The 60,948-nt window shown below is 37.4% G+C and overlaps 1 protein-coding gene across 1 annotated transcript; it reads left to right on the top strand.

Annotated features, from left to right (window-relative positions):
- Positions 1-541: 541 nt before the first annotated feature.
- rab32.S (RAB32, member RAS oncogene family S homeolog) lies at positions 542-34,984 on the top strand. Its single transcript, NM_001096662.1, has 3 exons — positions 542-948; positions 32,435-32,715; positions 34,496-34,984. Exons 1-3 carry the CDS (start codon positions 711-713, stop codon positions 34,643-34,645), a joined length of 669 nt encoding a protein of 222 aa, NP_001090131.1. The 5' UTR covers positions 542-710; the 3' UTR covers positions 34,646-34,984.
- Positions 34,985-60,948: the final 25,964 nt, after the last annotated feature.

The following is a 60,948-nucleotide window of genomic DNA, read 5'->3' as shown; positions in this document are numbered from 1 at the left end:
CGTTAAGAGTGCAAATCAAAACTAACAACCATCTCCTTCGCTAGCGAAGTGACGCCTGTGCCTAGGGTTGCTACCTGGCTGGTAAAAATGATGGCTGATCCCAATGTTAATGTAATTTTCACTAGCGTTATTCACTTCTCCCTTTAGGGAATCTGCCCCTTAAAAGTTCATTCAAAGGTGAACTAACAACCCCTTTGACATGTCACTTCATTTAGCTTTTGCTCCTGCGCGTTAAATTCTATTTTGAAAAAATCTGTACAATGCCCAGCTGCAGTAAGCGTGAGCTTGAGAACAAAAGCGATTTGCTTCATTCTTCTGGCAAATGATACAACAGAAGAGAGATTTTCCGCCCGCCCTGTTTATAGTACACGAGTATCCCATGCCGCCCGCCCGTAGACAAACACATCACAAGTCCCTCCCCGTCTAAACTTACTTCCTGTCCTGTGACTCGCACTCTTATGATTGGTTGTCTCTGCGAGGGGAGGGGTCACTAACTTCAGATAGTTTGTCTGAAAGACAGTAGTAGTATAAGTCCTGCTCTTGTCACTGAAATTGTCCCCTGTCACGCACAGAGAAGTTATACAAACGGCGAAACACAGCTGCATTGTTGTTTGCTCGCTGCCACGCAGATTTAAGGAACTTGCCCCTCAGTTAAAGTTTCTGTGAGGTTACAGGTCTCACTTAACGCGCCGCGCTGACCAAGGGTGGCTATGGCCGGAGAAGGGGCGGGCGAAGAGCAAATCCCCCGAGCGCCTGAGCGCAAGGAATATCTGTTCAAGGTGCTTGTGATTGGGGAGCTGGGAGTGGGCAAAACCAGCGTCATCAAACGCTATGTCCATCAGCTTTTCTCACAGCACTACAGGGCCACCATAGGGGTGGATTTTGCTCTCAAAGTGATAAATTGGGACAACAACACGCTGGTTCGACTGCAGCTGTGGGACATTGCAGGTAAGCAATCATTCCCTGAGGAACAACGTTGTATAAAACCTGGGGCTTATTGGCTAATGCTGTCACATGTTATACACAAATAAGAGGGGCACAACTGAGTTGGGATGCTTCAAACTTTAACGTTAAGTAACTATAAATATCTTGTAGAATGGCCATTTCTAAGCAACTTTTTGAGTGGTCATTTTTTGAAATTATTTGCTGCCTTTTTCTGTCTCTTTCGAGTTTTCAGATGCTCTGTAAGGGTTAAGGGCACACTGGGCGATTCGGGAAGATTTAGTCGCCTGGCCTCAACTTTGCGGCGACCCATCTCCCCGAACACCTTCCCTCGCCGGCGCTAAGCACACGCAGCGATACGTTTTCCGAAGTCGCCCGAAATTTCCATTACCCTAAGGCTACAAATGTATTGTTATTGCTACTTTTTATTACTCCTCTTCCTATTCAGCCCCTCTCCTATTCACATTCCAGTCTATTTAAAGGGATACTGTCATGGGAAAAGACATTTTTTTCAAAAAGAATCAGTAAATAGTGCTGCTCCAGCAGAATTCTGAACTGAAATCCATTTCTCAAAAGAGCAAACTGATTTTTTTATATTCAATTTTGAAATCTGACATGGGGCTAGACACATTGTCAATTTCCCAGCTGCCCCAAGTCATGTGACTTGTGCTCTGATAAACTTCAATCACTCTTTACTGCTGTACTGCAAGTTGGAGTGATATCACCCCCCCTCCCTTTCCCTCCCAGCAGCCAAATAAAAGAACAATGGGAAGGTAACCAGATAACTGCTCCCTAACACAAGATAACAACTGCCTGGTAGATCTAACAACAGCACTCACTAGTAAAAACCCATGTCCCACTGAGACACATTCAGTTACATTGAAAAGGAAAAACAGCAGCCTGCCAGAAAGCATTTCTCTCCTAAAGTGCAGGCACAAGCTACATGACCAGAGGCAGCTGGGAAATTGACAAAATGTCTAGCCCCATGTCAGATTTCAAAATCGAATATAAAAAAATCTGTTTGCTCTTTTGAGAAATGGATTCCAGTGCAGAAGTCTGCTGGAATAGCACTATTAACTGATGCGTTTTGAAAAAAACATGTTTTCTGATGACAGGATCCCTTTAAATCAATGCATGGTTGGTAGGATAATTCGGACCCTGGCAACCAGATTGCTGAAATTGCAAACTGGAGAGCTGCTGAATAAAAAAGCTAAATTGTGCAAAAAACACAAATAATAAAAAATGAAAACCAGAATATCACTCTCTACATCATACTAAAAGTCAATTTAAAGGTGAACAACCCTTTTAATGGAAAATGCTGTGTCAGAAGAGCATACAGTGGTGACAGATGCTCGATCAATCATTTCCTTCAGGCACATTGATTTCTATAGATTCATATGGGAAGCAGTGACCAATAGAAAGGGGCATTAGGTAACTGATGTTTTCAGTTTGGGGACATAAGTGGTTAAAATGCCTGGTCTAACATTAGCCTTAACCAACATCCTAACATTTTATTTTTCTTGTTAATCTGGAATGCAACCCAAGCCGTTAAGCTTATTTTTTTTTTGCAATAATGACAAAAAGGGATAATATCTGCACTGTTATCCACCTCAAACACCTGGACATAGCAGGGAACAAATCCTGGGATACAAACAAAGATCTAATATTTGCTAAACATCCTGCCAGCTATACTTGTTTTTTTTTCCCAGCATCACTAAGTTGAATATTTAACACGAAAATCAGGCGTCAGCTGCATCAGCCAATTGCAGGTACTACTTTGCCAATTGGGTTTCATTTTTTTATTATTTGTGATTGCATAATTTAGCTTTTTATTCAACAGCTTAGCAGTTTGCAATTTCAGCAGTCTGGTTGCTAGGGTTCAAATTACACTAGCCACTATGCATTAATTTAAAGGGGTGGTTCACCTTCAAACAACTAGTTGGTTTCAGATAGATCACCAGAAATAACAACTTTTTCCAATGACTTTCTATTTTCTATGTGTCACGGTTTTTCTAATATTGAAGTGTAAAGTGTAATTTCTCTCCTTCTGGAGGGGGGGGTTGCCAATCCTGTAAACTGCTCTAAATTGATACATTTAGTTGATACATTTCTTATCTTTGTCCCTGCTGAGCAGAATCTCTGGGTTTTATTACAGGCAGCTGTTAGACTTGATACAATAGTTGCTAATAATCCAGAGATGCTGCTGAGAAATGTATCAACTAAATGTTGCAAAATTGTAACAGTTTAGACTCTGCACCTGAATTACTGAGCTGCCAGACTCAAACACCAGAGACACAAACATTTACCTTTAAACTTAGATTTTGGAAAAAATGTAAAAAATAAATAAAGGAAAGTAATTGAAAAAAGTCTTTATTTCTGGGGAACAATCTAAAAACAACTGAATTGAAAAAAGTGTTTGGAAGGTGAACAACCCCTTTAAGGGTAATATGTACCTTAGCAACCAGATTGCTGACATTGCAAACTGAAGAGAGCTTCTGAAAAAAACAAAACAAAATAACTCGAACAGAAAGGGAAAAGCAATTACATTGTCTCAGAATATCACTCTATCACTATACTAAGGGTTAGTTCACAAGAGGAGATTCGGGGAGATTTTGTCGCCTGGCAACTAATTGTCTCGTCTTCTGAGCGACAATCTCCCCGAACTGCCTCAGCGTGTTTTCCCATAGGCTATAATGAAAAGTCGCCTGCACTAATGCACACGCGGCGATGCGTTTTCCATAGTCGCCCGAAGTTGCCTCACACAGGCAACCTCGAGGGACTATGGAAAATGCATCGCTGCATATGCATTAGCACAGGTGACTTTTCATTATAGCCTGTGGGAAAACACGCTGAGGCAGTCGGGTAGATTGTCGCTCAGAAGACGAGACGATTAGTCGCCAGGCGACAAAATCTCCCCGAATCTCCTCGTGTGAACTGACCCTAAAAGTTCATGTAAAAGTGAACAACCGCTTTAAGTCTTTGGGCGCTGCAAATGCCAATTTGTATGGAGAATGTTGTATCTGTACTGTCTAATTACTGAAATGCTTATCGCTTACATACTCTTTTGGTACTTAACTGCAAATTGTCAACAGAAATATGCTGGTAATAGCTGTTGTATTCTGTTGTATTCATATTTTTTTTGTATTTCAATTTTTATTGAAGCATTAGTAATTAGTCACATATTAAACAGTAATTTTTTGACAATGTTGATCAGAACATTATAATAAAAGTCTAATCGCTGTTGTATTCTTTCATGTTGTTCATTCAGTCTGTTTATATCAGATTTGGGGGTGGGGGTATGAGTTACATGCAAGGAGCACCATGCTGCATCAAGCAGGTACAGGTGTGGGACCTGTTATCCAGAATGCTTAGTACCTCGGGTATTTTCATAACCAGTCTTCACATATTAAACAGACATTTTTTGACAATATTGATCAGACCATTATAATAAAAGTCTTACATCAGTACTTTTTATGTTCACAATTAAAACTTAGATCTACCATATGTAACAGCATTCACAACAAATTATTTGTTGTATTCATATTTTTATCTATTGACAAGTTATTGAGATGAAAGATACCATCAGAACACTTATATAATATGTGATTTATCTGATAATCACTGTTGTATTCTTTCATGTTGTTTATTCAGTCTGTTGATATCAAATTGGGAGGGGGGGTATGAGTTACATGCAAGGAGCACCATGCTGCATCAAGCAGTTACAGTTACAGACATGGGACTTGTTATCCAGAATGCTTAGTACATTGGATATTTCCATAACCAATCTTTCCATAATTTGGATCTTCATCGTCATTGCTTCATTGAAGCAAAACCCAATAGCTTGGTTTTGCTTCAAATAAGGATTATTTATATCTTAGTTCAGATCAAGTACAAGGTACTGTTTTATTGTTACAGAGAAAAAGGAAACCATTTTGAAAAAATTGTATTATTTGGATAAAATGCAGTCTATAGGAGACAGCCTTTCAGTAACTCAGGGCTTTCTGAATAACAGATTTCTGGATAACGGATCCCATACTTATACAAGTTTGGCAAGATTAAGAGATCCATTGACACAATGGGTGTATATTTATCAAAGAGTGAAGTAAGAGATCGCCACAGTCCTCTAGAGTGAAATTCCGCCACTCTCCATAAATTTTTATGGGATTTTTAAAAGAGTATTTATCAATGAGTGAAAGTTCATCCTTTTATAAATATGCCTTTTAAAATCCCCTAGAAATGAATGGAAAGTGGCGGAATTTCACTCTAGAGGACTGTGGCAATCTCTAACTTCATTTTTTGATAAATATACACCCATTGTGTCAATGGATCTCTTAATCTTGCCAAACTTGTATAAGTATGGGATCCGTTATCCAGAATTCTGTTATTCAGAAAGCCCTGAATTACTGAAAGGCTGTCTCCTATAGACTGCATTTTATCCAAATAATACAATTTTTTCAATGAGTATACCCCAATGAGTTCTACATACTTTGGCAGGGCCAGCCAGCACCCGTTCAAGTAAATGCAACTCCCTTCAGAAATGCTGCTACAAGTGCAAAGCCTGTTGTCATAAAAAAATTCCAACTCCATTGTATGATGTATCCTAACTAGTTATGGGGTGAAATTACCCGTTTCACTTTACCCAAAAGTTTTACTCATCACTAATCCTTTCCTAACCTACTTGAAATATCATCCCCTTTTCAATTTGGTTTCCAAAATTGGGGCCAAATCGGGTCAGATTCACCCATCACTACTAGCTGTTTATTTTTTCACTTTATATCAGGCCCAGTGACAAACTATTTTAACCATTTTATCTTACTGATAGTTGGCTTCCTAAGATTCTTTTGTCCAAATATCACTTGTTCAGAAAAATATTTATACAGGTATGGGACCTGTTATTCAGAATTCTTGGGACCTAGGGTTTTATGGGTAACCTTTCTGTAATTTGGATCTTCATATATTATCTCTACTAAAAAGCTTTTAAACATCAAATAAACACAATAACTGTTATGCCTCCAATAAGGATTAATTATATTTTAGTTTGGATACAAGTACAAGGTAATTACAGACAAAAAAATTTAAAAATGTTAATTATTTGTTTAATATGGGCTTTATGGGAGATAACCATCCCATAATTTGGAGCATTCTGGATAATGGATCTTATACCTTTATATCAAGAAAGCAAAATGCACAAATTTCTACATTAAAATTTACACTCACTGACTCCTTTTGAAGTCATATGGAGTATCTGGAGTGTTAACATGTACTTTACAAATTTAACTGACCCAATTGTGCGAGGCACAGTGATCTTTATTGAATGAATTAGTTAAAGGGTGTCACTGAATCGAGGATATTGGCCAGCAGGTGTTCAGCTGAACCAAATCTGAACCCTTAAAGTCATGTACCTCTAGACAACTAAATGAAACCATTTTATTCAAGTTTATTCAAATTGTGTGGAATTTTTCTGAAATTTGAATATGCAAATTAGGGTTTATGCTGCAGAATTTAAAAATAATAGGCTGCATTAATAATTCGCAGGCCTAAGTTATACAATTATAATAAAAAGAGGAAGACATAAAGTGTAAATATCACATCTGTAAACAGCTGTCTTGACGCATACCATGTGACATTCTCAGGGGAGGATAAACTGCTGAGATGGCTTTGTACACATGTGATGTTTTCATTTCATGCCTTCACTGTCAATTATGATTGTGTGTATAATGTATCTTTGTATACTGTATATCTCTGTCATGAGTTGGCAGCCAGTGACAGCTCCTGCCATGACTTGCTTAACTTCTTGGTAAGATACAATTATGTTAATATAGTCAAGCCAATTAGTCTTTGGAAAAAGTTGTTAATGCTGCACTAGGGAATATATTAAAGATATATATCTTGTTGACAGAGTATATACAGTGCCTCCTTTGTAATGGAAAACTCAATGGAGAGTTTTAATCCTTAGAATTAGTAATTCCATCAGGTTCTGTTTACAAATTAAATTAGGAATATATTAATGTTTTTAAAAATTAAAAAATGCAGGGTGGATTGTACCCTTACAGAACTGTGGCACAGCCTAGAAAATCTGAAATTCTACACCTATGGGGGTCGAAATCTTAAAAAAAAGGTTTGATAAACTTGTCAAATCTGAAAGGATGCCAACCACCCATTGGTATGTAGCTACATGATTCATTGCGTTTGTCCTTCATCTTCAGCTGCCTACAGTGATACTGGTTGTACAGGTATGGGACCTATTATCCAGAATGCTCGAGACTTGGGGTTTTCCGACTAAGGAATCTTTCTGTCATATGGATCTTCAAGAAAATCATATAAACATTACATAAACTTAATAGGCTGGTTTTGCTTCCAATAAGGATTAATTATATCTTAGTTGGGATCAAGTACAAGCTACTGTTTTATTTTTTATTACAGAGGAGAAGGAAATAATTTTTTAAACATTTGGTAAAATGGAGTCTATGGGAGATGGGCTTTCCTTAATTCAGATCTTTCCGGATAACTATTTTTCCGGATAACAGATCCCATACCTGTAGAAGCTATTTTTTTTTTTTTTTTTTTTACTGTATTGTACCTACAACATGATAGTATATTACCTATTCAATAAACAAGGGTATGGATGGAGCACATCAAACGCAGTCTCTGCCGCAAAACATTCTTTATTGCATCACAACATGTTTCGGACCCCAAGGAACCTTTATCACTTGGTTTATTGAATTTGCCTTTGGGCTTCCTGGTGTGGCCTGACTGGAGAGTGAGCACGACTGCACAGGGGAAGGTGTTTGAACAAACCCGCTGAAAGTTACAGTATATTACCTATGTGGTGTCACACAAATCTTGTTGATCCAAATTTTTTTCTTAAAGGGGATGTATGGGCAAAAATTATAATCCCCTTTGCCTTTGGGGAGTAAATATAAGCATTTTTCAAATTGCAAATAATAATTTTTTATGAGCCAGTTTTGACTTGCTCGCATGCAATCATATCTAAATCTACACGGCCCGTGGCTGTCTCTACTACTTGGCCCGTGAATAGAAGCATTTTTCAAAATATTTGCAATTTGAAAAATTCTTCTATTCACTCCCCAAAGGCAAAGGTGGATTATAATTTTTGACCATACATCCCCTTACTAACTATTCATAATATAGACTTGTTTTTGTGTGTTTGGGATTGCCGCATAACCCAATAACCTAAATAATCACTTATGTTATAATTATACTTCAGTTCAGAGACAACTGAGTAGACATTCTCCTTTAAGTAAACTTTTAGTAATAAAATAGAATGGCCGATACTAAGCAACTTTTCAGTTGGTTTTCATTATTTATTTTTTATAGTTTTATAATTATTTATTTGCCTTTTTCTTCTGACTCTTTCCAGCTTTCAGATGGGCTTTGCTGACCCCATCTAAAAGCAAATGCTCTGTAAGGCTACACACTTATTACTGTTACATTTTATTGCTCATCTTTCTAGTAAGGTCCTCTCCTATTCATATTTAGGATTGCCACCTGGCCAGTATTTTACCGGCCTAGCCGGTAAAACACCTGCCAGGGCCGGTATTACAAATTTACCAGCAGTGTAGCTGCCGGTAATTTGGAATACCCTTAACAAAACCCCTTGCCCTTCTGTGCAAACGTACATTTTCTTTGTCCTCGGACAACGTGGTCCCGCCCCTTTTGCGGCAGACCCCCATAGCTCCACCCCTTTTGGCATCACGAACCACCCCTTTAGTTCCCGCCCCCTCCACTGGCCGGTCATTTTTTTTTTTTTTAAAAGGTGGCAACCCTATTCATATTCCAGTATCTTATTCAAAGTAATTTGGACCCTAGCTACCAGCTCTATAATGGAAATTGAAGAGCTGCTGAATACAAAGTTAAATAACTCAAAATTCTTAAATAATAAAAAATGAAAACCAATTGCAAATTGTCTCAGAATATCACTCTATTTACATCATACTAAAAGTTAACTCAAAGGTGAACAACCCCTTTAAGAATTTTTGGGTACAAACCAGAATTTACGGTTCATATTTGTCCAGCTCCTGAGGCAACAGAATATCCCAACAACATTGCAATGCCGCTATTGATATGATGCTGTTATTGCAGTTTGCTGTGTTTGCTTTACCCTAAACATAATGGTATCTATGTTGTCTAAAGTCAACCAAGTTCCACATATGTCTATGGAATGGTATGCCCAAAGTCTTGGATATCAATCAGTTATTATGGGACCTGTTATCCAGAATGATCAGGACCTGAGGTTTTCGGGATAACGGATCTTTCTGTAATTTTGATCTTCATACCTTAAGTCTACTAGAAAATCATGTAAACATTAAATAAACCCAATAGGCTGGTTTTGCTTCCAATAAGGATTAATTATATCTTACTTGGGATCAAGTACAAGCTACTGGCCATTCCGTAATTCATAGCCTTCTGGATGAAGGGTCTCTGGATAATGGATCCCATACCTTTATGAGATGTGCATTGAGGTTTCTGTTGGTAAGCATTGGTTTCTACCCTGCTACTCACCCAAGAATGCTATATTTGTCTCTCTCTCTTTTTTTTATTTTTTTATATTGTAGCGTTAGTGACACTAACCTTATCTTAGGTTACAGAGCCCTGCAGTTTTTTCAAAATAATTTTGGTAGGCTGTCTGCTCCTGGGAAGACCCCCACTGCCTTTGGCAGCCTTGAAAAAAGCTTTTTATTAATTTTCTGATGTATTCATTATGCCACCTGTAATTATCTCAAAAGGGCAAAGTTGTGCATTGTGTTTGGTGGCTGACATGGCAGGCCATTTGTCTTCTGGTCCACTGTACTCAGTATTAGATATCATTGTCAAGCACCATGTAGGTTCATTTTCCCTGATTGCACTGTTTATCTCTAGAAATAACAACGATTGAGCAATTGGGAGTAAGAAGTGAGGTCTAATAGCTTCTTAATTGAGGAATTACATGCAGCCCTGAGTAATGCATTTGTAGGTGAGAGGCAGACTGAAAAAAAATTCAGCACGCTGCGATTTCATCCGACAGTCGGATCAATGTAGTTGTAACTTGCGATTTCTCCTTCACTTCCATTTTCAGTAAACCATCCGACACGTCGAATGCGTTTAGTCGCGTTGCGACGGGTCGGTCAAAACGCATCATCGAGTCCTGCCCTAAAACTGCACATTTTCTCAAATTTTGCAGGTCAGACATTATCTGACCCAGATGATCTTGTCATGCAACAGAATGAGTTTTGGATGCTGTTTCTTCAGCGTAAAATCATATCAGAGAATGGTTTCTTGTTTCCATGCACCTGCATCTAACAATCAATGTATTTCAGTGAGATCAAAAGTCTGTCAGACTTTATCTTGTTGGATGACAGCATGCAGCATTCCCTTACAACAGAATATAGATAATGTGAGTTTAAAACCTCTAGTTATGTAACTTGAATAGCACTTGTCTCTCTAAATGTCATGATTCTATTCTAATTAGATTATTGTGATGTTATTAATTTACACGTCAAGAATTCCTCCTGACACCTGCCTGAAAAGTTTAATGGAACCCTTGATATCTGTGTTGGTAAAATCAGCCCCAAAAAAATTGTTGCAGGTCTTGTCTACAAATGAAAGTGTTGATCCACAACTTCTATCCATTACTCTTTTTTTTCTGGAGAAATGGTGTTTTAAAGCCGTTTTCCATTAAATCTTTTAATAGTGTTTAATAGTTGTTAGAGCAAGAACCAACAGCTGACTGTGATAGTACACAATCATGTGAGTTTGACATTTGTGATGTCAAGAGTTACTTTAGTGTGCCGCTGTGCTACTTTGTTTAGTTTTATTAGAAGTGCTACCTTTCATGCCGCAAGAATTATTTCACCTTAAAGGGATTCTGTCACGATTTTTATGGTGTAGTTTTTATTTCTAAATTACACTGTTTGCACTGCAAATAATTGCTCTACAATATAAAATGTATTATATTATTATAAAAATAATATTGGTGTGTAGGCAGCCATCTTATGTAATTTTGCCTGGCCATGTGCTTTCAGAAAGAACCAGCACTTTAGGTTGGAACTGCTTTCTGGCAGGCTGTTGTTTCTCCTACTCAATGTAACTGAATGTGTTGCAGTGGGACCTGGATTTTACTATTGAGTGCTGTTCTTAGATCTACCAGAGAGCTGTTATCTTGTTACCTTCCCATTGTTCTGCTGCTGGTGATATCACTCCAACTTGCAGTACAGTAGTAAGTTTTCTGGAGTAGCACTATTAACTGATGCGTTTTGAAAAAAAATTGGTTTTCCCATGACCGTATCCCGTTAAATGGAAGTAATTTACAAAGTAGTGTTGTTGTAGTGCTCAAATGTGGTGTTTCTTCCATGCCCAATTCAATTTGTTGCTTGCGATATAAGGTGGATAAAACACAAAGTGAATCATACAAGTGAAATCCATTTACATTGAATGTCCAAATTCTGAGAACAGTGCTTGCGCTTTTCATGTCTGCACACTACTTTTCTAGTGTAGCTATGAAGTTTAATCAGTGATAGAAACTACCTAGCCAAGGGCAAGGTGCATTGTTTGCTATAGTTTTTATGGCCTATAAGTGCTCTGTGCTGCTGTCACTTACTGAACTTAGGGACCCACTCACAATATACAGGTAGCAATTCCTGGACACTTGTTTACATGCAGACAGCTTAAAGGAGAACTAAAGCTTAACTAAAGAAGTAGGTAGAAATGCTGTACATTATTTTTTTGGGCTTCTGAACCAGCCCAAGGCAACCACAGCCCTTTAGCAGTAAAGATCTGTGTCTCCAAAGATACCCCAATAGCTCCCCATCCTCTTTTCTGCTGATTCACTGCACATGCTCTGTGCTGCTGAGCTGAGGGACCCACTCACAATATAGTACACATAGAATATAAATGTCACAATATAAGGCTGATTAATAATTAATACAGATAATTACTACATGGCAGCACAGAAACCAGTGCAATTAGCATCAGAATTGAATAATCAGCCCTGTAGCATCAGTTTATATTACAGGCCAACCTAATTTTCTGCTTGATAATTTGGGACGACCCCTAAGCTTAACTTCTCAACAGCTGCTCAGAGCCCACTGAGCATGTGAGTGTCGCAAACAGTTTCCAAGATGGTGACCCCCTGTGACAAGTTTGAAGTCCTGGTTTATTGCTGCTATTTAGAAGCTGAAACTGTAGGCTGATGCAATCAGTTCAGTATATAAAATATGGCATTTTTAACCATATTCATTTTTAAGGTTTAGTTCTCCTTTAATGCTTTTATACCTGTGAGGCACATTCAAAGTAAAAATAAAAGTTGGGAAGCAGCAGCAAAAGCATGAAGAATGTCACTGGGGGTGCCAAATAAGGGATGTGATTGGCTAGTTGGTAGCCCCTATGTGGACTGGCAGACTTTACTGGACAGTACACCTGGTTATTATGCAACTAAACTTGCCTCCACGTCTGGAATTCAAAAATAAGCACCTGCTCTGAGGCCACTGGGAGCAACATCCAAGGGGTTAGCGGGCAACATGAGCAACCAATCAGCAGGTAGCATTTACTGGTCACCTGCTTGAAACATCTTATTAGTTGCTATAGGTTACTGCACCTTGGCAAACTTTTAACTCATATAAAGCCAACCTTAATTAGATAAGAAGTGCATCACCGTAGGGTGGATATTAGATTTTATTTTTTGTTCCTGGGCAAAATAAGGAATATATCAAGAATATCAACAGCTGAATCAGCAGCTAAATTTGCCATTCCTAAGAAAGAGGATATACTCTGCCAACAAGGTAATATTGTATATATACTCTAAAACCCATCTTGGATCAGCAATAACATTCAAATGCTCAGTTGCCATGGTGATATCAGTAGTGATTATCTGGAGAATTATTTTTTTTTTTTATTTTTTTTTCATTTACTCCAAAAGCTGGAGAATGAACAACAGCAGTAAAGGTTTGCCCTTTGCAGCATTTGCCTGTTTATTGTCTCTATAAATAATAGTGCGCTAAGGGATTTTTAAAATTATAGATGGCATTAGCAAACAAATTAATTTGGTAGAAGTCTGAAGGAGGACAGTGGGGAAAAAACTTCTGACAGTGGATGGGGACAGAGGTTAAGATATATGCAGTCAAAGTCAATGTGATTTTATAGCATCTCTTTGTATTTCAGCATACTGCATGATATACTATCTGCTAATTGCAGGTTTGTTTTTATGTGTCATGCAACAGGCAGACCTCAACTTTAATTACTCTATAAAGCACTACAATAAATCTATGTTTCCAAGAAATACATAGATCCTGCAGCTTTATGTAAATAGAAGCACGTCACCAAATATAAATATTTAATGTTTTTCCCACAGAACATATTAGTATCCAAATATTTATTAAGTAATCCGTTGCAGAGCTTCCTTTCTGTAACTGAATATAACTGGGATCACATGGCAAAGTTACAACATTCCTCGTTTTCTTTTTCTCGCTGAGACAGACACAGTGTGCCAATATGTCAACTCACATTTTCAGCTTTAATGGAGAAATAAAGCATGAGAAAGTATTTGTGTAGAAATTATGTATTTTAGGGCATGCTTAACTAGCTCAGAGCTATAGCAACAGCTTCATATTTATGGTTACTTTGTGGCTAAGTAGTATGGCAAACTCTATATTTGTTGAGTAACTCTGACTTAAAAGCTGGCCATAACATATAAAAAATTATTATTTTTTTGTATGTCTGCTGTTAACTCTATCATTTAAGCACTGTAACTGAGGGGCATGTTTACTAACATTGGAGATAAATATCTGGAGAGATTTCTGGAGATGTTGCCCATGGCAACCAATCAGCAATTAGATTTAAACAGCCACAGCCAAGTTAGAAAACAAAAGCAAAGATCTGATTGGTTGCTATGGGCAACATCTCCAGAAATCTCTCCAGATATTTATCTCCAATGAACATGCCCCTGAGTGTGTATACTTCAGACTAGATTAAAAAGTCTGAAGTGCTTTAGTTATGTTAGGTAAGGTTACTTATGGTGCTCACTGCATATTGCACTGGTATCTGCCAAGCGATACAGTGTAAATCTGAAAAATGCTAGCTATGCTTAAAGATCTGCTTGTTTGTACAGGTATGGGAACTGTTTTCCAGAATGCTAGGGACCTGGGGTTTTCCTGATAACATATCTTCATACCTAAATTCTACTAGGGAATCTTGTAAACTTAAATTAAACCCAATAAGCTGGTTTTGCTTTAAAGGAGAATTCAACCCATAATTAAAAAAAAAAAAACCCTTGCCCTACCCTGGGTAGACCCCCTACCCTGGGTAGACTCTTCTCCCTCCTCCCCCCAGCCTACCTGCCCCCCGGGCAAATGCCCGTAATTTTTGAGGGCCAGAATCTGCACGGAGGGTTGAGTAAAAAATTTGGGGCATTTTCCCGGGGAGGTAGGTAGGCTGGGGGGGAGGGGGGAGGGAGGGGTATCTACCCAGGGTAGGGGGAGGGGTTTTTTTTATTACAGGTTGAATTCTCCTTTAAAGTATACACCATAGCTGTCTGATTAATAACCCTTTAAGTGCTGGTCCATTTTTCCAGATGCATTTGTGTTCGTTTTCTAGGTAGTTTGCCAAATCACGCTTTCTAAATCTGCCTAAATTTTTGTGTAAACCCTGCAGCACAGAATTGAATTTAGAAAGCACTGCACTAGGGCCAAGCATAGTTTAAATTGCAAGGCCAAAAGGACCCAAACAGTAAGTACACCCCTTAAATCGGAATGTTTTTAGACATTACACATTTTGACAAACTCAAAATCAAGAAATGTAGTTTTAAACTCCATCTACCAAGTTTAAAATCTTTGCTAAAGTTTTTTCAAAAATGTCTGAAAAGCATCTCTAACTTTTACTTAAAGTGATACTGACACTAAAAAACTAATTTTTAAAATATGAATGTACATTAAAAGTTACCTATAGGTCATGCTGAGAGGTTTGTTTATGTAAGTAATTGTTAGTTGAAGTTCCTAAACCTGACTTTTGCCAACCTGACTGTCCCATCTCAGCCTGTCAGTTAAAGTTTCTAATGATAACAGACTCCTGCTGCACAAATATGGCATCCCCCTCATAGGCGATCACAGGGAGTCACATAGGTATTGTAAAAGCATTGGGCAAATACTTTATGGTAAAATTATAAGAAGCCTGCAAAGCCAATTTTATGGTAGATATAAAAAAGGTTCATTTTCTGTTGTCCTTATCTCTTTAAAGCACTTTTTCTCTCTGTTGTCCTTATCTCTTTAAAGCACTTTTTCTCTCTTAGATACAAAGGTAAAACATCATAATAATGAATGCCAGATTGAATGAACAGATACCCACATCTACATTGAATTACTTAAGTATATACGGATCCAAAAATGAAACCATTGCATACAAAATTTTAGGTTTGACACTAATGCAAATGCAAACACACAATGTTTTATCTTTATAAATAGCTTCTAACAGCGAGCTAACCCCAGAAAATTATAGATTGTGTAAATACTGCAAAAGTGATTTTTTTTTAAATTCTGAAAATAGATTTAAAACTTGCAGTTCACAATCTTATCTTACTATCATTTCCTAGAGGACAATAATTAAATACCATAAATATGATGTCATGAGTCTTCTAAATAGTTGGATACTCAATATGCATAGAAATGCAAAACTGTATGGCTTGTAGAGAACCCCGGAATTAAAATAGAGCACACAGAGCTATCTAAAAAAATGCAGTGTTCTCTAAAAAAGTGTAGTGTATCTCTAAAAAACAAAGCAGAATACAATAAAATTACTAAAAGGCAAAAAAACTAATCAAACCATAAAAAAGAGATTGGTGGTTAGAAACCAGTTCCATTAGTCTTGCTGTGCAATAGATAAATTAATGGCTAAAAGAAGCAATCAACACCAACAAAGAACTATAATTACACAAAAGTTCTGGTTTCAATTAAATAAATCAAATACACAGTATAATTGGCAGCTATATATGAACATATACTGCAGATTGAATCTTAAAGGGACCATAGCCCCACCTTATACACCATAGTCAAAAGTCATAAGAGATACAGAACCCAGTCTTTGTTAACTGGAGACTTATACTTAGGTGTAGATTCTTAATAAATAAAAGACTCAAAATTTTTTGTAAAAACTACATGTACTTTCTGCATCAAACCATAGCAATCCACTGCAGAAAACCCTAAGTAAGTAGGAACCCTAGCTGTAATATAATAATACTAAAATAAAGTTATCATTGATATATTTTCTGATATTCTTTTTGGATGTAAAAGCTGGAGAATGACGAACAGGAATGGTATCCATGTCTTGGAACTTTGGTGTTGGGGAAAACCTTTCAGATTTCCACGGACTGCAAGAAGCACAAAAAATGTATCCTTGACCAAATCAAACCTGTACTTTCACTTGAACCACAATTAGCCAGACTAAATCTGTCTTGTAGAAGTAATAATTTCTTTCATCTCAACTGAAGGAATATTTCTTGTAAATATTTATATATCTTGTTGATATTGATTGTGTAAGCAAGCTCTAAACTGAGACATAATACTGTGTTTTTATGATTGCGGTATACATAAAAGAGAGGAATTCCGGAAATTCATTTGAAGCATGACTTTTCAGCAATGTGATTTTAGTCATGTGAGTCAGAATAACTGAAAGGAACATAAATGTATGTGTGTCACATGTGGCTATGTGGGAAGTCTTACAACTGTTATCTGAAACAGCATCCAAAAAAGCGTGTTTCCAAATTAACATTTATATGATTGTTGTTTTTTGATACCAGAAAAGAAGGAAAACATGGGGAGGCCCATTTATCAAAGGTCGAAATTTGAATTCATGTGAATTTTTTTTTTTACTATAAATTCAAATATACTCGAAATTCGAATGGGAGGTTATTTAAGAAAAAATGTGAACATCTAAAACTCGAACAAACATTACCGACTTGAAAACTCTAATCGAATTTGACTACACTCGAATCAAGTTTTTTCTCCGAAAAAAAACCTTCAATGTCAGGAAGGCATTCTTCAAATGGGTCACTGGACCTCTGCCATTGATTTCTGAATAAACTCTGCAGTTTTTAGGTGGCGAATTGTCAAATTTGAATTGTTCCCAGGGTCAAGGTTTGATAAATCTCGATTTTCGAATTTGAATCGAGTTTGGATTATTCCCAATTCGAATTTGTGAGTTTTGAGCTAAAATAAATGAAAAATGTACCCATGGGGCATAGCCACCCTTTACATTTGGTTCAGGTTGTAAAAGAAAACAGGAAAGAGGTATCTCTAATCAAGGAAACAGAAAATATATTTTTGGGGCTTATGACAGTTCAGCTTTTTGATACATTGGGCTGAAATTGCATTCCTATTATTTCCCAAGCTGTTTGAATTTTATCGAATTTATTAACCTTTACCTGCCATTAGGTAAATAAAGATATGCTCCTTATTCAAAGCATTTCTACCTCTTCTCCACTGGTTCTTTTCTTTCTCTGATTGTTCTCTAAATGCCACACTTATTTTACACCAGTTTTTGGGGCTAAAAGATTTTACACAGCTTTAAAAATATTCCCAGTATTTCACGGTGCAGTGACTGTAAAAATAGTAATTGTAAAATGTATAAAATGTAATTTATACGCAAAACAAGTGAAGCTTTTATCTTTGTTTTTGTGGAGGCATATAATGTACATATACCTAAAACATCTTTAAAATTGCAGCTCCCGTCAGGTGATGCTTTAATACTATTGCCAATGACTTAAAAAGCCTTTTGAAATCCCTTAAAGACATTCCATACTTTTATACAAGATGGATCAAACATTTAAGATTTCAGCTTAGTGAGCAATTGTTATGTTATCGTTTTGCTTCCTAGCAACATTGAAGTAATATCTTAGATCTGGCAGACTAATATAAATCTGAATAAAATGAGACTTTGCTTTTTACAGCAACCTGAATGACTGTATGGCAGAGAGATGCTTACATTAATCTCTAAAAGCAAATATAAATAAAATATAAAATATATTTTTTATACTGTATTAACTACCACTGCAAAATAATCACTGCTTGAAATTTTAAAGTAATAAACCATTTAGGGAGATATAATTATATTAAAATTTGGCATGGGGTTCTTTTAACTTGTATTTTGGCATTAGCCCTAACACAATTCAGATGATGTATAAATGATCAGTCCACTGAGAAGCCCTTTGTATAAACCCTCTTTTCCCTTAGCTGGAGCCTTTGTAAGGCCTTGTGATCAAGAGCAGCTCATTTTACAAGGGGCTTCACAGTGGACAGTGATTATTTTGATTGTGCTCTTTAGGGCACTGGAACAGGGGGTGATTTTGTGCCTCCATTTAAATCTGTCCTACCATGAACATATGCTTTCCCATAGACGAGTTACTATATTGCTGGTGGAAAAGCATTTTAAGGAGATTAATCACCCATGGTAGCCAGACTGGAATATGCAGCCCAAAGTTACCACCATCCTGCCACTTTTGTAGCTGTTAAAATATACAGTTGCATTCAGGATAATAAAATGTGGACCTCACTGAAATGATCAAGGTTTTACTTCCTACCCAGAAATCCCTTGTATTGTATGAAGATAAAGTTGTTTACTTTGGAATGTAGAATATATATTACTTTTACTTTAAAATAAGTAAAATATGTGTGGAATATGTAAGCTATCTTGCTTTATATTTGTGTACTAAATTTCTGAATCCAGAAATATTTAATGTTTGGTAAAAAGGGGAAATAACTTTTTTGTCTTGTGAAAGGGTTCCTTAAATGTGTTTCCTGAGCTGATCTAATATGTCTGATATGTGCTCTCTGTAAACTGCCACATTAAAATAAACAAGCAATGCGACATCTAAACATGTGTTCAACAGAGTATGAATAAAACTGCACTTAAATACAAAGATAGGCCGCTTTATCAGCATTGCAGAAACTGTCATGATACTGTAAATAGAGCCAATTCAACCATAAACTTTCAAGATTGGCCCTAGATCAAAGCAGCCTGTGTTATTAACTGTATTTAGTGTGGGAGTGGAAAAGAAAAACACAGAAGTGCTTAGTCATTTTAACATAATAATTGAAGCAGCTAAATCAGTAATATAAATGCCCCTTATAATAACCGAGCAGCTAAAGAGTGAATAAGAACAAAACCTGTCTTCTGCAGGAATCTAGTCAGGTGTTTGAAGCGGTTGTCAACCTTCAAACACTTTTTTCAGTTCAGATAGTTCACCAGAAATAAAGACTTTTCCCAATTGGAAAAAACGTTTTTCTAATATTGAAGTGTAACGTTTAATTTTTCACCTTCTAAAGCAGCTCTGGGAGTGGGGGTAACTGACTCTTTAACTGTTCTAAATTGATACATTTAGTTATACATTTGTTGTCTTTAGCCCTGTTGAGCAGAATCCTGGAGTTTCATTAAAAGTAATTGTTGGAATTGATACAATAGTTGCTAATATTCCACAGATACTGTTGAGAAATGTAGCAATTGATTGTATCAACTAAATTTAGCAAATTGTAACAGTTAAGAATGCTCCTGGATCGCTGAGCTGCCAGACTGAAATACTAGACTAATAAGGGGTCCGTTTACTAAAGTGCGGTAAATCTGACTTTAAGTTTCCGCATGTTATCGCTGAGAATATTTTTACGCCAGAATATTCGCAGCGACTAAGTTTACTAAACAGCGATACGCTCAGAAGTCATTGCGATCACTTGCGGTAACTACGTTAAGGAACCAGCTTACGTTAGCGGTAATTTTAGCGAGTTGCGAATTTTCTGGCGAAAAATTACGTTTTTGCGAATATTTATGCTATAAAATAGTCTTGTTTTATGGCGGTTATTATGGCAATTTTTACTGTGACATTTATTGCAAGAAATGCATCTTCAAAACTGATAAACTTTATTGACTGATGATTATACCGTCCAACAACATCACCAGAGTAACACCAATCAAACATGTCTGCATCATATAAACCCTTCTGCCAATAGAATCATATGAACAAGAAATGATACCAGTCAATCTCTTTGCTTCATAGAAATGCACAGTTTAATGTAGCCAATCACAATGAAACCAAAAAAGTGTAGAGGCTGACGAATCCTTGGACTGTGATGGCCGCTGCCAATAATACGACTCTGAGCTGAAACTGCTGCTGTTGCAACGGATAGAAACAGAAGCCAAAACATCCTGTCAGCAATAGCTACAGATCTCTCTCCTGTCAGCAAAGAATGATGGGTAAAAAAAAACCAGTATTATGGGATATTTCCTGCCCCTTGAGAATTTTCTGGTGAAAAAAATACTTTTACGCCACTACATAGGTGGCGGTAAAAGTTTGCGAATATTCTGGCGTTAATTTTGTCTTTAGCACATTTCGCTGTTTAGTAAACCATGCGTTAATGTGTACGTAGTGTTATTTTCAGCGAATGCGATAACTGGCGAACAATTATTCTTGCGCAAGAAAATTCGCAAATTTATATTTACCGCAGGTTAGTAAACTGGCGATAACATATTTGCCGAAAATTCTGTCTATATATTGTGCGAATATTTTTAACGCACTTTAGTAAACGGACCCCTAAAAACTTAAATTTTGGGAGAACGGTAAAAAAAAAAAAAAAAAAAAAAAAAGATGGAAAGCAATTGAAAAAAGTCTTTGCTTATGGTGAACAAGAACTACCCCTTATGTTTGGAAGAACTACCCCTTTAAGTATACATGGTAGATTTGATTCCAAATATACACTATTTATAGATTTTTTGGGGATGTTTCTCATACAATGGTTTTGGGCCTATTGATTGCATACCAGGGATCATGGATCAGTTTCAATACATAGGTCATGTTGCCTTATGCCAAAGAGGAAATGCCCTTGAAATGTTTTTTTCAACAAGACAACGACCCCCAAACACACCAGTAAACCAGCAACATCTTGGTTCCAGGCAAACAAGATTTCCCCTTATGGAGTGGCCAGCCCAATCCCCGGACCTTAATCCAATAGAAAACTGCTATTTTTTTTTTAGAACAGCCTTATATTGCTGTTTCTTCACTTTTTGTAAAGAAATAACACAAATTTCATTAATTTTTCATGTTTTGGTTTTCAATATAATGTGCAGTGTTCCCAATGCATTTGTGTGTAAGGAATTATATTGTAAGGATTTTGAGCTTTTTTCACGTTTTAAAACACACTGCTATTATTCTGAGCACAACTGTATATAAAAACTCACTTGTATTACTGTACAGAAGAGAGAATTGCAGCTTAATCATGCACTACAGCTTCTTTCACTCATACAGTATATATAATGTATGTGCGCAAATCCTAAACTACAACAAACACAGATGGCTCATTTACCAACAGCATTGACCCATAGCAACCAGTCAGCAATTACCTTTGGTCTACTGCAGGTAAAATATTGAAGGCAAATTACTATTTGACCCCATTGTTAAAAACCAAATCCCACTGTGCTCACAATAAACTAAGCTATGCTTGTATGTTATCAATACATTATAAAGTATAAATTCCTACAAACCCTCTCCATTTTTAAAATATATTTACTTTCAGTGCAAGGTTGTAGGCAGCATTTCTTGAACAAGAGCATACAAGGGTATATTGAGTTGGCAAGACATAGGCAGTCCTGTAAAATTGGTTTGCCAGCCTATTGCAAAGTTCCTTCCAGCAGCATCATTGGTGATGCCATTGGGCTAACCAAATTCTTTGTAAAGAACATATAGCTTTTCCTAAGCATTTGGACAATTTAGCCACACGTGCTTCAAAATATAATTTTGTGCTAAAATAATCTTAGAACAATGTCTAGTGTGAAACACAGACTGATATGCATGTTTAATATACAGTATGTGTATACAATTATTGTATTCCCTTTGTGTAGTTCATTAGTAATTATTAGTTAATTGCATTCTGGAAGGAGATTTCAGTGCATCCCTCATCAATACATTTATATAAGCTATGCTTTTTAAAGGAGATGTTCACCAGTAAATTAACTTTTAGTATGACAGAGAGTGATTTTCTTAGACAATTTGCAGTTTTTGAAATATTTAGCTCTTTGTTCAGCTTGGAATGCAATCTCCAAATTACCCTAGCAACTAGGCAGTGTTTTAAATGTGAAAATAGAATATAAATCAGAGAGAACCTGAATACAAAGATAAGTTACCAAAAAAAAAAATAATACCAATAAAATTGTAGCCTCACAGAGCAACAGCTTATGGGCTACCAGGGTCAGTGACCCCTATTAAAGGAACATTTCAGTGCCACAACATGTAAGTCTTTTATGAAATGTCCTAATGTAAATATAAAGTGACCTAATAGCTTTAGCACTTGAGCCCATTGGTGCTTCTTAGCACCCTGTAGCCTTCAATATCCTATTATTTTCATTTTCTTCAGTAACTAATAAGGGGTGGTGAGATCTGGACATTATATGGTAGGTGTTAGGCTCATGCTCAAGCTCTTCCTTTTTATACTGTAGGTGGCATTATACCTTTGGGTATCTCACATTTGCCATTTTATTGGGCGATCAGTGGATTCATGAGCAGGGAACAACCTATTGGACACAAATGATCATAATGTGTGTAAATCACTGTTGTGAAGAAGAGGATCCCACTAAGTTAATGTTGGTTCTTCCCCAATATGTACTACAGTGATGGCATTATAGTGGTTCCCTTTATCTATGATTAGATGTGAGCCTCTTGGAGATATGTTTTATAACGAAGAATTCATCTGAATGTTTGTTGTATCAATAAAATAAGAATCATGATGAAAGCATGCTGTCTCGTACAATATTTACCTCTGTGGTACCAGGAGGTGTTGTTGATCGTCAGTAACTCTTTATACTGAAAGGAATGCAGGTAAAGTGATTAGACTATTTTCATCACCTTGGGCTTCTTTGCACAGAGGCAGCTCATTTATTTACAATCCAGAAGCTTTACCCCAAAATCTGCATTATCAGTTTCTCTTGAACTTCATAATAGACAAAAGCTATGTATAACAAGTACAATAAATACTGTGGTACTCATGGCTGTTATCTAAGTGATCGTCACTAAGTGACACTGTACACAACTGACTGAAACATTTGTGTAAATAAAAAGTAATGTAAGCCATACTTTCAACTATAAAGACACTAGACAACACCTTGGATTTCAATAACCTACGCTATATAAAAGCCTAGTTGATTGATATGCTGCTTCTCTGTAATGTAGTACTTTAGTACCTTTATAATCCTGCAAAGCCAAAAACGTTTGAAAAAGATACAGCTTAATTCCCATGCCAATTGTTGTTGATTTCATACAGATCATATTTTTTACAAATATTTTACTTTGTAACTTTTCAACTGTTTTTTTTCCATTTAACGATAGCAGGTTGCACTGTGCGAGACATAACATAAGGATTTGTTTTGTCATCAACATTATTCACACCTTCGTTACACAGAAATCCTTTAATTTGTTTACCTGTAAGTGGTTTCTCTGTCTGTCTGTTAATTTGCTCTTTCTAATTTTTTTCTATTTGCTTTTTTCATATTTAAAGGGGTTGTTCACCTTCCATACACTTTTTTTCAGTTCAGTTGTTTTCGGATAGTTCCCCAGAAATAAAGACTTCTTTCAATTACTTTGCATTATTTATTTTTTACTGTGTTTCCAAAATCTAAGTTTGAAGTTGTATGTACCTGTCTCTGGTGTTTGAGTCTGGCAGCTCAGTAATTCTGTTACCATTTTGCAACATTTAGTTGATACATTTCTCAGCAACATCTCTGGAGTATTATCATCATCATTTATTTATTTATATAGCGCTGTCAAGATACGCAGTGCTTTACTGCAGTTATAGCAAACAGGGAATAAATGGTGGATAACAGACAAGGATTACAGAGTACAATAGGGTTTACAAACTAAAAGTTTAGGGTACAATTGAGACATTAGGATTGTATAAACACTTTGTCATTTTTGATACAGCAATGATTAATTAAGGTACATTGAATAAGCCTCTTTAAACAGATGGGTCTATAAGGAGCGCTTGAAAGTTTGGAAGGAAGGAGAAAGTCTGACAGCTTGTGGCAGAGAGTTCCAGAGAAAAGCAGAAGCCCGAGAGAAGTCTTGTAGACGAGAATGGGCAGAAGTGACCAGAGGAGAAGTGAGGCGAAGATCAGAAGCGGAGCGTAGGTTTCGTGAAGGAGTGTATTTGGAGATTAGAGATGAAATATAGGGAGGGGTTTCATTATTAAGGGCCTTGAATGTGAGTGTAAGTAATTTGAATTTGATTCTAGAAGAGATTGGGAGCCAGTGAAGGGACATACATATGGGAGCAGCTGATGTTGAGCGGCGAGCTAGATGAATGAGTCTAGCGGCCGCGTTTAGAACAGATTGGAGTTGTGAAAGGTGACTTGTTAGAATACCTGCGAGGAGTAAGTTGCAGTAATCAAGGTGGGAGATGATGAGAGACTGAATCAGTGTTTTAGTTGATTCTGAACTGAGATAGGATCGTATTCAAGCAATGTTGCGCAGTTGAATACGGCAAGATTTTGCAAGTGTTTGAATGTGTGGTGAAAAAGACAGATGAGAGTCTAAGATGACTCCTAGGCAGCGTGCCTGTGTAGTGGAATGAAAGGTGGTGTTGTTTACGGTGAGTGATATCTGAGGGACAGGGGAAGATCTTGGAGGAAATATAATGTGTTCTGTTTTAGAAAGGTTCAGTTTCAGGTGGAGCTGTGACATCCAGGAGGAGACAGCAGAGAGACGGTCTGTGACTTGGGAAAGGACAGAATTAGAAAGATCAGGAGTAGACAAGTAGAGTTGGGTGTCATCAGCATAAAGGTGATACTGAAGTCCAAATGACTGAATGAGTTTTCCTAGTGAAGTTGTATAGAGCGAGAACAGCAGGGGGCCAAGAACAGAGCCTTGAGGAACTCCAACAGAGAGTGGGAAAGTAGTAGAAGTAGAGTTAGAGAAGGAAACTTTAAAGGAACGGTCAGACAGATAAGATGTAAACCATGAAAGAGCAGTGTCCCGAATGCCAGATGAGTGTAGAATGTCAAGGAGGAGTGTGTGGTCAACTGTGTCAAAGGCTGCAGAGAGATCTAGAAGGATTAGAATGGAATAATGACCTTTAGACTTTGCCAATAGAAGATCATTGGTTACTTTGGTGAGTGCAGTTTCAGTCGAGTGTGATGGGTGGAAGCCAGATTGCAAGGGGTCGAGGAGGGAGTTGTGAGTGAGATGCTGGATCAGGCATTTGTAAACAAGCCTTTCTAGTAATTTGGATGCGAATAGAAGAAGGGAGACCGGTCGATAGTGGGAGAGCTGGGATCAAGGGAAGGTTTTTTGAGGATAGGAGTGATTAGTGCTTGTTTGTATAATGATGGAAAGGTACCAGTAGAGAGTGAAAGATTGAATAGGTGGGTAAGTGCAGGGGAGAGTGTATCAGAGATTGGGTGGAGAAGGCAAGAGGGGATGGGGTCAAGGGAGCAGGTGGTGGGCTTTGAGCTGGCTAGAAGTTTGCTAACTTCATCTAGAGTTGCAGGGGTGAAGGAGTGCAAAGTAGATGTGAGTGGACTGCACGTTGGTCTGAGATTGTTGTCGGACGGTATGCTCAGCCTAATGAGATCTATTTTTCATTAAAGAAATGAGCAAGGTCTTGGGCGGTAACATTAATAGGTGGAGGAGGTGGAGGGGGGCATAGGAGTGAGTTAAATGTGGCAAACAGCTGCTGTGGTTTGGAGGACATAGTAGATATTAGATAAGAGAAGTATTGTTCTTTGGCTAATGATAGAGCTTGGTTATAGCAGGAGAGCATGAATTTGAAGTGGATGAAGGTCAGGATCAGTTCGTGACTTTCTCCACCGTCGCTCAGCTGATCTACTACATCTTCTGAGGTACCGTGTTACACTAGTGTGCCAGGGTTGGGGTTTAGCTGGCCGGCTGTGACGGGTGGTAGAAGGTGCAAGGGAGTCAAGCTCTGTTAAAAGGGCATCGTTGTAAAGAGAAGCTGCCATATTGGGACAGGAGAGAGTATTAATATGAGATATAGATTGTGCTGATACTGTTGATAATTGTTGTGGTTCAAAGGCATTAAGGTTTCTGTACGTGTGGGTAGAGAGAGATGATTGTGAAGGTGCAGGTGAAAGCAGTATCTGAAAGGAGAGTAGATGATGGTCAGACAGAGGGTAGGGAGAGTTAATTAAGTTGGATGGGCAGCATGAGTGGCAGAATATAAGGTCAAGAGCATGACCCTCGATGTGGGTAGGTGAGTCGGTCCACTGAGAGAGACCAAAAGAAGCTGTTAGAGAGAGAAGTTTAGAGGTGGCAGCAGAAGCAGAGTTGTCAATGGGGATGTTGAAGTCCCCTAAAATGAGAGCAGGTGTCTCACTGGAGAGAAAGTATGGAAGCCAGGCAACAAAGTGATCCAAGAAGGTGGAGTAGGGACCTGGGGGGCGATATATGACAGCAACACGCAGAGAGATTGGAGAAAACAAACGTATGCTGTGGACTTCAAAAGAAGCGAAGGAGAGAGAAGTCGGTGTAGTTAGATTTTGAAACCTACATTTGGGGGAGAGAAGAAATCCCACCCCACCGCCATGATGGCCATCCGGTCTAGGAGTGTGACTAAGTGAGAAGCCTCCATAGCAGAGGGCAGCAGGTGAAGCGGTGTCTGAGGGGGAAAGCCATGTTTCAGTGATTGCAAGAAGGTGAAGGGATTTAGCTATAAAGAGGTCATGGACTGCTGTTAGTTTATTGCAGATTGACCGTGCATTCCAGAGGGCACATGAGAAAGGCAGGGAGGGTGCTGGTTTTATGTGAATTAGGTTTGCAATATTAGAAGTGCGTAAAGTCTGAGAGACTGGAAAAGACCTTGTTGAATGCCTGAGAGTAGGAATAAGTGAGGGTACAAATGAGTGAGTTGGACCAGGGTTTGGGGAGATATCTCCAGCTGCAAGTAACAGTAATAATGAGAGTGAGACAAGGTGTGACCTAGATTTGACAGTGCGAGCAGTGTATTGTTTGATGGATGAGAGAGGATAATAGATTTAACAATACAAGATAGTGTGCTTAAATTGAGAGAGGGTGATGGGAGCAGTGAAGAGGAGATTTCAATTTCCGGATAGTTTGATGGATGTTGGAGTGCAGAGTATATATGCAGAAGTATAGAGGAGAGAGAGAAAAAGAAGGCAATCAAATTAAACATAGTTAGACAGTATAATCCGGCTTATCTTGATAGAAGAATTGTTGAGCAGTGATGTCCAGTGTTTGCTTGGAGATTCACAATTCAACTCTGATCCAACTGCTGTCCAACTCTGTCTAACTCTATATGTTGTACTTAAACTTTCTGTACTTTAATCTTGATGGATTTAAGTTGTTAAATCTGCCATGGCTCTCCTGCCATGCTCACCCCTGGTATTAGCAACTATTGTATCAATTCCAACAGCTGCCTGTAATGAAACCCAGAGATTCTGCTCAGCATGGACAAAGATAAGAAATGTATCAATTTAGAACAATTTACAGGGTCGGCGATCCCCCCTTAGTTATGCTTTAGAAGGTGAAAAAATACACTTTACACTCTAATATTAGAAAAACGATGACACATAGAAAATGAAGAGTAATTGGAAAAAAGTAATTATTTCTGGTGATCTATCGGAAAACATCTAGTTGTTTGAAGGTGAACAACCCCTTAAACTTGCTTGTCTTGCTACCCTTGCTAGTCTGGTTGGCACATTTGAATACTTCTTCTTATGTTTGGTATCTTTCAACAAAAATGGGATCACCTTATATATTTACTTATTGGGCCTGTAACAAACCAGCAAATTGACAACATAGCTCTTTACTTTCTTCAGTTGTTGAGAAGTATGCCTGCACTTGCCCACTTATAGTCATGGTCAAAAATTGAACATTGGCTGAACTTGTCTCCCAGTATAATTTTCAGGACATTTTTGTTTCCCTCTGTTTCACTCTTTACACAAATTAATCCTATTTAATTGAAATGATACTCTTGCTGTTACCCGTTCAGAAGATTGCAATCTGTTGAACATGAATGCCTGGCAGAAAAACCGGGTGTGGTATAAATTGAAATGGTCATTTACACCTGGAGCTCAGCGTATTAACCTGAATTTCATGTTTGATCAGTAATTACTGGAGAATCTTGTGCCCCACCTACTACATGTTAGTGCTCTCTTCAATCTGTCAAACCTCTTTATAAAGATCTGCTAATAAGTTTATCATAAATTGCTGAGCCTCCATGGATAGCATCCCCAGATCACATCCTAAATGCTACAACAAACATTTCACTTGAGTTTAAACTAGGAGAGTACCACCCACAGTGCCACACTGTTCATGCATGAAGGCCTATAGTTGGAAACATTGGACAAATCAACTTCCCTAGATCACACTGGGTATTGACACCACTATTTCCTCAGCAAAAATTCCTGATTCTACTTTGTTATATGTCTAACAAAACATGTACGTACGAACAACTGTCCACTAATGTTTGTCGCTCACCCCATATAGTTTGTTTTTCATTCAACTAAACACACAAACATATATACAGACTGAAGCTAAAATAATCCTGATATTTTCAGGATTTTTTTTTGTTGCAAAATTGAGATTATTAGATTTGTTGTATAATTTAGATTTTTTTTTTACATTTTGTCTTTGAATAAAGGCCGGAACACTGTGTGGAATGTCATTTACAGCATCATAACATGCCATTGGAGCCCAAGGTCAGGCCTTGATTTTGACTTTTAGTAATAGCTGGGACTGTTGGAGTAAGGATGCAACTGCAAGCTGATTTGTTAGGTAACATTGGTTTCTACACTAATTTGTAGCAGGTCCATTTCTAATGCTTCTTAATGATTCAGTCAGACTGGGTAACTCATAATAAATCAGTTATTTGTACCAATGTAAGGGATATCAGATATTGATTTAGCAAACTGGGAAGAGAGAATAGAAGTGCAGATTGTGAATGTTTTGCTCTAGGCCATCTTATTTATGCAAATCTCTCTGGCTTCCCAAATTGGAGGGGCAGGTAATGAAGTATTTTAATGCAATAAAGAATGAAAAAGGATTATCCTCTTCTGTGTTCTTCAGGAATGAGACCTTTCTCGAGTGACTTAAATCCTTACCCATGTGCTCACTGGATTAAGACACATTTTCTGACATTTAGAGGAATGCTGAAACATTTTTAAAATGCTTTCATAATGAATTTATAAGTAAATGGACAAGAAGACTTTGTCAAAGCTAATTTTCTTTCTTTTGTTAATGGACTTTTTTTCTGTGCTTATAAAGCAACTATAAAAGTATCTTTTACGACTGAAGAACAATGACAACTTTACTGTACTTTATACAGGCTATGTCTATACAGGTATGGGATCCATTATCCATTATACATTATCCAGAAACCCAAATAATGTGAAATGTATCTCCCATAGACTCCCATAGATTTAATCAGATAATTCACATTTCTAAAAAAATATTTCCTTTTTCTCTATAAAAGTAAAACAGTACCTTGAACTTTATTCGAACTGATATATACAGTGGTGTGAAAAACTATTTGACCCCTTCCTGATTTCTTATTCTTTTGCATGTTTGTCACACTTAAATGTTTGTGCTCATCAAAAACCGTTAACTATTAGTCAAAGATAACATAATTGAACACAAAATGCAGTTTTTAAATGAAGGTTTACGTTATTAAGGGAGAAAAAAAAACTCCAAATCTACATGGGCCCGTGTGAAAAAGTGATTGCCCCCCTTGTTAAAAAATAACTTAACTGTGGTTTATCACACCTGAGTTCAATTTCAAAGGTTATAAAGCCATTTCTAAAGCTTTGGGACTCCAGCAAACCACAGTGAGAGCCATTATCCACAAATGGCAAAAACATGGAACAGTGGTGAACCTTCCCAGGAGTGGCCGGCCGACCAAAATTACCCCAAGAGCGCAGAGACAACTCATCCGAGAGGCCACAAAAGACCCCAGGACAACATCTAAAGAACTGCAGGCCTCACTTGCCTCAATTAAGGTCAGTGTTCACGACTCCACCATAAGAAAGAGACTGGGCAAAAACGGCCTGCATGGCAGATTTCCAAGGCGCAAACCACTTTTAAGCAAAAAGAACATTAAGGCTCGTCTCAATTTTGCTAAAAAACATCTCGATGATTGCCAAGACTTTTGGGAAAATACCTTGTGGACTGACGAGACAAAAGTTGTACTTTTTGGAAGGTGCGCGTCCCGTTACATCTGGCGTAAAAGTAATACAGCATTTCAGGAAAAGAACATCATACCAACAGTAAAATATGGTGGTAGTGTGATGGTCTGGGGTTGTTTTGCTGCTTCAGGACCTGGAAGACTTGCTGTGATAGATGGAACCATGAATTCTACTGTCTACCAAAAAATCCTGAAGGAGAATGTCCGGCCATCTGTTCGTCAACTCAAGCTGAAGCGATCTTGGGTGCTGCAGCAGGACAATGACCCAAAACACACCAGCAAATCCACCTCTGAATGGCTGAAGAAAAACAAAATGAAGACTTTGGAGTGGCCTAGTCAAAGTCCTGACCTGAATCCTATTGAGATGTTGTGGCATGACCTTAAAAAGGCGGTTCATGCTAGAAAACCCTCAAATAAAGCTGAATTACAACAATTCTGCAAAGATGAGTGGGCCAAAATTCCTCCAGAGCGATGTAAAAGACTCGTTGCAAGTTATCGCAAACGCTTGATTGCAGTTATTGCTGCTAAGGGTGGCCCAACCAGTTATTAGGTTCAGGGGGCAATTACTTTTTTCACACAGGTTTGGATTTCTTTTCTCCCTAAATAATAAAAACCCATTTAAAACCCTCATTTAAAAACTGCATTTTGTGTATACTTGTGTTATCTTTGACTAATAGTTAAATGTGTTTGATGATCAGAAACATTTTGTGTGACAAACATGCAAAAGAATAAGAAATCAGGAAGGGGGCAAATAGTTTTTCACACCACTGTAATTCATCTTTATTGGAAGCAAAACAATCCTAATGGGTTTAATTATAGTTTAAATAATTTTTAAATAGACTTAGGGTAATGAGATCCAAATTACAGGAAGACCCCTTACTAAGAAAACCCCAGGTCATGAGCATTCTGGATAACATGTCCAAGTCTGGATAACAGGTCCAGCAGAATTCTGCACTGAAATCTGTTTTTCTAAAAGAGCAAATGAGATTTTAAAATCTGACATGGACTATACATGTCAGTTTCCCAGGTTCACTCAGTCATGCGACATGTGCTGTGATAAACTTCAGTCATCCTTTACTGCTACTCTGCAAGATGTAGTGATATCAGCCCCTCCTTTTCCCTCCAGCAGATTATCAACAGAACAATGGGAAGGTAACAAGATAACCACTCCCTGACACATGATAACCCCTGAGAACATCACTCAATAAAGTCCAACTGCGACTTCTCCTGTCACATTGAGTAAAAGAAACAATAGCTTATCTGAAAGCCATTCTATTGTGTAGCGCTGGCTCTTTCGGCCAGACTTTCGTCCAGATCTCGATCAAGGAAGCCCGACGGGGGGCCCCATACACGGGCCAATAAGCTGCCGACTTGGTCTGTCGGCAGCTTTTAACAGCCCGTGTATGGCCACATTTAGCCAGCTGTTTATATTTCAGCGAGAAAAACTTGTGCAAGCAGCTACTTGGGATGTGCCTGTCCTCATCTGTTTGAAACAGACCTCAATGAGGAAGAAGAGTTCTAGGAAGTTTATGAAGCCCATTATTCTCAGAAAATCTTACATGTCCAGAAAATAAGAACCCTTCTTTCTCTGAAGTGTATAATTTGTTATTGTGGAACAGGATTAATTATTATTGTCATTAAGGGGCAGATTAATCTTAGGTCGAATTTCAAATTTATGTGACATTTTTTTTTTACTCTAATAATGAATGTACTCAAAACTTAAATGTTATCTTATTTAAGAAAAAACTCGAACATCTAAAATTCAAACAAATGTTACTGACCTTTACCATTGACTTGTAAATTAATTCGGCAGGTTTTAGGTGGCAAATATTTGATATAGAACTATTTCCATGTCTGAGCTGTGATAAATCTCACATTCAAATTTATATTCGAGTTGATGCATTAAATTCGAGTTTATGAGTTTTGACACATTTCTTTGTTTAAAAAATCAAATTTACCATTCAAACCTTAATAAATCTGCCACTAATAGTTATATTGAACTATAAAGATGAGATTTTGCTTTATACTTGTTTTTATACCTATCTAGGTGATTTAGAATTTTAACACCTGATAGTCTGTCATGTTATATTAATCTGGAGCTTGCAAGGTGTTTTTATTTTCTACATATGTCTGTGCAGGTTTTCTATGGATATTCCAAAATTGTTTATTGTAATACCAAGGCCAGGTGCAATAATCCCTCTTTATTTATACACAGTAAGTGGTAGGGTTCCATACATGTGGCCACAGCTTAACATTAAACAAACTAGCAATGAAAGCTACATGATTTATCCTAAGATGTAAATAATGTTTCTCTTCTACAGGACAAGAGCGATTTGGAAACATGACACGCGTATACTACAAGGAGGCTGTTGGAGCTTTTGTGGTATTTGATGTAACAAGAGGGTCAACGTTTGAAGCCATCACAAAGTGGAAATCTGACTTGGACAGCAAAGTCTTCCTTCCAAGCGGCGGTCCTATACCTGCAGTTCTTCTGGCCAACAAGTGTGATCAAAAGAAGGAAAACAGCATACAGAGCCCTCACCAAATGGACCTCTTCTGTAAAGAAAATGGCTTTGCTGCATGGTTTGAAACTTCTGCAAAGGTAACAAAGATTAGCACTGCAAAATATGTTGGCGCTATATAAATACATGTTAATAATAATAAAATGAGTGCGCACTTGAAACTACAGTGTACTGACTGCTCTAACTTCCCATGGCCCTTTGCACCAGCGCTGAACTTAATTTATATAGTTATGAGTTTCAAGATAAGAGTAAGCAGTGGACATCTAGGAACATTTAGGTATAAAGATCAAATAATCATAATAAGTATAACTTGTGGCTGTGAAAGGATTACACAAGTTTAACTTTCATCTTAACGGCAAGCCTTTCTTGTTAAGTTCATTATATTTTAATTTTACTGCCGGCAAACAATAAGAGCAAACTTTTAGTATAGGTACATTTTGGGGCTCTGGTAATAAGTGTATTCATTGGTGGGTAATGAAACACTTACAATTGCTCCCCATTCATTTGATTTGCATTCCCAAGCTAACCCACCAAGTTGGAAAATGCTTAGGGGACAAAATGCTCTGAATCGCCTTGATTAACTTTGCCCCAGGCAGAAAGTTTTAAAATCTTTTGAAGCATACCTATTGTTTCTACAGTACTTTAGTATATAGCCATGAGTAATTGTATACCCCTGTGATCTGCTCATTCAGACTGAGGCAGAGAACAACTATCTGTTATATGCAGCCTATACAGGTACCTGCTGTGGCCAAACGAACAGATCACAAAACGTGCTGGTATTTACAAGGCAAAGTAGGTCTGAGGACCCATGCATGTGATGACCATGGTCCTCCGCAAACCATATGTTCATCTGGTTATGTATGATCTGGTTATGTATGATCTGGTCATGTATGATCTGGTCAGGTCAGATTTTAACCAATCCCCCTTACTAGAGAATGTGATGCTGCAGTCATTTAGTGTACATGCAATGTGGGTTATTTGTGAGGATTATTTTGTTACAAGTTGTTTTATGTAGTTGCTAAAATGTAATGGTCATAGATGCTATTCATAACACAGTGCTTCATGCACAATTGTTTCAGCAGTTCGTTTTATTTTGCCTTACCACACTATGTTTTGGGGACAACCAATTTTGTCAAAACGTATTGCAAGAAATTGATTTGTATTGTGATAACCTAGGGGTTTCACTACAGTGAGAGTTGTATATAACCCTGGAATACAAACTTAAAGGGGGCCTATCACCCAGACTTGAAAAGCTGTATAATAAAAGTAATTTTCAAATTAAACATGCAACCCAAATTATTTTCTCAAAGTTATACCTTTAATAAATTCATTTAAATGTCTCAGCTGTCAATCATATATTGCCTGCCCCTTCTCTATGCCTTAAGCATAAGACAGAATAGGAAGTTACTTTCACTTTCCATTCTGCACTACCTAAATATTACTGCACTCCTCACATTCCCCCTCCCTTTTCACCATGTATATGTGTAACCAGTGCATGGGCAGGTGCATCAGGTTCCCCATTATGGCACTTGAACAAGATTTTGACATGATGCAAACCTTGCCGTAATAATAAGAGTCCACAAAATATCACCTGCCTGCTTGATGTGTTTGTGGATTCCAAGACCAAAAAACTAACCCCATACAATAGGATTTGGAATTATTTCTCAAGGTAACCGGTCCTCTCTAATGTTTCTGACTTAACAGTTTTTGCAAGTACACTATTACAGAAAAGTTGCTCATAAAGGCCCTAACCACTTTGAATGTAATTTCCATTTGAGCTGAGGATGGTGTTTGTTTGCATGAATGTGCTGCACACATATTTACTTCCGCTCTCTGACCGACAAATTGTTTGTTTTTTAGGACAACATGAATATTGATGAAGCTGCTCGATGTTTGGTAGAAAACATACTCGCAAATGCCAAGAACTTTCCTGTAGAGGAAAATGATGATGGTAGCGTAAGAGTTGACCAGGAGACAATGCCAGCAGAAAGTAAATCTCAGTGCTGTTAATATTGGGCATTCTACAGTATGATAAATGGCACAGCATAGCATTCTGATGCTGCCATCGATATTCAGATTGCTGCTAAATGCTGCTTCACATCTAGCTTGAGAAGATCAATTCAGCATGGAGGAGATGTTTACAAGGATGTTCTTTTTGTGCAGCTCCATTTTATGTGCAGCAGATTAAGAACAAGAAGTACCAATATGTGTTTCTGGCCATGTATTATGTTCAGTAATTAAATATCCCTTTATAACCAGAGAAAACAAATCTTTCTCCACCACTCAGTCTCATGCATGCTATTTTTGACAGGTTCCTAGTATACATATTATTAAAAATATGTTATACAACTGGATGTTTCTTAGATGATTTAATCAAGCAGCACGTTAGACATTATATATATATAGATATAGATATAGATATAGATATAGATATAGATATATAGATATAGATATATATATATATATATATATATATATATATATATATATATATATATATATATATATATATATATAGATATATCTATATATCTATATATATATGTAGATATATCTATGTATATATATAGATATAGATAGATAGATATAGATATATATATATATACCAAGCAAGAGAAGGATCCGCACTCTCAGGTCTTAAATACTGTCAAAAAAGTTTTATTAAAACATGCGAGTCTGACGTTTCGGCCTCCTCCGAGGCCTTTCTCAAAGTATCAAATTGTTTATGAGAATGCCTTAAATACAAGAATTGGCGGGAATCTAGACAAATAGAAACAGACGTATTGATTACATCACCAGAACATCACTGCCAATTTAAATATCACTACTAACATCTCAATAAATATATTAAAAAGTGCATAGCACAAATATAAATAGCATTATTGTTAATAATCTCTATATAAGAAAATATTACTTACTAACTGTTAAAATCATCATGTAATGTAACATTGTTTCAATATACTGCTTTTACTCTCACTTGTCACAGTGTTGAACAATGTTGCAAAAAGTTTACACAGAAAATAATGAGCACAGTTGACAGGCCTGCTCTGGAGCTCAGTCCATCCTATATGTTCAGTATAAAAGCTACCACTCGTTGTACCCCTAGGGAATAATAAAAAATAAAATAATAGAGACTTACTAATGTATAGAAAATCACGCTTGTATGCTTCCCTGCTATGTGACTTAGGACCTAATATCCGGTATAGAAACATCCATAGTGGATCTCACACCCTTTCAGCTATCTAGAGACCCCCATTTAAGTCTATTCCTACTTATCATGAGATTAACGGGCCAAAAACGTGTAGCGTGCGTAAAGACAATTTGTGTGTAATAATTAACCCTACATGCCCAGTGATCAGTCCTCCATATTCACCTAAAAAGTTCCCAATGTCAATGTGTCGTGACTACATCTGTGTAGGAGGAAATCCCAAATCACCAATTCACTTGTTTTAACCCTTAGTGCATGTCTATGACATAACATATTAACGTGATTCCAATATTGACATATTAGCGTAATACGGATATTCATCCAGTGTTCCTTAAGACCACCCTGTTGTCTAAATAAACCCAAAAAACAAACAAAAAAACAAAAAGTACATCGAAATTATGTATGCAAAAAAAGTCTATATATATGCAGGTGAAAATATTATTAAAGTTGTATAAAATATTATTAAAGTTATATAGAATATGACCAAGTCCCAGTGTCCTGCACAGTGCACAGTTCCAATCCGCATCTCAAGAAATTGTAATAGATTCTCTGTTTAGATCAATAGTCAGTGTTACTGGGGGATGTTTAAAGGTATAAAGCCACCCATATCTATGCGTTAACTGTGCGGCCAGTCCGCGGGGTAGTGGAAAATAACATGCTCATATCCCCACGATTTGTATGGGCCGGGCAGCGAAACCATCAGGGATCGGCCCACCAGCGATGAGTATGTGTAGCATACAGATAAACCCTGCATCGACCCGGCAGCCTCCAACGTGGAACAATGTCCACTTATGCCAAACACAGTCAGATGTAACAAGGAGGTACATTGATCTTACCCAGACCATCCAGATAAGCGAGGCAATGGTATACAGATGAATGTGCGCCCATATGAATCAAACAGCAGCCAAAGTTGTATAGCACACAGCGCATCCAGACCCAGGTGATGTTAACAACTGTGCTCATTATTTTCTGTGTAAACTTTTTGCAACATTGTTCAACACTGTGACAAATATAGTGACAAGTGAGAGTAAAAGCAGTATATTGAAACAATGTTACATTACATGATGATTTTAACAGTTAGTAAGTAATATTTTCTTATATAGAGATTATTAACAATAATGCTATTTATATTTGTGCTATGCACTTTTTAATATATTTATTGAGATGTTAGTAGTGATATTTAAATTGGCAGTGATGTTCTGGTGATGTAATCAATACGTCTGTTTCTATTTGTCTAGATTCCCGCCAATTCTTGTATTTAAGGCATTCTCATAAACAATTTGATACTTTGAGAAAGGCCTCGGAGGAGGCCGAAACGTCAGACTCGCATGTTTTAATAAAACTTTTTTGACAGTATTTAAGACCTGAGAGTGCGGATCCTTCTCTTGCTTGGTATATATCTATATTTTGATACTGCACCCAGGCGACTCAAACCTTTTATCGAGAGTGCTGGCTACCTCGTGGACTGTTCGATATATATATATAGATATATAGATATATATATAGATATATAGATAGATATAGATATAGATATATATATATATATATATATATATATATATATATATATATATATATATATATATATATATACATATATATATATATATATATATATATATATATATATATATATATTGTGGAATGAATTGAAATCAAACCATGCAGTATTATTGCACTGAACCTGTAGCCAGTAGTCCTAGCCCCTGATATGAAGTTTACATTATCAGTTTTTTTTTTTGTGGTAATTAGGGATGCCTTGATAGCCACCAACACACAAGGTTTATCTATCATGTTGTGTTTATTTTTTATTCTCTGATTATTCAAATGTAACACTTCACTCTATTTCATTCTTGAATGCCTCTTTCAACTAGCAAAGCCTGCAATAGGGTAACAGAAACACATTTGTAATACATCCATTAAAAAGTCATTAGTTAGACAGTGTCTGTGGCTTTGAGTTTACTTAGTTGTTTTTTGTGTGATCCAACCGTTCCATGAAACCTTATTGGAAAAAAAACACTGATAAATAACTAAATCTTTTAAACCAATTAAAAAGTGTTAAAAAGCAACCTTTTTTATAGCCACTGATTCATCTTTTCACAGACAGACATTCCATAGTTTATTATACGCCAACCAAAAATGGATACTGTGTATCTTCTGTCCAGCTCATTTCCAGACTCTTCTGCAGAAGCGGCTACAGGTTGTTAGGGTTAGCTTTTCCTGCATTGCTGCATCATTATAGAGCATGCACATTCCTACTAAGCCTTCTGGTATTAAATGCTCTTGTATAACGTCTGGCAGGTCAGTTTTTGTCACACAACCTGTATCGAAATGCACGCTGACACAGATTGTGTGACAATGCTTGAGTACAGCATCTATTCCAGGATCATGCATGTTCTATGGGAATTCAGAAGCGCAGGGTAAACAACCTGTTTCATTATCGGCTCCATGTGCAATTGCTGATTTCACTGTATCTCTCAGATTGGCCAGAGATCTATGGCTAATGATGGATCAATGTCATATAGAGCTCACTGTTGTCAATCAACAGAGACCAGCTCTGCCTTCAGGACAGTAGGGCAGGCTTAACAAACAATCTATATCTGCAAATTTTTAATGGATGTTATTTACACCTGAAAAGGTAAACCTGAAATAAATAATATCTTAATGGTTCCCCTTTAATTGCATATACTAGTAAAAGTGATAGACGTATAGGTCCATGCACTCTGTTTAATTTGTTCCAGGTGCTTTCTATTGATACCATGAACTCATTTCTAAAAGTTTTTTTTTTTTTATCCAGCCGTTTTTATTTTACAAAAAAACAAAAACAAAAACAAAAGATCTTTTCAATTAAACAAACTATAAATATGATATCGGTATTCCAAGTATGAATGAAAATGAATAAAGCATTTTCTATACCTGGCAATAGATTGGTTTGTATTATTTATTACCTCTCTTGTATGTGTTAGTAATGTGTGTATACCCTGGCATCAGAAAAATACCAACCATTATTCATTGCAGTATTGACTGATTATCCAGTCATCCTATGAAAATGCAGTCAGTCTCCGACACTGAGAAAATCCAGTCTACCATTGCCTCTTGTTGGCACTTGAGGGAGTTCAGAGGACACATGGATAGAACCACTCCTTCTCCACAACAGGATTATTCAATGAATGGCTGATATAGGTGGGTTCTAAGGGGTTTAATCTAAAGGGGTCGAAAGCATCTTTCCAACCAGAGATCTGCCATTGCTGATCAGTTTAGAGGAATTGTGGCCTATAGCTGTATATGCAGTACAGGTATGGGATCTGTTATCCAGAAGCCTTTTATCCAAAAAGATTTGATTTATTGGAAGGCCATCTCCAATAGACTCCATTCTCATCAAATAATTAATATTTTTAAAAATGATTTCCTTTTTCTCTGCAACATTTACTTTATCCCAACTAAGATATAATTAATCATTATTGGAGGCAAAACAATCCTATTGGGATTAATTAAGTTTAAAAGATTTTTTTACACATAAGGTATGGAGATCCAAATTACAGAAAGACCCCCTTATCTGGAAGGCCCCAGGTTCCAAGTCTTCTGGATAACTGGTTGCCATACCTGTACCAGTAGGGGATCTGTTGCCAGCAAACCCATTATCCAGAAAGCTCTGAATTGTGGGAAGGTCATCTCTCATAGACTCCATTACAATCAAATAATTAAATTTTTTAAGAAGAAATCCTTTTTTTAATAATTAAACAGTACCTTGTACTTGATCCCAACTGGGATTAAAAACCCCATATTGGATGCAAACCAATCCTACTGGTTTTATTTAATGTTTAAATAAATTTTAAAATCTTAAAGTATGAAGATTTATATTATGGAGAAACTCCATATCTGTATAACCCTGGGCCCCATACCTGTACTAATGTACACCAAACTGCTGCATTGGAGAACACAAATAGAAGCTTCACTCTGTTTCAGTGTAGCAAGTAATACCACTTTCCATCCTATATTGGCATCATCTTGGCCTACATTGTAAAAAAAAAAACAGGCCTCCAAAAATTCTCTCCTCCTACAGCTGCTAAAATGTGGCAATTTGCCTTTTTTATGTGCAAATGTATTTTGTCTTGCACCATTGCTCCCTCTAGTGCCTTGCATTGAAGTATCAGATATTGATAGAGCTGCAGTATGCACCAGCTTGCAGTATTATATTTTTTAAAAATGTTGTTTAAAAAATCTGTTGAAACAAGGATATCTATACATTTGATACAAAGATAATATGTTGCATTTCAGGAAGAAATGTGGATGAATTAGGTTTATATTTAATCCCTGTTGAGCCCTTCCTTCCATATATAAATGGATAAATCTGACCTGAACAAAAAGTTTGACAGTAGCTATGCACAATATATATATAATAAGCAACTTTTCAATTGGTCCTCATTATTTTTTGTAGTTTTTCAATTAAATGACTTCTTCTTTCCAGCTTTCAAATGGGGGTCCCTGACCCCATCTAAAAACAAATTCTCTGTAAGGCTTCAAATGTATTATTGTTGCTACTTATTATTACTCATCTCTCTATTCAGACCCTCTCCTGTTCATCTTCATTCAAATTAATGCATGGTTACTAGGGTAATTTTGACCCTAGCAACCAGAGTTTTGAAATTGCAAACTGGAGAGCTGGTGCATAAAAAGCTAAATAATTTGAAAAACACAAATAAAAAATTAAAACCAATTACAAATTGTCTCAGAATATCACTCTCAACGTCCTACTAAAAGTTAACTCAAAGGTGAACAACTCCTTTAAAGTTAAAGGACCAGTTACATAAAAAATGCTTTTAAAAAAATTTGTTTCTACCTAACGAAAAAAAAACCACCAATACACTTTTAATTTTAAATTCGTAACTTCTTGAATTAGCGTTGCGATATGCGCAAAACAAGCACTGGATTTTCGGAGGTAAGTAAATTTCCCCCATGATCAAACATTCCTTAATTTAACCAGTTAACACATCACAAACAAAAAGGCACAAAACAAAAGAGAGATCATAGCACACACAACATCAGGATACCATGGGGAATATTTATCAAAGAGTGAAGTTAGAGATCACCATAGTCCTCTAGAGTTAAATTCTGCCACTCTCCATTCATTTCTATGGGATTTTTAAAAGAGTTTTTATTAATAGGTGAAAGTGAAAGTTTATCCTTTGATAAATATGCCTTTCAAAATCGCATAGAAATGAATGGAGAGTGGCGGAGTTTCACTCTAGAGGACTGTGGCAATCTTTAACTTCACTCTTTGATAAATATACCCCCAAGAGTGCACTTAAGAGTTTCTAGGGTACTGTGCATCTTATCTTTATGATGCCAACTCTTAAGCTGGCCATAGACGCAAAGATCTGATCGTACAAATAAAAGATTCGTACGATTTTCAGGCAGTGTGTGGAGAGTCCCGACATTTTTCGTCAGGTGGACATTGGTCGTTTGGTCAATCGGACAGGTTAAAAGATTTCTGTCGGCTGCCGATAATATCTCTGCATATATTGCCGATGGTACGATTTTCAGAGGGAGACTGTCACTAGCTTTTGTCTGACATAACTTCGTATGATTGCTGTCAGGGGTAGAACATCGGCTGATCTGTTCTTTTCTACTTTATTTGATCGGAATGGTTAGTGGCAGGTCGGGAGATGGGGAAGTCCGATCGTTTGATGATTTGTACAATCGGATCTTTGCATCTATGGCCAGCTTTACTCTTAAGCAACAACAGTTGCATAAAGCTGAAGATTGAGGGGAAAATGAAAATTAATAGCTACAGATTTTTCTGGTGATCTAGTAACCATTTGGCACATAGCAATTTAGCTTTTTGAAAAGATAATCTGGTTGGTCTCTAGACTTGGGAAAACTTGTGCATTCTATTAATTGACTCTTCATGTTACTTTTCCCTGAGTAGCTGTCAGCATTTTGAGTTTGGATTTAGAAGTAACTGTACTAGTATATATTTATTAGCATTCTTCATGCATCCTTTGCTGTGGATGAGACCTGGATATCCATGGTCTTAAATAGCTTGTGGGACTGAAGTACCTTGTATTCTGCATGGCATCCCAGTTGATATTAAGTCTTCTGAATATGTATTAAGAACAGAGAATATAGGCTGAGCATCCCAAAGGACCTATCTCTGTTATAGTCAATGGGTCATGTATTTTTAGCTGCCCTGTGTTCAGTGTGAAAACAATTCCCATGCCTTATTAATACATATTAATATGCCCTTATATCAAGCATAGCAGAAGTTAATTTATGGTCAAAAATTAATTTCCATTGGTCAAAGCTACGTAAAGCAATGTTTTTAAAACCTTATACTGCGGTTTGTTTTATACGTTCCAACCAGTGTGAAACAAACCTTTTATGAGCAAAAACACATTGTTACAATGAGAGTACCAATCAGTTGTTGTTATAGAATCAGATATCACAACAAATATCCCTGTAGCACTGGTTTAACCAAAGTAATTGGCTGAACTCTTGACATTCTGTTGCAGTCTTGCTAAGCAGGATCTTTATAATCATTTCTCTACATACAGAAATAAGCTAGACTTTCAGCAGGCAATGATCAATAGTATACAATAAGCAGGCAATGTTTAATAGTATACAGTACTATCGTATACATATAGATGTGAATGTCTTGTCTGGTCAATTATTTATGAATACAAGAGAAAACAATGCAGAAAAAAATCGGTTAAAATAACCAGCGTATTGGGTTTATTTAATGTTTTCAATTATTAAAATTAGGCACACCCAGTGATTATAATCCCTTACCTGAGACTGAGACCTTGAATAGTGGTTGTTCACCCTTTCAGTAGGATGTGAGTGATATTCTAAAAAAATTTGCAGTTGGTTTTCATTTCATTTTTGAGTTATTTAGCCTTTTATTTTCCAGTTTACCAGTTTGCAAATTTGAGTAATCTGTTTGCTAGGGTCCAAATTACCCTAGCAACCATGCATTTATTTGAATGGGAGACTAGAATAAGAATAGGAGAGGGTTTGAATAGAAAATTGATTAATAAAAAGTAGAAATAGCAATAAATGTTAAGCCTTACAGTGCATTTGTTTTTTTTAGGTAGGGCCAGTGACCCCCATTTGAAAGCTGGAAAGAGTCAGAAGAAGAAGGCGGCAAATAGATCAAAAACTATAAAAAAGAAAAAACGATGGCCAATTATAAGGTTGCTTAGAATTAGCCATTCTATGACATGCTTAAAGTAAGCTTAAAGGTGACCTGTTACCCTAAAAAATTATTCCAAATCATATTTTATCATGTTTGTCAAGCAAAATAAACACTATATAAATTATTTGAATCTTGTTTCCTGGGAATTCATAATTATAACAAGCAGGCAGGAACCATTTTGGGGACACTTGTTATTAAGGCAAGCCTTGCATCATCTCAGAATCTTGTTTGTGCACCAGAATGCGGGACCTGATGTCCATCCCCATGCCCTGGTTACACAATTAAATGGTAAAGAGAGAGGGGGAATGTGCGGAGAGCAGTGACATCTAGGAAGTGCTGAATGAAAAGTGAAAGTAATTGCCTGCCCCGCCTCTATGCCTAAACCATAGAGGAGGGGCAGGCAATGTTTGATTGACAGCTGACATTTTAAATGATTTTGCAACCGCTATGAATGATTTAATAAAAAAAAAATTTGGATTTCATGTTTAATTTGAAAAGAACCTTTATTATACAGCTTTTTGTGTCTGGGTGACAGGTCCCCTTTAAGGGTGAACCACCCCTTTAAACCAGAGATTCATTCTCTATATTAAGGGCAGGTGCTCACAATTTAATCAACATTTTAATTGCCACTACATCCCTAAGGAACACCTTATTGCGATATAGTTTCTAACCAGTGACTGCTTTAAATACTTATTTTTCTGTCTTATGTTTTCAAATTTGAATTATTTTGACGTTTTTGCACTATATATGTAAGATTGCTTAAATGCATTTGCTTTCAACACTCATGCAACTGCAAGTGACTTATGAATGCTGTGCCAAAAATGATCTAGCAGTGCTATTTTTAATGGATAATGTTTAATCTCCACAGAACAGTACAAAGTCCACATGCTAATGATTCAAATATCATTTTGCCTGACCTCACACTTTTCAACCCTCCAAAACATTTTGATTTTCCTGCCAATTTTCCTGCCAATTTAATCTGAATCTCAACAGGGATGCCATTTTATAAAAGGAAGGCAATAAAGCATACTGTATAAAGAGAGTGCCGGTTTGACAGACTGTGGCGAAGTTGGTTTCTTTGCAATTCATCTGCAACAGATGGGGCTTACAAATTGCTCACATTTGAAGCAAATTTTATCTATTTTAGAATTAATCAACCTAATATACAGAGACAAACTTAGTCCTTTAGTACTCCTTGGGGTTGATACCAGATACTAGCAATCTGCCCTGATACTACCACTCTACCTTGGCAAATACTTTAAAGGAGAAGGAAATGTCTTTTAACTTGGGGGTGCCAAAAGTTAGGCACCCCCAAGTGATCGCATCTACTTACCTGAAACCCAGGGCTGGTGCTCCTATCAGAAGAAAACTGCACCGGCCTGGGATTTTTCCAGTGAGCACCACGGGGTGATTGTCCTTCCGGCTTTTTCTATCTTCACATTTCCCGGGGCAGACGCATGAGCAGTAGAACAAAATAGGCAAATCTTTTGGTTTTTTTTGCGCATGCACAGCCGTAAGGATAAAGAAGAAGCCAGAAGATGATCGCTCCTTGGTGCTCACTGGAAGAATCCCGGGCCAGTGCAGTTTCTTCTGATAGGAGCACTGGCCGGGGTTTTAGGTAAGTACATGCGATCACTTGGAGGGGTCTAACTTTTGGCACCCCCAAGTTAAAAGACCTTTCCTTCTCCTTTAATTAAATTATTAGATCATCTAAATGTTAACTTGTGCTCATCTATAATTAACAGTATCTGCAGGTATTCCTGACTTATTAACTTAACTATATGTGGTAGTATTATGTACAAACAATGAAGGCAAATAGTCCAGCATAGCATCACTTGTTGCCAGTTTTTTGACATCATCGAATGAAGTAAAAAAAAAGGGAAAGGTCACAATATGGCCTGAATGGAATGATTCAGATATAAACTCAGAGAAATGGGACTCAGGAAAAGGTGCCAAAGATAAAGGGAAAACAGGAAAAATTCCAGCCCTTATAAGTGAAAATGTTGGCTAAATGAGAGATACTGTAGGCGCATGCTGAACACTCAGCAAAATGACTTTTATTCTTATGCCAGATGCCTGTTATAAGTAATATAGACGGAGCCGGACTGAGTAAGAAAAGACATTATTGTCATTTATCCATCTTTCTGTCTATAGGGGACAGCAAGTTCTAATAATTGCAGCAATAAAGATATTCCATGCTTCACTGGCATGAGCACAGGTAGAGCATTTGGAAACGTTGGAATTGGGGTAAAAGTGATACACGATTAGCAACAGAATATCAGGAAAATGCTACAGTATATACAGCATAAAATGCTAAAATATAACAACATTCAATCAAAATGATTCCTTTTAAAAATACACTCAATACTTATAAACGTAGGAGATATTTACAAATGTTGCTTCTTAGTTCCACCTCCTGTCTTAAAACATACAGTTCATTCTACCTCCAGTTTTCTTTTGTGCAGAATTTTTTTGATGATCCAGAATTGAAGACTGAACTAACAGCCAACCTGAAGATTCACTCATGGAAGTATCCGCATGAATTCATAGCAAACATGGTTAGTTGCTTAGCCAAAAATATTGAACCCATGTATTATTTTGGATAACATTTTATTTTGTTATTGTTATTTCATAGTGATCCTCAAATTCCTCAGGCTATCCCTACAACATGTGTATCATCGTTGTATATTACTTAAAAGTATTCTCACAATTCTTACTTCTATATATGCTATTAGATAGTAACCTACCAGAATAATATGCCTTAAAAGTAAAGTAAAACACAATCAAATTAAGGGACTTAAAGGAGAACTAAAGCTTAAGTAATGAAGTAGGCTAGAAATGTTGTACATTATGTTTTGTGCTTCTGTACCAGCCCAAGATAACCACAGCCCTTTAGCAGGCAAAATCTGTGCCTCCAATGGTGCCCCAGTAGCTCCCCATCTTCTTTTTTGCTGATTCACTGCACATGCTCTGTGCTGCTGTCACTTACTGAACTTAGGGGCTGATGGACAAGATACTAAATAAATATAAATATATATATATATATATCCCTGTTTTGTTTAAAGGGTAAGGCATTTTTTAGTAGCAGTATGCACAAAATGTCGCTGTCTTAAATATATTGATAATGGGTTGAGTGCAGAGGACTCTTGTATTTGACTATATGTATTTTGTGGTCACAGCCTCATTGCACCCCCGCCTAATGGTTTTAAAAAATAGTGGTGAGCACAACTTTCCCTTGTTTGTTATAGTTTATACAGGAGCAGTGACCAGCTCCATGTTGTAGCTCTCACCCTTCCCAGCTATAGTCAGGTGATCCCACTGGTGTCTAATAAAAGGGCAGCCAAGTATGGAGGTTTACTTTGAAAGCAGCAAGTTAAGTTGCAGGTAAAACCAAGTCCCTTTGTAAAATGTATAATGAAGCAACAGAATTCTTAATGAATCAGATAAAATTGAGCATAGGACTGGCCAGATATGGGATGACTTTGACGTAGTTGGCCAGCTTAAATATATTGCAATATATGGACAAACAATCCCTGTTTTGTTTAAAGGGTAAGGCATTTTTTAGTAGCAGTATGCACAAAATGTCGCTGTCTTAAATATATTGATAATGGGTTGAGTGCAGAGGACTCTTGTATTTGACTATATATATATATATATATATATATATATATATATAGATATAGATATAGATATAGATATAGATATAGATATAGATATATATAAAATATAAAAGTCACAATATAAGGCTGATTAGTAATTAATACAGATAATCACTACATGGCAGCACTGAAACCAACTCAATTAGCACCAGAATTTAATAATCAGCCCTGTAGCATCAGCTTATATTACAGACAAACCTTATTTTCAGTTTGATAATTTGTGACGACCCCTAAGCTTAGCTTCTCAACAGCTGCTCAGAGCCCACTGAGCATGTGAGTGTCACAGACACTTTCCAAGATGGTGACCCCCTGTGACAAATCTGAAATCCTGGATTATTGCTGCTATCGAAGATGAAACTTTAGGCTGGTGCAATAAGTTCAGTAAATAAAATATGGCATTTTGAGCCATATTCATTTTTAGGGATGAGGCCAGAGAGGCAAGCTTTATAAAGAACAGGATAATAATGAAATTATAAAAAGAAAATATTTAATCATATGCACAAAGCAGGATATATATGTAGTTGGGAATCAGTGAAAACCAATAAAAACAATAATGAGAAAAAATGGAGGACAGTGAAGTACTGTAAGTAGATCAGTAGATGAGCTTTAAAGTATTTAAGAGTAGGCTGACCGTAATATAAAACTGATGCTTATATTTATGCTGTGGTTATATTTTAATTATCATGAACTAAAACTTTCAGATTGGAAACACAGAAAAAAATTGCCAGCGATCGGGGTAACCCACGCTGTGGTGTTGACCACCTGCTAGAAACATCCTTTGCCAACACTCAGCCTAACCAACAATCTGGAGCCAATATTTGTACACAAAAAGAAGAAGAAAGATTGCCAACACACGGGTTGCCTTTAAAAATAACTATAAATATTACAAATTAATAATTATTACTAAAAACTAGGGGGCCCATTTACTAAGGGTCGAAGTGAATTCTAAGTGAATTTTCGAATTCAAAAAGTTCAAAGTAATTTTTGGGTACTTCGACCATCGAATAGGCAAAATTAGATTCAAATTGAAAAAACTTTGAATATTCGACCATTTGGAAATCGAAGTACTGTCTTTTTAAAAAATTTCGACTTCGACACTTCGCCACCTTAAACCGGCCGAATTGCTATGTTAGCCTATGGGGACCGCCTAGAACCTATAGCCAGTATTTGGCTATGTTTTTAGTAGTCAAAGTTTTTTGGGTTTTTTTGAAAATCGTTCGATCGATAGATTAAATTGTTCGATTCGAACTATTTCTACATTTGATCAATTTCAATTCAATCAAAAACTGCTAAATTTAATTTAAAAAAAAAAACTTCGTCAATCGAACTTTTTTTAACCACTTCGAAATTCAACCCTCAGTAAATGTGCCCCTAGGTGTTAGTACCACACTTTGGCCATAATATGTAAGCTCACACACCACGTCAAGGCCTCTCATTGTACGTGACCCCTTCACTATCTGTGAGCATTCTAAGTTTGTAGTGCATTCAAAATCAAGTCCCTCCAGTAACCAATGTGACTGAATAGTAATAAGGCTCATTAGTAATTAATACAGACAATTACTACATGGCAGCTTAGAAACCAGTGCAATTAGAATCAGGATTTAATAATCAGTCTTGTAGCATCAGCTTATATTACAGATAAACCTCATTTTGTGCTTGTAAATTTGTGACTACCCCTAAGCTTAGCTTCTCAACAGCTGTACAGAGCACGCTGAGCAGAGCCGGGCCAACCCGGCCAGGTGCCCTAGGCAGCCTGGCGGGCCAAGGCGCCGGCTCTGTGCGTGCTCGACTGCGCATGCGCAAAAGTGCGCTCCAGTGCACATGCGCAAAAGTGCTCTCCGGTGCGAAATGTGTGCGCGCATGCGCAGAAGCGCATTTACGCCAGCGCCAGTCGTGGAGAGACGGGACCGGACACGGGATAGGCGACAGAGCAGGTACGTGCCTGGCGCCCCCTCAGCTTTGCGCCCTAGGCACGTGCCTACTCTGCCTACCCCTAGTTCCGGCCCTGACGCTGAGCATGTGAGTGTCAAACTTTCCAAGATGGTGACCCCCTGTGACAAGTTCTGGCTCATTGCTGCTATTGAGATGTTGACACTTTAGGCTGGTACCATAAGTTCAGTATTTAATATGTGTCATTTTTCATCATATTTTAACCATTTTTTGGGTTTAGTTCTCCTTTATGCAGAGGGCTTTAAGTGAAAGCTTAATAGTCTAATGTAAATATTCCACTATACTATATATAACTATTAAATAGTAAAATTGTAAACCTGTTTCAAGAACAGTTATACAAAAATGAATAGACTGTACCACAATAGTCTATATAGTGGTTAGTAGAATACAATCTGATTTTGTGGAGAGAATACAATCTGATTTTCCAAATTGACAACATTCCTTTAAAATATATAACATGTTTTCATTATTTTCTGGATCATTGCCCAGAAAGAAATTACAGTAATGAATTCCATCAAATTTCAAGCATTGTATTTAATAATGTAGCTGTGATGAGACCAGCAAGTGTGGGTGGAACGACTCGTTTTCACTTTGGTTCTGTTACTTTTGAAAAAGATTTCTTTACAGTACATCAGTTTTTATTGTGGTATTCCTGGAAATCACTTTACAACTTTGGTATTTAGACTACAGTATAAATGAAAATATGCTGAAATATACTGGAAAAACCAAGCCTATGTTTTAGAGCTCAGCTAAGTGTTTTGGGGGTACATTTTGAAGAGTTGAAACAAGCCAAGCCAAAACTGTCAAATTCAACTAGGGAGTTTTTCAAATTCGATTAGAGTTTTTTTAAAAAAAAAAATGTAATTTGATTTTTGAGATTTATCATACTCTAGCCCTTTAAGATTCGAATTTGACTATTCGCCACCTAAAACCTGCCGAATGGGAGTGGTCCAGAGGGTATATTTATCAGGAGGTATATTTATCAAAGAGTGAAGTTAGAGATCGCCACAGTCCTCTAGAGTGAAATTCCGCCACTATCCATTCATTTCTATGGGATTTTGAAAGGTGTATTTAGCAAAGGATGAACTATCACTTTCACCCATTGATAAATACTTAAAATATCCAATAGAAATGAATGGAGAATGGCAGAATTTCACTCTAGAAGACTGTGGAATGCAGGAAGGTCCACAGCAGAGGAATGCAGACAGACACACGCTGCTATTTCGGGAGATTACGGTAGTCACTCAGCGACAAATCACTTCTTCTTCAGGTAAATAATCTCCCTGAACTACCTTCCCGCTGGCTAGAATCTAATTTGCTGGCGGGATGGCACTCGGATAGCTTCAGCTTTCCGAAGTCGCCCGAAGTTTCCTCATGAGGCGACTTCTGAAAACGAAGCGTTCCGAGTGCCATCCCGCCTACTATTTTTTTTTACAAAATAAATACGCCATAATAAATTTATATGGGTAAGATCAACATGAGCCAATATATTCAAGAAGAAATGCTTTGAACGTGAAACTATTTCTGCAAAATAATTTGGTGAGAAAAAAATGATTAAAAATGTGAAAAAAATATGACTAAAACTGAGAATGTTTCCTATTTTGACCTCTAATACATAGAAGCCATAATTGTTTACAATTAATGGTTTGAAGCTTTATAATAATAATGCATAATTATTAGTGATGGGCGAATTTATTCGCCAGGCGCGAATTTGCGGCGAATTTGCGTGATTCGCCGCCAGCGAATAAATTCGCGAAACGCCCGCAAAAATTCGCATAAAAAATTATTATTACAGAGAAGAAGGAAATCATTTTTAAAAATGATAATTACTTTCCGTAAATGGATACTATGGGAGATGATCTTCGTGTAATTTGGGGCTTTCTGGATAATGGGTCTCTGGATAAGGGATCCCATACCTGTATTTTAAATAAAGGAAAAATACATCCTATTTGTAAAAAGGATTACAGTTCCTTGGTTATTCTATAAATGAAAGATAAAAACAAATCGGCATAGGTTACTGTCGCATGGACATGATTTTTCATAATTTTGCTATGTCAGTATCACTAATAAAAGATACACAGTTTCTTTGAGCAGTTTTTCTTTATTTCAGCAGTTTCCATCTGAGCATGCCTAAACATCTATTAGATTGTTTATTCTTGCCCAAGAAGCAGACTGACTTCACACGCAATCAGGAAATAGCACAGAATTTACACAAAAAGCTTAAAATGTGGTAAAAGTTTGTATAGCTAAAGCTGGCCATAGATGCAAAGATCCGATCGTACGAATCATCGTACGATCAGACTTTCCCATCTCCCGACCCGCCACTAACCATTCAGATCAAAGTCTTACCAGTCAGATTAGTTAAAGAACAGATCAGCAATGTTCTGCCCCTGACAGCAATCGTACAATATCTATGTCCAACCAAAGCTAGTGACAGTCTCCCACTGCAAATCATAAGATCGGCGATACACGCAGAGATATTATCAGCAGCCGACAGAAATTTTCTAACCTGTCCGATCGACCAAACGACCGATCTCCGCCGGACGAAAAATGTCGGGACTCTCCACACACGGTCCAAAAATCGTACGAATCCTCGATTCGTACGATCAGATCTTTGTGTCTATGGCCAGCTTAAAGGAGAAGGAAAGGTTAAAACTAAGTAAGCCTTATCAGAAAGGTCCATCTAAATATACCAGTAAACCCCCAAAATAATGTCGCTCTGAGTCCCCTGTCAAAAGAAACACAGCATTTCTTTCCTTCTATTGTGTACACATGGGCTTCTGTATCAGACTTCCTGCCTTCAGCTTAAACCTCATTGCCTTGGGCAAGAGCATGCTCAGTTTGCTCCTCTCCCCCCACCCCTCCCTTCTCTACTGTAATCTGAGCCCAGAGCAGGGAGAGACTTAGGCAGGAAGTGATGTCACACCACATTAATACTGCAGCTCCTATTCTAAACAAACAGAGAGTTTCTAGAGCTTTTTACTCAGGTATGGTAAAACATTCTACAGAATAAATATAGCATTCTAGCTTGCACTAGTGCAGCTAATCTATTGGCAATAAAATGCCTCCATAGCTTTCCTTCTCCTTTAAGTCATACAGTAGTTCAAGGTGGAACACTATGCCATGATATACCCACATTGCCTGCCAGCACTACACATATGCTTCTTATTATACCCAAGGATAACACATCTACTGCAGACAACACTAGCCTCTTATTAGAGTTGTAAATGTATTGGAGCAATGGAATTATGCACAATCACTACGCTTTGGACGCGGTTTCAACTGTCATGTCAACACTTGTCAGGATCCCACTCCGTAGTAGTCCGTGTTGTAAGGTCTTAAAATGTGAGAGAAGTTTGCCGTACATTCCTGGGTCAAGGCATTTGCCATATCCCTCTATAATGACATTGATTGAAAAGTTCTTAAAGGAACTTTAATACCAGAAAATCAAAGTGATTTAAAGTAATGAAAATATAATGTAGTGTTGCCCTGCACTGGTACAACTGGTGTGTTTGCTTCAGAAACACAACTATAGTTTATATAAACAGATGGATGGGTGGCCATGGGGGCAGTTATTGAAAGCTGAAAAAAGAAGAAAAGGCACAGGTTACATGGCAGATAACAGATAAGCTTTGTAGAATACAATGGGATTCTACAGACATTTTTAGTTATCTACTGCGTAACCTGTACCTTTTTTTCAGACTGAATGGATGTTCCAATAGCTACACAGCAGCTTGTTGGTATAAACCAGGCAGTAACCAATCAGTGACAAGGGGGGGCACATGGGTCATAACTGTTTGCTTTTGAATCTGAGCTGCATGCTGAGGAGCAATTGCAAACTCGCTGAACAGTTATGTCCCATTTGACCTCCCTTCAAGTCGCTGACTAACTCAGAGTTAGAGAGCTGAAAAGCAGGAAGTTGTATTCTGCTCTGTTATGTTAGCCATCCAGTCACTCCAGCCTTTATAGATTACATTTTTGGCTAACTAACTAGATTACAAACATTTTTTATTTTTCACAGCCTATCTATTTACCCAGTTTTTATTTTTACACTGAACTGTTCCTATAAAACACTTTCACTTTTTAGTGCAACTGTTCCTTTAAAAGTATGGCTGCGTGAGCTTGTCTACTTAAATGATGTGAAAATCATTTCTTTCAGCTTTATGTTTTTATATTGTACTTTAATTTGGGGAATACACAATTTAATAGTATAGTTTTGCAGATGTTTTATACGATCTCCAATGTAACTATGTAGAATAAATGGTATGTTTAGGAATCACATGGTAGTAGATATTTATAACTGAAAGTCAGATGTAAAGTGCATTGCTTACCAAATTAGTACAGAGTATCAGTACCTGTCACACAAAACGCTTCTGCATGCGTTATAAGCTGCAATCTTAGTGACTGCTCTTCATTTAAGTACTCAAAGATTTCACTTGGCCCACAGCAGGAATACAGAGGGAGTATTTTGTGTAGGAGAAATGTAACGATTATGCTGAATCACTCTCTCTCTCTCTCTCTCTGTTCTGTTGCTAATTTCAAATACCCTCTGCTATTTCTTTCTCAGGGATTCTGGTGCAGAAATGTTGTGGATGACACTTTTCCCATCAGTGAAGACAACAAGTTGCTTCTTCCAGCAACTACATGTGAGACGAGCTGTGGTTTTTGCTATTGTCCAAAGTTATAATTTAAAACAATAATAATTTAATGCTTTGTTTCCCTGTCTTTCATATGCTTAGTTTATGTTTTTAGTTTTATATTTAGTTTTTATGTTTTGAAATCCTAAAGCAAACAAAAGGTGTAATATTTCTGGAGGACAATTCAATAATACTGATAGAATGAAGTGAACAAAAACTTTGTCATGTGATGTGTACTTGTGCCCACCTCACTCTTAGATTTTTTTTTTAGAAATCTGACCTTGACCTGATTTCTGTGTGTTGTCTAACAGCTGGCCTACAGGTCTACCTTGTGTGGCCCCTGCATTAAAGTCTTGCTGACATTGTGCACATCTCAGACTGTAAGCCCTTGCAGTGTTCATCTATTCACAGCTCAGTATTGTATTGGTCCTGATTGGTTACTTGTGTGGTCCTGATAGTTGTCCCTGTCTCTTGCTCTGCTACCTTTGCCTGCACTGCTGTGTCCTTGCCTGCCTTACTCTGCATGCTCTGCTCTATGCTGTCTGTGTGTGCCATACTCTGCTTGCTCTACACTGGCTGTGTGTTCCCTACTCTGTCTGTATGTGCCATACTCTGCCTTTGTGCAATACACTTTGCCTGCCCTATCCTACCCGCCCTACATTGCCTGTGTGTGCTAGGTTTGTCCCTGGGCTTTGTTAGAATTTGAAAATAATTGTTAGGTGGTCACTGAGATGTTTATGAGCTTGGGGTTGCTGTGCTATCCATAATGGAGGAAGCATATGGGTTTATGGGTTTGCCTTAATGGCAAAACTAGACAAAATTTGCCCACCCATTATTAAGATATCATAACCTTACCACCTTTGTGCTCATGGGGTAGGCAAAAAAAAAATTTGTCTTAGTCCTAGACTTTGGTCTCTTATTACTACCCACAGGTGGGAGACATAGGGGCATAGGGGCAAATCTACTAAAGGGCGAAGTGACTAACACGGGTGACGTAATTTGGTACTTCGCTGATTTACTAATGATCACCGGCGTAACTTTGCTAGCGAAGGAGATAGACTCTAGCGGTACTTTGCACCCTAACGCCTGACGAATTTGCGCTCTGGCGAATGGACGTAACTACGCAAATTCACTAAGATGCGCCAGACTTGCCTTCACCACGTCAGACCAGGCAAAGTGCAATAGAGTAGATAGGACTTCCTCAAAAAATAGTCCCAAAAAAATCTTTTCAGGGTGATAGGCTGAAAAATAGCGTAATATTTTTTTGGGGTAACCGGCTTCTCCCCTACATTTCCCGGGTTTCCCGGGCTTGTGTAATGTATTTGCTGCTACATATACATCCATTGAACTTTAACTTCCCGCCGTATGCAAATTAGCCAACGCTAGCGCGATTTCGATTCGCTTGGTGCAGTAACGCTAGCGCAACTTTGCCAGCGTTCGGCGCCCTGGATGCAACTTCGGATTGTAGTGAATTAGCGTTGTCTGGGCAAATTTACTCCTGGTGAAGTGTTGCGATGTGAGCAAAGCGGACGCTAGCGGAAATTCGGAGCTTAGTGAATCTACCCCATAGGTCAAGTAAAAAGTGGTAAATTCGGGATTGATAATTTTCCCTTGCACTTATACAAGCTATTCGAATATCTTCTCTTTTTGTTTCTTTTCTTCTCTTGTTTGGTATTTTATATTTCTACTGCTTAAATTGTTAGTTTTATATTGTACTTTATTTTGTTTGTTGTTGTTTTAAAACCTTTAATATGCTTTCATGAAGCTTAATACTTTCAGCATGTATGTTATTAGAGTGCAGATTTTTAGTACCGATTAGTATGACAATGTTTATCACTACAAAACTCATATGAAAATCAGGGATAAATGTTTATTACAATACACAATGTTTAACAGCAGAAGCTGGTCTTATTTCCATAATGATTATTATCTTGTAAAAATGAAATTAGATGGCAGTGTTACTAATGAGGGAAGAAATATAAGACAGAAAAGTTTATAATTGTTCCAAAAAACCAGCAGCCTTTTATTTGCCATTTATCTGTATCCAGTGTTCTTATTTATGTAGTCTATTATCCAATGTTCTAATTTATGGAGTCTAATAAAACACATAAATTCCTGCATTTATTTTGTACTCAAATACATTTTTTTTAACTGAAGGCTGGTTTTCTGCTTAGTATACAGTGATAGGGAAGAAATAAATGCTTCTGAGAAGGAACAATTTCTTCTGAGAATAACTATAAAACAAATATTTACAATGATGACAAATGCTTGTTTATCTTGACTAATTGTATAGCTATGAACAAATTCTTCATTTAATACTGTTTATTATTAGTCTGCTGTAAAAAAAAAACAACTGTTGCAGGTTACTTACTTCTAATTTGCAGACAAATTACAAAGCTGTCTCACAACCTTATTAAGATGATCACTTATAAAGCAGCTCTCTCTGCTTACCAGAGATTTATTCACCACCCACAGTGCTAAACAGAGGGACTTTTAAGGGGTTATTCACCTTTGACTTACATTTTAGTATGACATAGAAAGTGATATTCTGAGATAATTCGCAATAAGTTTTCATTTATTATTTGTGTTTTTTTAGTTTTAGCTTTTTATTCAGCAGCTCTCCAGTTTGCAGTTTCAGCAATCTGGTTGTTAGGGTCCAAATTACGCAAGCCACTATGCATTGATTTGAATAAGAGACTGGAATATGAATAGAGGAGTAATAAAAAGTAGCAATAGCAATACATTAGTCGCCTTACATTACAGAACATTTGTTCTTTAGATGGGGTCAGTGACCCCCATTTGAAGCAGTCAGAATAAAAAGGCAAATAATTAAAATACTATAAATAATAAATAATGAAAAACAACATGTAACATGTAACACCCTCTTGGCGACCCCCCTGGTGCCAAGGTTGTTCTATGCTTACCAACTCGGGTCCTGAGTTCCCTTTGCAAGGTGAAAGGTACTGGGAATTTTTCTAATGGGATCCGGGAATGCACCTATGGGTGGCCCCGTTAGGAAACATTCAACACACACACTTTATTCTGTGTAACAAAACTTTATACAAGATAAGTGCAGATTTAAAGGGGAAGTAAAATACAATCACAATATGTATTTAACTAGCATGACAACTACCCTGGGAATCCTGTGCCAGTCCCATCCTGGTCCTCCGTGCCAGGCAAAGTCCCGCACTACTCATTGGCAGATCAAAGTCTCAGTCCCTTATCCCCACACTTGGTCCCAGGCAGCGCTAGCAGCCCAAAATACCTTTCTCTCCGGTTAGGTACTGGCTCCCTCATGGCAGGCACACAAAAAGCCTGTGATACCATAGATCCACCGCTGGATCCTTTCCTCTACTCTCCCCAAGCAGACTCACCCGAGGGCTCACACACAGAGCTGGCAGGCTCACACAGAGCGGAAACAGGCATCCACAGCGATGAGAATCTTTTCCAATAAATGCAGCTTTGATGAATCCGTTGCTGAACTAGAGCTCCCAGCATTGCCTATAGCATGAGCACACACAGTTCAGTTTTGGAAATCCAGAGCTTCCGACCCTCCTGGTCCTGCTCCTAGGCATGGGTTTGCCTACGCCAGTCTCAGAGGCCTCCTGCCTCTACATAGTGGCAGCTGAAATCACTATCTCCTTAGTTAAGTACAGTCAGCAGAAATCCTCCAGCAGTAATGGCTGTGAGCACATGGCAATCTCCTTTTATAGGGTGCAGCAGCGGCACCTAGTGACAGCTTTTGGGATCGGCCATGCTGCACCAACACAAGGGCTCTGCCCCTTAGGAAACCCTGTAGTTAGTCCCAAACAGGGTTTCTGCACCATGAGGCTCCGACTGGAGGGGAATTAACCCTACGGTTAATTTATATATGTAGACAGAGGATCGCATTCACAGGACTTGCATTCACAGGACTTGCATTCACAGGACTTGCATTCAAAAAAATTCTGGTGTTTATTGGGGCAAAAAGCTAAGGTTTCGGCTAGCACTCTTAGCCTTTATCAAAAGTATATATATATCTATAACCAAATCTATACACTGAAATATATAAACTATATATAGCAATGTATATAGGTTAGGTTATAGTATCACAATAGCCAAATTAAATTTTACATTTTTCTTCAAAATGTTAACATGCCAATTATTTACATGAATGGTATTACCTGTTGTATTGATTTCAGATAGTTAGGTATGTAATCAGATGCATGAATTAATATTATTTGCAGCATTTTGGCAAGAATTATTTTGTTTTGGCAACAAACAAACACACCTGTAAAGTTCTACTATTAAACACAAAGGACATTATTCATTTTTCAAGCAAACCAAACACCCAGCTGTTCTTTGCGGAAAAGTTATGCATTTGTGCATAGGGTTTTAATGTTTTTTATTGAGAACTTTACAACAGAATATGAACATAATTTAGACTAACATTACAATAACATTACACTCAAATGTAACAAAGCAGCTGTGTATTTCTAGTTTGTGTTTGGCTCTCCCTTTTTCTAAAAGTAATGAAATAGCTGGAGAAAACATTTAGACATATGATTAAGACAATGTTTTGGTTTGATCAAAAGAAAACACAGACATAGTTATCTGAGTGGAATTAAGTTGTGTATTTTCATTATAGCTTTCCAAATGGCCTAAATTTCTATTTCCTAATTCATTCGTTCCTGTCTGATGATAGCAAATTTTCATTTCCCTTTATTATTTCTGATGATTGGTTAATGAACCAACAGATATTAAGTAATGAGAAAGCTGCACGTGTTTGTTTATTTTTGAAAGTTACTGTATATTAGTATATTATTAACAATTAGCCAGAATAGTTTGCATGCTAAATAGTTTGTGTTCACATTTACAGTGTGTCCTATTTCAATCAATGAAAACTATACTGTGTTAACAATGCCTGGGAATTAATTAATTATTGGCACCGATTGAACGGTATCAATGTATTAAAATTGTACTGTACTGCCTGTGCCTTCAAGAACAACAAATGTATCTCATATACAGGTAAAATACTCCAGTAGCTTCTCCCTCTAGGATATGGCTGCTCTGCAAAAATGGTTGGCAAATTATCTGTTTCTAATGTTTCTACCACCAGTGCTGCACCCATGTCTCATTAGCATGAGATTAGCTTTCTCCCTTTAGCAGCAATTATAAAGAGATTTTCAGTCTTTAAGTACTCAAGCACCCCTTGAGGTGCAGAATTTAGTCTCGGACCTCTTTTAATTTATAACAAGGTCACATATTTTGAGAACATTTTCTTATCACGCATAGGGCCATATTCAATTCAGTGAGTAAAAGTTTTATCATGTGAAAACTCATGGACGAGATACTTACTGAGTTGAATCTGGGCCATAGTGTTCAAAGTTTTACTGAAAACCTAACTTCAAATATCTTTAAAGCTGGAGCCTCAAGAACTATTTAGGATAGGATAACCTTATCAGGGACAAATAGAAAAATACAGGTAGAAGTACTGAACTAATTCTAATATCATGTACAGTCTACTGTAAATGCAACCAGTCCAACCCTGCAACATGCATATTTTAGTAGAAATTTCCCTGAATTCTTAAGTGATTTAGTAAGCTTAATTTACGAGGTCTTGTACACATTCATCTAAAGTGTTTCCCCAACTGGTTTTCCCACTGGGTACCACTGCCATTGCTTTGGGCCCACACAAGGAAAGTCTAAGTGGATGGGAGGCTAACATACACATTGGAGATGGAAAAGTGCACAAGGTAAGGCATAGTCAGTAGGCACAGGACTAGGCAAGTGTTCTAGTACTCTAAAATGTAGACTTTTTTCTTAAGGAGATTGAGAGAAGATCCCTTAAGAATCAATTCAGGGATGGAATTCCAGAGGTTAGGAGCAGAAAGATAGAAGGGTTTGAGACGAGAGGTGGCATTGGATGTGGATGGTGTGAAGAGAAAGTGGCTCTGAGAGGAGTGGAGAGGACAACCAGGAACGTACAGTGATACAAGAGAGGAAATGTAGTGAGGAGCAGAGGAGTGAAGGGCTTTGAATCTTAGTAGAAGGGTTGTATATGCTATCCTTTGCTTAACAGGCAACAATGCTAAGGATTTTAATTGGGGTTGAGCAGGTTCCCTTTTAGGAGAGAGCAGAGCGATCCTGGTAGCAGAGTTTAAGATAGATGGGAGGGGAGAGAGAGAGAGAGATGCGAGTCAGGAAGACACTAATGCTATTCTTTATGCTGCACTCCAGGAGGGAATCCATGTACACACAAATGCAGCAAGAAATGTGTGCCACGACGTGTGTGTAATTTGAATCCATATTGGTTCATCATGTGCAAGTTACTTAATGTACACCTGTTATTAAGATGAAATTCCAGGGGAAACTATAGGGGTCATTAACTACCTGCTAGACACAGGGCATGTTTTTGTACTTTATTTACTGCCCATCAAAATGGCAGTGCTGTATTCATGAGGGGTGTGCGAAGGGGGGGCACACAGGCATATCTCTCCCACCCCCTGCCTGTCCTCCAACTTGCACATCAATCAGATGGCAGGCAATAAACACTGGGAAAAGGTGTGCTCTCTCAATGAGCACTAGGGGCACTCTTTTTTTTAGCCCTTTCACGGCTGTCCAGGGTCTTTGTAAATGACCACTTATGCAGCGTTGATTAATAAAAAACTGATATGAATCGGAATTTTACAGTTTGCGCTTCACTCCTTACTTGAATCCCTTTATGTGTTCCTACATATGTTTATATCTAATAATGACATTATGTTTCACATTATCAACTACATATTTTAAGAGCAATAATATGCAAATGTATCCATCTAATACAACAAGCTTTTCAAAACAGCACAAACAGTGTTGTTAGATGTTTCATGAGCAACTGGCAGCACACAGATTGTCACAACGCCAGTGGCAGTACACTCCAAATGTTTGAAAGAGACAGGCAGATGGCATGATTGTAACCACAGCTGAAAATGAGTTAGCAAGATGCTATGTGTTGAATATACAGAAAATGTATAAAGAAAAATATCAAGATGGGTATTTACAGATCATCATATCGCAAGCAAAGATGAAATAATACGCTTTCTCAGCACTGTCTCTTCTAATGAAACAGAATATATGAAACAGCACTGAGTAGATTATATAACTGCAACGATTATACAGTAGTATAATGAAAGATGGATAAACGGATACGGACTAGATTAATCATAGTCTTATTTGTCAGAGCTAATATGGTTACATACTGTGGATGGAGCGCCCAATCTTTTGTAATACTGTGGGTGGTCTGTAAAATTTGTTCTATGGAGCAGTAACACATCTGATATACTGTTTTTATTCAAGTCACACAGGACTTGTTAGCAAAGATTCATTTTATTTATCATATACCCCCACCTCCTGTTGAAGTGTTCAATATCAGAGTGAGAGGATTTATGGTGACTGTCTCCTTAGCATGCCGGTCAGATTCATAAGCAAACAGTTATGACCCACATACCCTCCTTCTCAGGTCACTCATTGGCTACTGACTGGAAACAGGCTGCAAAGTTGGGTTCTGTCAATTATGTTAGACATCTGGTCACTCTGGCCTTTATAGAAAGAGGTAATGTTCTGTAAAATTTACACTTTAGTGAGTTTGCAGAATAATGATTGTTCTCGTGATCGAAAATTTGCCTGGCGATAGGGCGCGAAAC

Source organism: Xenopus laevis, chromosome 5S (assembly GCF_017654675.1).
Source record: "Xenopus laevis strain J_2021 chromosome 5S, Xenopus_laevis_v10.1, whole genome shotgun sequence".
NCBI lineage: Eukaryota > Metazoa > Chordata > Amphibia > Anura > Pipidae > Xenopus > Xenopus laevis.
Note: the sequence above shows the minus strand (reverse complement) of the source record. Positions and strands in the feature narration are given on the sequence as shown.

What these genes read in the sequence shown, in the direction of transcription:
- rab32.S (NM_001096662.1), top strand. Translation starts at nt 711, where the DNA reads ATGGCCGGAGAAGGGGCGGGCGAAGAGCAAATCCCCCGAGCGCCTGAG. An exon ending in GCAGCTGTGGGACATTGCAG is followed by an intron (nt 949 to 32,434) that starts GTAAGCAATCAT and finishes TCTCTTCTACAG; the next exon opens with GACAAGAGCGATTTGGAAAC. An exon ending in GGTTTGAAACTTCTGCAAAG is followed by an intron (nt 32,716 to 34,495) that starts GTAACAAAGATT and finishes TTTGTTTTTTAG; the next exon opens with GACAACATGAATATTGATGA.